Source organism: Cydia amplana, chromosome 3 (genome assembly GCF_948474715.1).
Source record: "Cydia amplana chromosome 3, ilCydAmpl1.1, whole genome shotgun sequence".
In the NCBI taxonomy this organism is placed as follows: Eukaryota; Metazoa; Arthropoda; class Insecta; order Lepidoptera; family Tortricidae; genus Cydia; species Cydia amplana.
In genome coordinates, this window is record NC_086071.1 from 806,483 (window position 1) to 878,571 (window position 72,089).

General features: G+C 38.8%; 1 protein-coding gene across 1 annotated transcript; it reads left to right on the forward strand.

Annotated features, from left to right (window-relative positions):
• Window positions 1-14,622: 14,622 nt before the first annotated feature.
• On the forward strand, window positions 14,623-29,910 carry LOC134662596 (uncharacterized). The gene is made up of 5 exons (XM_063518868.1): window positions 14,623-14,642; window positions 14,812-14,955; window positions 15,253-15,340; window positions 29,262-29,449; window positions 29,610-29,910. The coding sequence occupies exons 1-5, from the start codon at window positions 14,623-14,625 to the stop codon at window positions 29,908-29,910; spliced, it is 741 nt and encodes a 246-aa protein (XP_063374938.1).
• The last annotated feature ends 42,179 nt before the right edge of the window (window positions 29,911-72,089 follow it).

The following is a 72,089-nucleotide window of genomic DNA, read 5'->3' on the forward strand; positions in this document are numbered from 1 at the left end:
TCCGTTTAAATTCGGGCATTTTGCTTTCTTACGTCCGGATGTTCTACTCTGTAGGTCGCAAATGTCGCAATGTGACCAGCAGATTCTATGATTAAATAGTTTTTTTTGTCGATACACTATTTAAAAAAAATTGCGGAAATTGGCATAAAGGATGCGGCAGTATTTTATCTATGGCGACTAAGAACATTGTGAGTTTGCTCAGTTCGCTGTGATAATAATGACTTAGCGAAGAACTAGTTATATTTTTTTCTTCTATCTGCAGCTGACTGTACACATTGACTGTACATTGGAGTGTAGCTTGTTTACAATACTATTATATACTTACATTGACTACATTGTACAATTCACTACTTTAAGTGTTTTAGATACACTATCGCAATCTGGTTAATTACGTAGGTAGTTTAAAAACCTAACATGTGATTCCGTGCCCTTTAAGAGTCACACCGTGCCGTTTAAGAGAACCCTACGCCAAAAAACCGGCAAAGTGTGGGTCGGACTCGCGTTCCAAGGGTTCCGTACATTAAGTCCGACTCACGCTTGACTGCACATTTCTAACAGGTTTTCCTGTCATCTATAGGTAAAGAACTATGTATTTTGTGTATTTTTTTCAAAATTTTAGACCCAGTAGTTTCGGAGGGGGGAATGGTAATTTTTTGCATATTTTCTTTAATAACTTAACTGCTAAACTATTAATTCTAAAATTCTTACAATGAGCTCTTTCATTTGATATATAACACCATATTATTATAGTTTGAAAAACTTTATTTTTTAATTTTCTCATTTACCCTCCAAAAATGGCCTCCATATTTAAAATTCATTTATTTACGTTACACGTCCATCTTTGGATTACAAACTTATATATGTGTGCCAAATTTCAACTTAATTGGTCCAGTAGTTTCGGAGATAATAGGCTGTGACAGACGGACGGACAGACAGACGCACGAGTGATCCTATTAGGGTTCCGTTTTTAGGGTTCCGTAGCCAAATGGCAAAAAACGGAACCCTTATAGATTCGTCATGTCTGTCTGTCTGTCTGTCTGTCCGTCCGTCTGTCCGTCTGTCTATCCGTCCGTATGTCACAGCCACTTTTTTCCGAAACTGTAAGAACTATACTGTTGAAACTTGGTAAGTAGATGTATTCTGTGAACCGCATTAAGATTTACACACAAAAATAGAAAAAAAAAACAATAGATTTTGGGAGTTCCCCATACTGTGAACTGAAACTCAAAAATTTTTTTTCATCAAACCCATACGTGTGGGGTATCTATGGATAGGTCTTCAAAAATGATATTGAGGTTTCTAATATAATTTTTTTCTAAAATGAATAGTTTGAGCGAGAGACACTTCCAAAGTGGTAACATATGTGTCCCCCCCCCCTGTAACTTCTAAAATAAGAGAATGATAAAACTAAAAAAAAAAATATATGATGTACATTACCATGCAAACTTCCACCGAAAATTGGTTTGAACGAGATCTAGTAAGTAGTTTTTTTTAATACGTCATAAATCCCCTGAATACGGAACCCTTCATAAGCGAGTCCGACTCGCACTTGGCCGCTTTTTTTTTCCTTTTGAGGTACGGAACCCTAAAAACCGCTCCCATACAGTCGAATTTATTACCTACGCTCTTATTCTAAAACTTATGCTTGAATAGGGTATTATACTGTATTTAAAATAAATTATTTTACATCATGCAATGCATGAAATAAAGCACTAGATAATTATTAAAAAACACAGATAGGAGTTATTTTTAAACCCAAGTTCTATTTAATAAATCGAAACTTGATATGTAATGAACATTATATCTATATCTGGTACCGTAAAATGGAGTAAGTAGGAACAAAACTGACATTCATCAAACCTCGATAAAATTGTATTTTTATATGTGGCAAACTGATTTTTGTACATAAATGTTCCGGTCGTTTGTATTTTAGTTTTTTTTATGATTTTGTGTAGTTCCATTTCATAACTTTAAAGATAAACACGAAATAGTAGGAAATCCCAGCTCACCCCGTAGTTGGGGTGAGGAGGGGTTTCATACTAATAAGGTGAGTTTTGAAAATTGTTGGATCGACACTTTGGGATTATGAACATTATAATAGCTTGATTTGTTTTTAGAATATAATATCTGGGTGACCGAGCTTCGCTCGGAAAACATAAAACCTCGAAAATACGCGTTTTCCCAGAGATAAGACCTAGCTAGATCGATTTTTCGCCCCCAAAAACCCCCATATAGTAAATTTCATGGAAATCGTTAGAGCCGTTTCCGAGATCCCCGAAATATATATATATATATATGTATAATAATATAAATAAATAAATATATAAATAAACAAGAATTGCTCGTTTAAGGGTATTAGATAGATAGGTAATTTACGTAGCAGTAGCTTATAAAAACCAACTCACCCCTCTGTCATTCCTTTCTCTCCCCATTCATGACCCAACTGCCCTCGCAATCCTTACTCACCCCATTTTACGGTACTTACTTACTCGTTTTTTTGCTAAAAAATGTTATACACAAAGAAAATACAATATTTGTATTACAATTTCTAGCAGCGAAAACTAGTATACTTATCAGACACAGATATATATGTTATTTGAAAGTTCATGTCAAATATGTCGTTTTAAAATATGTACCTACTTGCAGCGTAACTTCGATTGTATGGGTGCGGCTGGGTTCGTGTGACTCTTAAATACAAGAAACTATGAAAACGGACCACTGTAAAAGAAAATTTTATGAAATTTTCGTACAAAGCGTCCCAGTTTTATGGCTATTGAGTGTAATACAAGTAAGTGCCATTTGCATTTGCACCATACCGTCTGGCAACGTCATCGTAGTTCTAAATCTAATTACGGGTTTATTAGTGCAACCGGGCCTGATTATAAATACCTACACTTATGAACAACCTAAGCCCCATTTATAAATTGCATTGTTCTAGAAAATAAAGAACTCGAGCGCTGGTCATTCTGTTTAGTTGGACCGTCACATCAGATAACAAGGCTCAAATACAGGCTGTTCTCCCCAACGTTTACAAAGCGCTCTACCTACCCGTGCGATAAATAACTTGTATAAGTCTGACCTCCAAATTACTTATAGCTGTACAGAATGTAGGGTTCAGGTTATGCTGGGTGTTTCTCAAAGCCGCGACGGCATGGGTGAAGAGACCAGATCTTGAAAGCGGAAGGGTGACGGGCGACCGCAGTCAATTGAGGCAATTGTTGGTGTTGCGAAAAGAAATCAAGCCTAAGTGTGCTAGTTGAGCTAGCTGGTGATGGACTCTGCCACTTAAATAAATTGGACCAAATTAAACCGCTCTGCTGTGTAGTTATCTGCGCTACAGAATGCGTGTTTGGATTCTAGGAACTGCTCCAGAATCAATCGCAATCTAAATATTGGTAGGTGCATGTGATTGCCGAATCAGTACTAAACATTTAAAAGAAGCCCATTAAGTAATTAGGAAGTAGTGTTTTTAGATGGCAAACTTAGCTCTCAAGTACTTACTGCACGATTTGCACGACATCTCGGAACTGTTTTACTAGGCTTGGTATAAAATTTTCCACAAAAGGTTATTGGTGCGATCTTTTTGCAGGTACCTATTTCATCTGTTTTAACTGGCAGTAGAGCTTGTTCAAATATTTCTGTTGTAATAGATGGAATTTCATTTCAAATTTTACATTAAAGGAAATAATGGAAAAAGTTACGCTTCCGGCAGGACTTGAACCCGCATCCTCCACAATCCGTGTGTTGCTCTTAACCAATTGAGCTACGGAAGCCTACCAGGACATCCTTTCCTTTAATGTAAAATTTGAAATATCGCTCGCAGACGTATATATCTGCTTGTTAAAAAATTGATTTGGAATTTCACTTATTAGCGGTTATAATTAATTTAATTATGTTTGGCTAGGGGGAGTGGGACACGTGGAAGGGGTAATGTAAAATATGAAGGTCGAATGCCTGCTAGAATTATGTACCTTTAGCAGGCGTGTCTCACTCCGCGATTTCATCGCTTTGCTACAGGTAGCTAAAAGTACATCCGTTCGGCCCCAATTTTGGGGAAAGCCATAAGCCGCGCGTGGCGCTGTCGCCACCTAGCGGCCATATCTGTGCTGATCGTAACAGACGCGTTTTGTTAGAGAGTGAGTCTTCTGTACTTAGTAACTTAGTACTATTATTTATTCTGTGTCTTTAGGTACTTTGATTAGTGATGATTGATGAATGTGTCAGTAACAAAATTTGACTGCTTGCGACGTCTCTTAATCAATATTAGGCACAAACTTGCAGTTTTGTTTACTACGTAGGTATATATGTATGTACATATATTATTATATAGATACTTCTTGCTTGCTAATGATCCTCGTAAGAGATGAGTAGGTACGTTTAAGTCGATGTCATGATTTTCCAAACTCTAAAATCTAAAAACAAGGAAATGTGTTAGAATAAAATAAATATAATATAAGCGTTAAATCATTTATACATAATATTTATATCTATAGAAGGCTAATGCTTCCGCGGGAAAAGAGACTAGTATCCGAGAGGGAAGTTCCGTTTCCTATTCCGTTGTTTCCGTTTCCGGTACAGAATTATGTTTGTGATTTGTATTTACACATCATTTTATGATTGCTTTACAGTTTAATTTGTCATTGATGTTCCGGAAATAGCCCTGCCGCCACTGACGTACACAAATAACTAGTTTCAAATGAACAGCTACGTCATTCCCTCGAGCATTTGAAATAATAAGATAAGATAAGATAAAATAAGATACATTTATTTCATTATAAAATACATTATAAATTTGCCTTAAATCAAACCTAAAACGCATTACTATAATGATCGTCAGAGATTACGTTCATGCAAAGGAATACAATTATGTATAATTATTATTCTTATAGCATAGTATCTTACAATTATTATTAGGATCAGTTCTATACAAATTCATAATTTAATTGTTTGAATTAATATCAAATTCGGAATAATCATTAGTCATGGGTATTAGTAGGTGCCTAATATTAATAGGTATTTATCTACAATGATTTTGTTTACTTTTAATAATAATGAGGTTTTTACCCGGCTAACCTTCTTACGATTATTTATACTAAGTATTTATTATTTAAAGTGCGCCAAAAAATTCAAATTTATACTGTGATAATTACATGTGTAAATGTCACAAAACTCCATAATATCCAAGTACAAGTACAATACCTACATACTTTGGAAGAGGCCATAATGAGCCGTTAATGTATTTCTGTAGTAGCTAATGTAGATATATTATGTAATATATCTAGTTTCATTTTCGTTCATCTTTGGCACCCCAGGTATTTCAAAAAATATTAAGAATGCTCCACACATTAAAATTCTGTCTAAGGACAATCTGCATCTACTCGTGACGCCGACGCCATTCCATCTGTTTTGGTTAAGTATCTTTCAAAATATCGTAATAATTCGCAACGCTTAGTGACATTGTTCTCAGGCAAGTAAGGACGCGTATATAATATATACTTATAGTCAACATTTTAACTGGAATTATACCTAATTAATCTTTCACCCTTTTCCCGGTCCAAAACAAGTCGCAAAAGGATACAAAACGTCCTGATCGAGATGTACTTAAATAAATACCGGGGTCATAATACGGCAGATGTTAGAGCACATGACGTCACGTGTCGAGTTGGTGGAGATGAAAGCGGAAGGGTGGCAGCGCCGTCAATTGGCACAATTGGCAGTAATTGTGGCCGGCATGTCCGGGCGAGGAACGTCAGACGATAGGGCTGTGCACCGCGATAAATATTCTTGAGTATTTTACGGAACTAAGCTAGGTATATATATAGTTGGTCAAACCAATTTGTCAGCCAGTAAGAACCAGGAAAACTATAGGTACTCATCCTTTTCTTTTGGGTGCTAGTACTAGAAGGCAAAGGTAGTATGATTCTCTCTGTCTGTTTAAAATGAGACAGTCCTTTGACAAACTATAATATACTTATCACATTTTATTTTGATGGGCGGAAATGTTTAGGATTGTAGATTAAATTCGCCTGGCAACATTATTGCTCAAACTTCTGTCTATTCACCCAAAAATCAAAAATCGAATCATCGTGTCGTTTAACTAAGTACGCGTACTCCTGCTTCATTCCTTTGTCTAACTAAAATAAGAACTAGCAATATAAACAGCTGTTGCATCTCAGAATAATAATAAATAAATAAACTAAGACTTGTTTAAGGTGACCTGAATCGAGGTTCGTTTAGACGAGCCAAAGGGTCCTCCTCCTGGGGGCCTAGCCAACATGACAATCACTGATAAAATCGCCAATCGAAACTTAAGCCATTTAGCGCTAATCACGACACGTTGTCGTTTTGCCTCTACGGAGCATTTGCGCTACATACCGGGAAACCCATGTTATCGGCTACGACGTAGAGACGTAGACGACGTACGACCGTAGCTCAACGGTGAACGTGTTAAATAATGTATGGAAATAGTCACGTGACTTTTCGTAGGATCTGTCATTCCGTTTGGCGTTTGTCGTTTCACGATTGTCATAAGTTATAGGTAACTTACCTGTACCCACTTAAGTTTCGCCCGCAAAATTCCATCTTGATAAAATTATGTAAGTGCTACGACGATACATATTAACACGTTATTAATCTATCTAATCTATCTATCTATCTAATACCTTTAAACGAGCAATTCTTGTATATTTATTTATTTATGTAAGTATATATATTTCGGGGATCTCGGGAACGGCTCTAACGATTTCGATGAAATTTGCTATATGGGGGTTTTCGGGGGTGAAAAATCGATCTAGCTAGGTTTTATCTCTGGGAAAATGCGAATTTTTGAGTTTTTATATGTTTTCCGAGCAAAGCTCGGTCTCCCAGATATTATTATACAAATGCAAGCTAAGAATAGACGAAAATGAAATACATATACATATAAAACAATTAAATATTCTAAGACCACATATCTGGTATCATTGGAAACCATTGTACCTACAGCTCTATTAGATGCGACTCTCAGCTCACATGATATCATATTAATTTAAATGTTTATACGTATGTATGTAGATATTCATTGGATATGTGGTGATGCATAGTCGCCAGACATTTGTGACTTAGATAAACAAGCTAAGTTTTTTTTTGTCCTGAATATTAAAATAGGTCACAGTTCAATTGGTCATTTAGGTACTTCCCACCCAATCAGACATCTAGAGTCCGTCTATGCGCCACTTGCACCATCCCACTAAAGCGGTTATACCGTTAACCCAGTGTCAAGTTGTACTGGTACCTACCTAACCACGGTAACTCCCGTTTTTAACCGGTTAACCTCGGGTTAGTAGGATGGTTCAAATGGCCCTAAGCTAACTTTCCACCGATTTCCACGATACAGAGGCAAATATTAAACAATTACTGGTTGAGAAATGTTATTATTTCTTAAATGAATATTTAGAAGACACTAACTAATGTATAAGGCCCACTTGCACCATTCCACTAATCCGGGGTTAACTGGTTAAACCTGGAGTTACCTTGGTTACCAGTACAATCTGACACTAGGTTAACGGTTTAACCGCTCAAGCCCGGGCTAGTGGGATGGTGCAAGTGGGCGTACTTAAGTGAAATCTTTGTTATCATTGTAATAATTATATAAGAGCCTTTCTCCTTATTTTTTAGGGTTCCGTACCCAAAGGGTAAAAACGGGACCTTATTACTAAGACTCCGCTTTCCATCCGTCCGTCCGTCTGTCACCAGGCTGTATCTCACGAACCGTGATAGCTAGACAGTTGAAATTTTCACAGATGATGTAGGTATTTCTGTTGCCGCTATAACAACAAATACTAAAAATAGAATAAAATAAAGATTTAAGTGGGACTCCCATACAACAAACGTGATTTTTGACCGAAGTTAAGCAACGTCGGGCGGAGTCAGTACTTGGATGGGTGACCGTTTTTTTGCTTGTTTTGCTCTATTTTTTGTTGATGGTGCGGAACCCTCCGTGCGCGAGTCCGACTCGCACTTGGCCGGTTTTTTTTCTGCGCCCGACAGGGATCATATTGTGGTCTATAATTATATGTAAGTATATGTAATACCAATACCACCTCTGTAACCATAATGTGCAATAAATGTATTGAGTACCTATATTAGACGAATAAACGAACGAAGTGATTCGCGGTAGGCCCTAAAGTCCCTACGTAGATAAGTATCTCGTAGTCTTATCTCTCTTATCCAAATTACCTACACGCATTCGTATTATCAGCGCTTTTCAGTAGGTAGGTAATATATTTACCATTCATATTATTATGACATTTCAGATCATCATCTCGAATAATATAATATATTTAGGTCAATAAATAATCATAAATATCATAATGTAGGTTGCTAAGAGTTGGTCCACGGCGGCGCAGTCACGAGCGAGCCGCGCACGCGCAGGGCGACGCGGAAGTCGCGACTCGCACACACTTCCGCATGCCGCCATCTTGGCTCACACCTTGCGCCCGCGTCTGATTTAGCCGTATTAATTGGATGGAGGATTGTGTTATCTTCAGACTCACTAAATATTATCGTGACGTGACTAAATATGCCAGAGCCACAAAATTCGAATATTTTTGTATATTCTTATCAGGGATGTTGCGAATATCCGCATCCGCAACCGCGGAACTTCCGCATTATTTTCAACATCCGCATCCGCATAAAATCGATGCGGATTTAATGCGGATGCGGATGTGGAACAGGTCGGTACAGGAACGTCTTAGCATCGGCGTAAGTGCTAGACTGCTAGGTAATTTAGTCATTAACCAAAAAAACCTATTAGAAATGAGCAGTCAAGCGTGAGTGGGACTTAATGTACGGAACCCTTGGAACGCGAGTCCGACTCGCACTTGGCCGGTTTTTTGAAATAAAAATTACTAAAATGTAATATTTGACGTTTTTTATGGTATGATCTTGACATCCGCATCCGCATCTGCATCCGCGGATGTGAGCCTTTAAAAATCCGCATCCGCATCCGCTTCCGCGGAGGTCAAAAAATCGGCATCCGCAACATCCCTGATTCTTATTATGGAAAATATGAACAGGATCAATGCATTTACTTAGCTATTGCTTAAAATTAACTTAATACCCAGGTAAGTAGGATAGGTTCAGTCAGCATCAAATAGACAGTGACGTCCAAAGCGGCTAGAGTAACTGTGCGTTATGAAATGACAACCGCAATGATTAGTACCTACCTATCGAACTAAAAATTATAGATTTTTGCCAACTTTAAAAGTTCACCCGTAGATTACACCAAATTGCAGCATATGCATGCGAATGAGCTCGCCAAGAATCCTCACCCCTCTCTTTCTAATTACGGAATAATGTGGTGGAACAAAAAGAGATGACCCACTTTCAGGACCCGCCGCGCGAGATCGGGTGCGCACCGTTGCACAATTGCGTTAGAAGATGGGGTTATGCATTCAGTATAACGGAACGCTGATGTGAATTTTCTCGCCCTAATACCGTTTTTGCGTGCTTTTTTCCGATGCTGTAATGCGGGACTTGTGCAACGGTTGACACGACCGTGCTATTCCCATCGGTAATGGAACCAATACAGACGCGAGCTGAGGAAAACGAAAATATATTTAAATATCTTTTTCTGCCTCTCTATCGCTCTTGCATCTTCTAGCGATACTTAGAGAGGCAGATAAAGAAATTAAGGTTTGCGTTTTTCGCGGTAGAGCTTCTGAAATCTCATAGTTATACTTCTATAACTTCAGGTTATACTTATACTGGTTCCGTCACGACGATGAGATGGTGAGCTCTGAGAATGCAGGAGCTGCAGTGCAGTGAGCTGTATTAAGCACAGCTTGGTGTGAATTGTTTGCCGTAAGTAAGTTGAAAACCTGTGTAATCTTATGAAAACAGTTACAACATCAGATTAATACAAGGGAGCAAGCGACAGATTCCAAATTTTTAAAAGGCGCTGTGTGCGGCTTAGTTCAAGGGCCTCGCTGGTCTCGCCACGCTCAAGATGAAAAGGCAAAAAGTGGAATCTTGAGCGTTGCGGGGGTCCCAAGGCACGAGAGGTATATAAACAATCTTTACTGCCGAGTGTAAAACCACCTACTTAACCAATTTCTAACTTTAAATGAAATAAAATGCGATTTTGCCGAACAGAGCATTTCCGAGCGTTTAAGGTGAAAATATTTTCGTTACCCGAAGGCATGTTATTGAACGTCATTGAAAGTGCGCGGTGATCGGAGATTGCACAGGAAATGTGGTAGTTGGAATCGAAATATGAAATTTTAACTATTTGTGACGTTCCACGGCAAAAGGTACCTTATGGCAGTTGGCGCTTACGTCGCATAGCGCGCGGCGGCGGAGCGGCGTTAATAATAGCGTAAGCGCCAACGGCCATAAGGTACCTTTAGCCGTGGGACGTCACATTTGTGTACCAAGCTAGCTAGGTAGAGTCTGTGCGGAAAGAGAAGAATTGTAGGTAATAGTAGGTATTGGATTGGACCCCATACATTTCACGACTCTTCTCTTTCCGCAGAGACTCTACCTACCTATATATCTAATTATCTACAATACAATCTTTCAGTTAATAGAAAAGTTGAAAAGTTGTTAAATTTTTGGAGCTGTATAACAGGAACAGCTCCAAAAATCTCGGTAAAATGTCTGTCTGTATCTTAAAAATCGTTATATTGAATACTAGCTTTTGCCCGCGACTTCGTCTGCGTGGAATAGGTAATTTGGGTACCTTACTTTTCAAACAAATCTGTTTTTTATTCATCCTTCTTTTCATCCGCAAATTGGTCCACTATAAATTTCCACCCCATTTTTTACACCAATAAGGGATGATTTCGAAAAATAAAAACTAATTCTATATCCTTCCCAATAGCTCAAACTATCCGCATACCAAGTTTCATCTAATGACGTCAGCAACAGTGACATTTGTCGAATTGTCGCACCTGTCACCGTGGTGAAATAGGGGCCTGGTTTGACTGGTTAACCCCGGCTTAGTGAATGGTGCAAGTGGCCCTTGGTAGGGTAAGTGTGCCGCTTGGCAGATTCGAATCGATTAAGTCCCTAGAGAAAGGCCTCAAGATTGCTAATTTAATTTATGGCAGCCATATACCTATGTGATCTCAGAAAGCGCTACGAATTTTTAATAACTCCGTTAACCTACTGCACCTGAAGGAATACATACCTATTTGGCATCGTGTTCTGATTAGGAAAAAGTAGAAGAAACATTTTGTTGGCGCAAACATTTTTGACTTTTGTATGGATGGAGGCAGCAGTCAGTCCTGCCCCAAAGATGAAAACATTTTTTTCGCTACAAAAATTTTTTTCTTCTACTTTTTCCTAATCAGAACACGATACCCATCCAATATGCCCTTAAACGGATCCCCACTATCTTTGTTACATCCTGTACCTATATCTAATCTAGAATTTTCTCAATATTGTCTTATCACCTATGTATTTAATTATAATTGTAAACTAGCTACTGTTAGGTAAATCTATTATCTTTAGTGCTTATTTATTGATAATGTAGCTAAGTCGATTACATTTGTAACATGGGTAACGTACAAATTTCCGGAATAGAGTACCCCCCCATAAACTCCGATCACCATTATCAATTTATCACCAGTGATCGGTTTTTTGGATTCGACATGGGGTGAACGACCTCAATCATTATGTTAGTATGGATATGCCCCGGGAATCCGGGCTTTATGTTGTTAGAAAAGGCAAAAAAATACAATGTATTTATTTTATTACACTTTAAAACATCTAAGTAGCTGATAGACGAGTACTTACTCACCGTTCTTTTGTCTAAATCGAACAAATGAGCACAAGTGTTTACACTGACAGCTCATTTGCTGCCTCCAAAGCGGCACATTTTGTACCGTTTGGATAAAAGTTCGGCGAGTAATTACGCGTATCATTTGACATTGTGGACATTGTTTTTCTCAAACTACCTCTCAGTTGAAAGAGGTGTAATTCACTTTTTGATAACGAATTCATTTATTCAAACAATTAACCCGTAGTAACCATATATTAGCTGATATCAGCTAATATATGGTTACTACGGGTTAATTGTAGCTGATATCAGCTAATATATGGTTACTACGGGTTAATTGTTTGAATAAATGAATTCGTTATCAAAAAGTGAATTACACCTCTTTCAACTGAGAGGTAGTTTGAGAAAAACAATGTCCACAATGTCAAATGGTTTTATTGCTCACCAAAAATATAAAGCAACAACATTAACATTATAAACTTAAACTAAAAATAGTACATAAACAGATGGCCTTACTAACATGCGATTTCATAACCACTATAAATCTCTCCAACAATTTAAAAAATGTGAACTCTTTAGCTTTGATATTCTTCCAATAAAATTTAGAAAAACAATATAAATTTAATATTCGGTTTGTATAAAATTAAAATATATAAGTAATAATTCTTTTTTCAATATTCGGTTTGTTCGGTATCGCGGGAAACTGTCGTATCTATATTAACTTTTCTACTTGATATCCCGCGAGGGAGAATCCAAATAACCGATCAGTGTTTATCACATAAGCGCCTTTTAATTGTAAGAGCGGTTTCACGTTATCGATCCATCAATATCGAGTTAGATACGAGTACAAAGAAGCAAAAAGTGCCTCAATGCAAAAATAAAAGGACTTGAAGCTAAGGGGCATTTTATAGCAGCTGTTTCTCTCCAAAGGTCATCCGACAATGTGAAAAGATGAATCTCATACCGTAGGATTTATTATAAATGTATTGATATTTCTGTCAAGAAAGCTTGTTAGTTGAAATATATACAAGCGGAAGTTTTATTTTTTTTTTTAAGAAATAACGTTTAAGTTGTTTACCTACAGCAAGTACCTAGGTTGTAACATGGACGCTGTTGTATTTGTCTCAAATTGATTATAGTATTTTTTAAACAGGAAGGGTACGCTGACAAATGTCATGTCATCTCAATACAATTTTGCGAGATTTAGCGTTTTAAGGTTAAAAATTGTATGGAGGTTAGGTTATAAATAAGTACTATATACAGTGCCAACCACTTAAATAGCCTCACTTATATATTGTGAGTATTATAATTATACGTGATTATTTTTATCAATATATCTTAAATTTGAATTGTACGCCCTGACGTTTATCGAACGACACATTAACAAGTCCGAATTTGTCTGCGCGCGAAACGTTGTGGACGCAAGAGCTAATACGGGCCGTCCACATGAATAGCCTCAGTGTAACATAATCGTCCAAACCGTGCATTTAAGTTTCGCTTTCAAATTTATTTTATTATGATTAGATAATACAGATGGCATTCTATTAAGTACCTGCAGTAACGCGATAAACACAGTGTTTTGGTGACTATGGGACGTGGAAAAAACTTACAAGTTTAGAAATTGAAAAGGTTAATTTTTATTTAACTCTAAAATTATCCCATCGTGAGATAGCTCAAAAAATAGGTCGCAGCCCTAAAGTTATTAATAATTATGTTAAAAATAAGGAAAATTACGGCCACCAGTATAAAGGACGCACAAAATTTGCCACTACGGATCGTGAACGTCGACTTATTTTACGCACTGCTTCAAATTCCACCAAGACCGCCAGGCAAATAGCTAGTGAAATAAATATTAGAGCACCTCTCTCTACAGTTCGACGGATTATTAGAACATCATCCCACCTCAAACGAAAAAAAATCATGAGTAAACCTCCTTTGCGCGAACAACATGTGGCGGGTTGACTGTCTTTGGCTAAAAAGTACATGTGCTGGAAAACCGAGTGGCGAAATGTGATTTTTAGTGATGAGAAAAAGTTTAATCTAGATGGTCCAGATGGATTTAAATATTATTTTCATGACCTAAGGAAAGAACCGAAAGTACTATCACGTCATCATTCAACTCTCGGATCGGTGATGGTTTGGGGAGCAATTTCTTACTATGGTACTGTTGATTTAATTGTGGTAGACGGAAGACTAAATTCTGAAAAGTATTTAAATTTATTAAAAGAAACAAAAAGTAAGATCAGAAAAGTAATAGGTAGAAAAAAAGTGTTTTTTTAGCATGATAATGCTCCCATACACAAGTCAGCCATAGTTACAAAGTGGTTTGAAGAAAATCAGATTGAAGTTCTAGATTGGCCATCCTTGTCCCCTGATCTGAACATCATGGAAAATGCCTGGGGTTGGCTTTCTCGGCAAGTATATTACAACGGAAGACAGTTTAGTAATAAAGAAGAACTCATTCAAGCTATTGACACTGTTTGGGATTCTGTGGACGTTAATTACATACATTCTTTATATGAATCACTACCTAAACGTATTTTCGAATTAATAAGGTCTAATGGAAGGTATACGAAATATTAAACGAGAGTTTTAATAACTAAACAGTATCTTTTAGCATGTGAGGCTATTCAAGTGGAAGGGTCAATTTATTTGTTTGACGTTATTTCTTAAAACTTTGATTAGATAACAATAAATATTGTATTTACTATTACAAGGCTTCTTGTTTTATTTCATATTTAATGTTTAATATATATCTCCTTTTTATATTACTATGAGAAATATTAATTTTGTTGAGTGAGGCTATTCAAGTGGCTGGCACTGTATATATGCAACCGATGGTATTTAGGTAACCCCGAGTCATGTATGCTCCGTCTATGCGGTGAGTGATCTATGATTTCCGGACTTGAGTGAAGTGTCAATTTATCAAACTACCTTCTGTTAATTAATGTTTTTGTAATGAACACATCATATCATATGTATAAATGGGGTTTGTCATTGGAAATGTCATACAAAGTTAGTTTGGTCCGAGTGTAAGAATCACTAATCAGGCTCGGTGCGGCGGCGCAGTGCCGGCGCCGGCGCCGCGCCGGCGTCTCCTCCGTCCGCGCGCGACGTGAGCCCGGCGCGGCGCGGCCGCAGCTACGTAACGTAATCCCGCAACTGCACTTCCTGAAGGTGGCGCAAGCGCGAATGTCGGCCGAGCATTTCGCGCCACTTTCGTAATGCGTTGCGTGGTGCGACCGGCCCGGCCCGGCCTGCCCCGCAGGAAGTAAAAGTTCGAAGGTAAGAAAGTAGGTCTCTGTAATTGGCAACTCGCCTGCATGCTAGGATATAGGTTGCGAAAGCACCTGTGCAACGGCAGGATATGGAAATTATTCCGAGATTAAATCGAAATAAGATTGCATCTCTCTATGCTAGTTAATTTTACATAACTGACAAAGTACCGGAGCATTATAGTCATTAACATAAATAGTGATATGATATAACAGTGGAAAGGGAATGGTGGTACTGGAGGTAGGTATTAGACGAGGGGCATCCGTCGTTGACCCGATCCGCGTGGTCCGTGACGACCGTGACGTAAGAAACGCAGCGCACGCCGCGCCGCGCCGCCGACAAACTGGGCCGTTTTGAGCAAGATGCGCCGAAACTAATCGATTGCTTAATCGCACGTGTATTTGGCAACAGGCAAGTATTGTTGTTTACGTACAGCTAACCATTCATAGTAACTAAATACATAATTGTGTTTATCTAATGAAGGGCCAAGCAATCTTAACGAATTCATCTTATAACATTAAGTGAAAACCATTAAGGCAGTGCGTGTGTACGTAATGAGTTTTATACGAGTAATTACCTATATCAGTTGAACGGAAGTATGTAAGTAGGTACCTATTAAGTACTTATATTAACTATTCGTCATTTTATTAATCGGTAAGTAGGTATATATTGAAAGTAATATTTTTGGACGTCAGCAATCTATTATCTTGTAAGACAGGTAAGCGTTTAATCTTTCATTTGCTTGATAAAACATTAGTTGGTAAGCAATAACAGTCTTAATGCAACCGAGTAAAATTGCGTCAAAATAACACAGATATTTGCAAAATAACCGCAGGCGCGTAGGGTTACGTCAGGGCTCAGGAAGTGGCCGCAACGTCCACAGAGTGTGGCACTCAGAGAGCTTGGGAAATCAGAAGGGCTTCCCGGTTAACATAGATGATAACGCAATGTCTGTCTTTCATCTCCGTGTAATATAGTAAGTATTCGGATTAGCGCTTTACGTGTTTGGGTATTAAGTAATTTACATAGACGTACAATTGCATGCATTTATTTAACCCTAATTTGTAATAAGTATGTCATTATTTTCATTAAGTAATTTACGATTCGTAAGAATATTTTTTTAAATTGATATATTTAAATTATTACATTTGGGGTTAAAACAGTAGCTCTCTTTCCCTATACTAATATAACACCTATGATTACATTACTATTACATTAATATATATATATTTTTAAAACTCAATAGCAATTAGTTATTTTTATCGCTTAGTCCTAAAATATGGTAGGCACTAGTATGGTTAACAAGTCCGAATGTTTATTTCATGCGTTTGTAGCATACCTACTATTTTGGCTGTGAAGTAATACATCTACGTACTACCCCCACGCGCCCACCGCCATCGGGACCATCCGTCGCCGACATATATATATTGCGATGTATATTTCTTACGAAAGCAGACATATCAACAGCAAGTGGTGCAAATGTAGAAAAATTGCTTTTCACATTTCGGCAACGGAGGAAGCGGCCGCGTGTTGTGAAACGCCGGCGACGGCCCAGGCCAGGCTTGCTCTGATTAGGAATGTTCCAGTGAAATTTGTGAAATCCAATGTTGCATAGCTTATTGAGTGCGCAATTTGAAAGGATGTTTGAGGCCTGGTTGACAGCACTACCTACTTTAGTGGGTTGGAGTGACCATATACAGGGTGTGACGTTTACACAATAAAAGTGCAATGCGAACTACCTGCAAGTCGACATTCTGTTGTCAACTGTCATGGCGTGCAGACGGGCGCAAAGCACATGACTGACCAACTGAGTTTTATTTATCACCTTGTAATACAAGGGAACCTAGACGTCACACAGGGCATATCTATCTTTCTTTCAATCATATACCTACACATAAATTATGTAATATGCGGCTGTATAAGGTCGCGACTATCGATCTTGTGTGTCACTATTAAGTCACTAAGCGCCATTTTAGATCTTTGGTTAAAGTGATACTTTTTTTCTATCACGTCGATAACCGAATCATTTGTTATAGTATGTATACCTAAAAATATGATTATGGATGTCCCATTTGTCTCAATCAAATAGTTACCACGGAATGCATAATATTCTCATTTATTTTCAGCGGGGACGAATAGGAATATTTTCCCATGTGCATGATCCCACCTCGGGATCCTTCTACCTGATCATCCAGCATCCTCTGCCACCTATCTAAAACATCAATTTTCTTTTGAAAACAACTAGGTAGCCAATTTTTGTATTGATTCATGTTGAACCAAAAAGTCCAAAAACCCCATCTGACAGTAATTTTCGAAAAGGATTGATAAAAGCAGTGGAAACTTCGGTGGGCATTAAAGGAACGGAAACCGGAAACGCGGTAAGGGTTAAAGCGGAGACGACGCCCGTTTCCGCCGGAAGAGCGGCGCCAGGAAGGTACCCAGAGACAAGATAAATAAAATGCCGCCATATTGGCAGAAGCCAATCGATAAATCCGTTCAGTTTTGCATGTACGTTACATACGACTTCCTCATCCTGTTTACTTTCAGGGTTTGGCTATATGTAACCCGTGGTCAGACTTTTCTTGAAAGCTTGTGAAACTGCGTTGAATAGTTTGATACGGATTACCTGCGATACGTGTAGCTAATATTAAGCTGACGTATTTACTAGTGAAATGTTTTGGGTTAGATTCCAGTCATTTCAGGACTTATGATGGTTGCCATTTTGTTGTCGGGTAGTTAAACTGGATGAAGTTGTTAAGACTCTTTGCTAACTAGGTATTGCTAGGTTAGCCTCTTAGCCTTAACTACTTACGTATTGCTACCATGATTACTTTTGGATTAGCTAAAGTTACGTTAAGTTGGAAACCGGTTGATACCATTGAGCTATTATTACTAACGTAACGTGAGTATAATGTACGTAGTCACTACGTAGTACTGGTAGTACATTTTACTTCAATGATTGATACTCGTAGGTGGCCATTTGTATTGTAAGCCAATGACATCGTCCATTTTCCGTTGCTGCTACGCTGCGACACAGTAATGCTGCCAAAATTGCAATACGAATGTACATAACCTTTAGTTTAGTGGCTTTAATACTTGATATTAATTAGTGCTATGGGCGAATTGAAACCACAGCCCACAATATGACAATAGGTACGCATCATACAGATGATGACTTACGAGGATACCCGTACTTAATTATTTCTAAAATCCCGATTCCAGAAATAAAAAAATATAAAGCCTATTAATATTATCCAACTAATTGTCTTTGAAATTATATTAGGAAAATGAAGGAACAAGTCAAATTATCGTCGTATAAGTACCTATATTAAAGGCACCTACCTAGTTGCTTATTTCATTCGACGTCGTCATGTGTGCCTGCCTGCAACCTGTGTAATTGTGTATATATCGAGAGATAATATTATTAATACCTATACCTTCGAGGAAGGAAACATACCTATGGTATTGGGCGTCTCATGTCCGACCGGTTCCGCAAGTGTTATTCCGAAAACGAGATGGCTTGTGGACTTTCCGGCTCGAGTATTTATTGTCTTTTGTTTTTTACCCTGTCATGTGTAGACACGGCACCATAACAGCTTTTTAGGATTCCGCGGAACGTTACAGTTAATTTAAATTAAGTACGTTCCCAGCCAGGGATCGGAACCGGTTTTTTGCAAAAACTTAGAAATAACCATATTTTACGAATTATTTTATACTCGAAATGTAGGACTCAGTTGTGTTTTTAGGTTACGACTTCGTATTATTAGATTGCCCAATTAGAAATGAAGTAATTAGCAAAGAACGAAAAAATACCGTTTTCGTTCCCATACAAAAAATACCGGTATCCGATCCCTGGTTCCCACAAGCCAATTTGGAATTCGGACGCATCATTCGGATTCGAAACGGAGAGGCAGTTTAGGTACCGTCTTCCGTGAGTTGCTTGAGTGAATTATTTGAGCATTTATAAAGGAAATAACATTTTGGCAGCATATTGTAGTAAATGTCAAATAGGATTTAAAAAAACCGGCGATGTCATCAACTCATCGGGAATGCAAGAATCACATTACATGTTGTTAATTCGAGCTTGTCTAGTTTTTTTATCTCCGCGCCAGTTAAGGTCAAACAGAACTTGGGACTAGACTGACTATTAGACTCAACATTTTATTGGTTTCATTCGACGATTCGAAATGAATAGTAAATTGATGTTACACTTGGCAACTATATGTCGTATGTCAAAAGTCATAGGGTGACACATGATTACTTAGTATTAATAAGGTTAATTTCACTTGAAAAGTAGGTAAGTAAAATTCATCATCATTCATCATTATTTATTCATGAACAATATTAATTGTGTATGAAATATAGAAATATACAAAAATTCTTCACATTTCTTAACAAATAAACAAAATAAATAACAATTATCTTAAAAATAAACAGAATTAATATTTACAAAAGCATTAATATAATTACAAAATGTCAAACAATAATAAATTATATGTAAGTGCTGGAATATAAAAAAAAAACGAAAATACAATAAGTAAGACCATTTATACCGGTACATATGTCAAAAATTCTTCAACCGTATAGTGACACTTCTCCATCAAAAAAGCCTTCAATTTATTATTAAACAAGATTGTATTGTTTATTGTCTCAAGCTCAGCAGATAACTTATTAAATAACAAGACAGATTGGTAGCTAGCACAGTGCTTGGCCCCTTGGAGTTTTGTGACGCGTTGTAGTGGCAAGTCTTTCCGCCTTGTCGCAAGGCGTTTAACTCTTTGTTCCTGCGTTTCTGTAAGTCTGTAAGAACCACTAAAATATACAGACAGGGCATAGACAGAATTTTAAACTTGATAAAGTATGGTTTGCAAGATGTCTGCTGAGGAACTTTAGCCATAATTCTAATTGCTCTTTTTTGCGCAACAAATGCAGCCTGGACATTATTAGGGCGAGCGAAGCGAGCCCTATCACTATTCGACAAACTATGCATTCTTGTGGTACACTTTACGGAAAAACTACTGCACTGTTAGGTTTGAGATTTAACATAGTAATTTAAATTCATGTCTAGATGTGTTATCAAACCGAAAAATATCATTTTATAAACCTAAAAAAATTAAATAATGTAATAACACTTTGTATTACTACTAGCGCCATCTGTTGGCAAAATAATGAATTAACATTCGTGCTAATGTTAATTATTTATTTCTAACAGATGGCGTTAAAAGTAAAAAAAAAAAATATTGGACGTCGTTATACAAATTGACTAAGCCCCAGAAAAGCTCAAGAAGGCTTGTGTTGTGGGTAAGACTCAGACAACGATACCTATGTGGTGTTTTCAATTTCAATAATGTCGATGGCGCTTACGCCATTAACAACGATGAATACAAAAGTGGGTTAACATTTTGGATTCAGACCCACCTCGCTTCGCTTGGTTTGATTCCCAATTTAGCAATTAAGTTTCTGTGAATACCTACCTACTAGACTAGAACAATCAATCTTGCTGTATATTCACTGCGGAGGTCAATTTACTCGTATGTTTTGTGACGCTGATGAACTGATCAGTCATGTTGTGTTAGCAAACGTAAATCGGGTATTTTCAGTTCGAGAAACAGTTTTGGCGCCATTCATTTATTACGTAAGACGATTTTGGGGTGGAGGGGGGTCGAACATAATTATCTTATTTTTTCCAATTTTTTGTTACTAGGGGTTTTTTATAGTTCTTACGTAAGTAAGATCACAAAGATGCGATTTTTTTTAATTTCTACGAAATTATGACGTTTAAAATAATAATAATATGAACTTCTACACTCTATGCTATCAAACACGGTGCAGAGTTAGCTAAAACGAGCTCAAGTACCTTTCTCCTGTACCAACGTACGTACAAATAAACATTCATAAAAATATTTTTTTGAATAATAAACACTAAAACAAACCAAACGTGTACTCATTTTTTCCTTTAGATTCTTACGTAATATATGGATAATATAGGGATGAGAGGGGGAGGGGGTCAGCCTATTCTTACATATAGGGAAGGGGGTCAAAAACTGGAAAAAATTGTCTTACGTAATTAATCAATGGCGCCTTTAGTGTTACTATTGCTTGGAACTGCTAAAATTATAAATTATAAATAAAGATCATATTATAATACAAACTTCAGCGACTTAGGGCCGATACACGACTGCAACTTGTATGGGAACTACACGCCGACTGCACGCCAATTGCAACGTCGGCGTGCAGTTCAACAAAATGACCCAGAACCCTGGCAGTTCCTAGTGGAACTCAGGTTTGGTGCACACAGGCACACGCTGTCTTAATCAATCGACACGTCTTGATGAGCACTTTTAGAGCTGATGCTGAACCTTGGCTGTATCTAGTGGAACTCAGGTTTGATGCAACATAGAGACACACGATGTTTTGGACATCCGACTCGTCATGATGAGCACTTGGGAGAGCAGTACCCAAGATAGAGCTGATGCTGAACCCTGTCAGTACCTAGTGGAACTCAGATTTGTTGCAACATAGGCACACGCTGTTTTGGTCATCCGACTCGTATCGATGAGCACTTAGGAGAGTAGTACCCAAGATAAAGCTGATACTGAACCCTGGCTGTACTTATTGCAACTCAGGTTTGGTGCAACATAGACACACGCTGTTTTGGACATCCGACTCGTCATAATGAGCACTTGGGAGAGCAGTACCCAAGATAAAGCTTATACTGAACCCTGGCTGTACTTATTGCTACTCAGGTTTGGTGCAACATAGACACACGCTGTTTTGGACATCCGACTCGTCATGATGAGCACTTGGGAGAGCAGTACCCAAGATATAGCTGATGCTGAACTCTGGCAGTACCTAGTGGAACTCAGGTTCGTTGCACTTAGGAGATTAGTACCCAAGATAGGTTTGGGGCAACATAGGCACACGCTGTTTTGGTCATCTGACATGTCTTAATGAGCACTTAGAAGAGCAGTACCCAAGATAGTGCTGATGCTGAACCCTGGCTGTACCTAGTGGAACTGTGTGTTTGTTTATGTGCGGAGCAGCGTGATTACCGCCAGTAGGTGTCCAGACGGGATTGTTTTTCGCTCAACTGTGTGGTGTGGACGCAAAAATTAAATTCAAGGACATTGGCTCGCTGACCCAACATTATGTAGGAAAGCCAGTTGGCTTCCTTACAAAAAGTACTGGGCGACCGTGTAGGATGTAATAATAAGCGCTTATGAAATTGTATATTATATGTGGATGATATTGGCAATTTGATTTTGTCGTCTGGACACGTTTTTAATGGACGAAGTAAAAGCTGTAACAGACAGGCTTACCAGACAGCAACCGGGGTCTGGTTAGTATATTTCTTTCTTGCTCTCACTTATAGCTGCGTTCTTAACGGACCCACTCGATCGATCATAGAACAAGCCTTGGACTGGATCAAAGTCGCGGTCCGGTACGTTTAGGTAGGAAAACTCCGCGAGCCCTTACAAAGCTCTGCTTTTTGCTAGTATTTATAACTATTACCCCAGAATTGTATACTAAGATAGCGTATCTTGGATTCTACTAAGGCGTAGTAGACCATTCTTAGTTGTGCCAGCTCTAACTCGTCCCGAAGACTCCTAAGAGCAAAGCACGCGGAACTTACAGAGCCTACAACTGCAGTTACTTCTGGCTTCCAATTTAATGTACTGTCAATGTAAACTCCGAGAAATTTTGCTGACTCCACTTGCTCAACGGCGTCGCCTCTAATTCTGAGCTGGAGAGACTAAACTTATTATGTTTTCATCAAATACTACCATATGATAATGTGGAGCATTTACAGAGTCAGAAAAAGTGGTTTTACTTTTGGATCACGACCCAAAAATCACCCTGTATTATACCTATATGCAGCATAGGTACATTAGGTACTATAAAACCACCTAATTATAATTTTTTCATCTAATATCTTCGTTGAGGTGTGATTATTATTCGAAAATTGTAGTTCTATGGCAATAAGCATAGGTATTGTAATGTATGTATTTATACTCGTACATATATGTATAAACTCTTTATTGTACATACAAAACACATAGTAGTCCCACACACAGAACAGAAATATATGGCACAGGACAGGCATGCAGTACAAAGGCGAACCCTTTAAGGGATTTCTTCCAGTTAACTTTTGAGTAGATGAGAATTGATGAAGAACGGCAATGGTTTATATGCCTACTTACATAAATAAAGTACAACGTTGCAACGTAAGTATTTAGATTTGGTTTTCCTACACAGTTAGACCACTCCAGTAATCGTCACCTACCTACTACCTACCTAATACCAACTATTTAATTTCATTAATTGAAATGCCTGCAGTGAATGGAACCTTGAAAGAAACATTTCCGACATTTAACGAGCAAACCATGAGTTATTCGGATAAAAAACCTACGATGTGGTGTTTTTCCGACCTTGGACAGTTAGGAAGACAATCTTATATATGTACTTTCTTATACTAGCTGAATGACTAACGGTAAAACGTGGTAGCATTTTACTTTTTAAACAAGGAAGTAATTAATTATTTATTTACATTGTAAGAGTTTCGTTCTCGTACTCACTTACCTACTCGAATCTAAGTAGGTAAGTATGTTAAAACGAATTAAACTAAACACTTAGTGACGACGCTGATCAGTTGATCACGAACGCAGTGATCACGAACTATTAGGTACGACGACGACTTGTTTCTACTCTTCTAGTCATACCTAACTAATGTTAGGTATGACTAGAAGAGTCAGGTAAGTAAGGTGAGTAAGGTAATCCTTATTCACCTTATTGGTTTAACTAATAAATACAAATATAAATATGAAAACAATTCAATATCAGTTGGGTAAGCTTGTTTTTTTTTTCGCTGAGACATAATATGTCATATACCTACATAAGTATACATGTATATTATGTCGTTCTATGGATGCCCCTCCACTGCTAACTGAATAAATAGTTCATAATATTAAATAATTACCTACGTTGATTATTCAGCACGTATAGACTTGCATAGATAGAGGTAGGTTAGGTATGTCGGTAAGTACGTCATAAGTGAAGAATCCTCTGTGCGTAAAGCCGAATTGTCCTTAATCAAACTCATATAAGTACCCAGTGTTTCTGTACAATTAAAACGACTTGATTCTTTTCACAACGCAGCCAATGCGGCCAGCTAGCCTTCTGGGTGATACCCTACCGAGAGACTACGACTTAAAGTCTATTTTTTTATTCCGTAGACTAAAATGACATTTCATAGTATGAACATCATGTGTCATTTCATACTATGAAATGTCATTTTAGTCTACCGAATAAAAAAATAGACTTTAGGCCATTTTTTTATTTATAAAATTTTATTTTAAGTGTTATTTATTAATTTTATTATGTTTTGAAGATAAAGAAATCCTCACAGACAGAGCCCATATCCATCAATAAAGTCCAAAGTTTCATTAACACCAGCGCAGAGGCTCGGGATAGGCGGTCGTCTTATTCTCATCTCTGTTCATTAATATGCAGATGAAGCCGCCATGGATACCTAATATGAATATGTATGTTCAGAGAGAGGCCTCGACGACCGCCCTAGAGGTCAATGTCAGGTGGATACGACCGCTTTAGTAAGACCCTTACATAATGCTCGGTTGGCGTTTCTCTCGTTGCTCTGGCCCAGTAACAAGCGGCGAGGGAGCTCTAGTTAGAGCGGCTGCTTTATTGACTTTAGACTACCGGTTCCGTCTGGAGAATGTTTCTGTTTAGGTATATTAGTTGGGTTAAACATGCCCTTTTCAATGTTATGATTATCATATTGAATGTTGATGATGGTCATTCAAGTTTGTTACTAAGTTGGATGTTTTCCGTTTGAGGCATTTACGTGGTACCTACACTAAGAAGTTACCTATTGTGAAGCAAGGTTAGCTAGTTAAATAGGTAGTAGTACAAAATGATTAATAAGTATCTGTGTTTTTGTCGGTAGTTAAACATAAATTAACCCAGTCTTGTCCTAACAGTTGCCACCTATCTTTATGTCTAGCAATAGATTCCACAAATAGTAGGTAATAGAGCTAATAGGAAAACGTCGTAGCGTTTGAAGGGTTTGATTGAAGATTCTGCGATATAAAGACGTTCTGAAGTGCCATCTCAAAGCTTGCGACATCCCGTCGAGCGTTTTGCCTAAAGTAAGTAAATTCTTGTAATTTGTAACTGCAAGGAATGGCCGCAAGGGGCAGGGAGTGCTCGCAGCGTGACAGCAACCGTCCAATTGGTCGAGATTGCGCACTTCCGCTCCGGCGCGGCACGGCTTCCGGCGACGATAGCAAGAACTGCAGCGCGCGGTCAACGGTCTGGACATGGTCGTGATGCATGACCAACATGCTTGGGCGTGATGCATGACCAACATGCTATAGGCTTGGGACCTTCTTGCCGAAGTGGAACGAAAACTACACGAGGTACTAGGTATTACATCCCATGCAGAGCTCGACATGCTTATGACACCTTTATAAATGGCTTTAGCCGATGATCCTGGGTTCGAATCCCCGTAAGGGCATTTTTTATTTGTGTGATGAACACAGATATTTGTTCCTGAGTCATGAGTCATTCTATGTACCTATAATATCTGGGAGACCGAGCTTTGTTCGGAAAACATATAAAAATATTTAAAACTTTCGCGTTTTGAACACATAAACTCACATTTATAGACCAGTGAAACCTGTGTCGAAACGTCGGTAAATAAAGGTATGTGAATAAATTTCGCGTTAGACCCGTCTATAAATGTGAGTTAACATATAAAATTTTAAAAATGCGCGTATTCCCAGAGATAAGAGCCTAGCTAGATCGATTTTTTGCCCCCGAAGACCATATAGTAAATTTCATCGATACGATTTCGATATATATAAATAAATAAACTTTTCTTAGTTTGCTAAGGTTGGTTCGTGTAAGATGTCCCCTAATACACTCATAATATGGTCATGGACAATTGTTTTATCAATTATGAAATTACTTTAGGAGCTGAAATCCAAAGTAAGTACTTAGCTTTACCTAATGTTCAAATTGGTTAACTGTAATGTACAAATATTTTTTCATGTAGTACATTACATACTGCAGTGTTACAGGGAACTAGGGAAGCGATGGACATTGCAACGTGGTCCTGTTGTGCAACTCAGTAAAACGTCCCGTTAACTTAACAAACGTAGTAGAACCAGGCGTTCTCGCTTCAGCAGGACTGGTATCGTAATAGGACTCGTATCGTGACAATTTAGTACGTATCCAAAGCTAATAAGCTTGGATTGCCTCTAAAGAGAATACCACTATCCAGGTGCCCCACATACGCTCTTCTCACCGCTCAATCCTCGCAAATCCTCTGCCGATGACCGAGCCAGCGGAGTCGTGTGGCTTACCAGTCACCGTCACCGTCTGTTGCCAGTCACCGTACAAAGGAAGGCTGTAATGGTTGCAAACCTTTACAGCAATAAGTCTAAGTGCTGAGATGTAATGTAAGGTCACCCTACATAAAGGAAATAGCTCAGCTCGCGGCTCGGCGCGCGCGCCGCGCGGAGCGGAAGCGCTGCCCGTTCCCACGGACATTCATCCGTTACTTGCCTCGCCTCGCTCCTCGCGCCTCACCCCGCCCAAGCTTCTTGGAATGCCTGCGCGAATACATGTACGGACACTATATTAACTAAAACATGTAGGTATTACAAGCGAAATGCACGATAACTAAATGACATCATTTAGATATCATAGTGATGTGATGTCAGTGTATGTACGTTCGAATTGGCCTCTTGGAATGCGCAGGTTATTGGTTTTCAGTAAGAGCTGTGTTATAATATAAGTGGACTTTATCAGCCGTTATGTTAAATGAGATTCGTTATGGATCCACGTATGTGTTGTTAGATAGGTATTTATTGACCAAGATGTCTTCCAGATGGTTTGATGTTTTCAAATTGTATCACCATTGATCACATCAAACAAGTTGCTACTTCACCTCGGATCAAACATTGTTCTCTTTGATCTTTTCTTACAACTATTTATACCCATTAAAGAAACGACTGGCGACTCTTCCGTAATTATGTTGGAAGTTAATTAAACCGCGATGACAAATTTAACATAATATATAATGTGCGGAACGGCGCCAGATGTGCGACCAAAGGCACAACACTCAATCAACACATAGAGCAGAACACGGCTTTAATTCATTCCCGTTTGGCCGGTTAAATCAATGTCATTGTTCAGAAAAGTAGGCGACGTCTACAACACTACACTACACACTACAGAGACCCGCGGGACCAAGGCTGATCTCATTGTTTAGTCTACGCGTCAACATCGCCTAAATATTTGATTCCTTACAAAATTTGATTGCATAGCTATTATGATTGTTCGCTTGGCTCTGAAATTTAGTGGTATGCTAACGATGAAATGATTTATGACTTGGGTGTGGCTTTAGACTTCAACGATTCCTAATCGGGGCAGTTAAGATCTGAATGGGCGCGATGATCTTGTCTTAATATTAAAACTACAAATTAAGTAGGTACCTTTAAATAACCACTTTTCTACTTCCGAGGTATCAACTAAATATCAAGCACTTATACTTACCTACAACCGCAAATAAGAACCTAACTAATTATTCATTGGGTAATTAGAGAAAGGGCCGGGCCGGTTCCGGTCATTGAAGTTGAGTAGTTGACAGGTTTTCGCCACAGTAGGGTATTGTCTCATAGTCAAGAGATCGATAAATTTAAGCTCTACAGCTAACAATCTTCAACATCTATTACTTAACTCTGAATTTGGCTGTTTTCGCTGGTCAAATTTGGAGGCTCGTTGGGTCGGATTCGGCCCGCTAGTCGCAGGAAACCTCTGGTATAAAATCATGTAGGTATGCCTGTTTTGAGACACTAAAAGTGCCGTGCCATGAATAACTGTATAGTAATTATAAGTATCGCTGTAAAGTCACTTACGGCTCGCAATTTGTCGATTCATGTCATGTCCTATTCGCAACTCAACATAGTTTTCTTTATTAGTATTTCATGTAAAAGTGCCTAGCAACTGTGATCTGTGTGGTGTGTGTGGTGAGAGTCCGGTACGGCACTGCGCGCGCACCGTGACGTCGCTCGTCCCGTCCGCGGGAGCGGAAGTCTTGCACGGTTCCGCCGCGACGCACGCGCCGGAGATCCGGCCGACTTGCCGCCGCCTAGCCACTGTAACGTTTAAACTGACGAAACCCGCATTCATTTTGTTATTTAGATTCCAAATTTTCTAGTCACTTTTTTGTAGTACGTCTGCAATACCAAGAAAGTTCTATCTTCATTTTCTGATACAGCATCTTTCAGAGAAACTCCGAGTGAGTACTTTAAACATTTGAAAGTTGTGTTGTTTTTTTGTCTCCAATACATTTTACGTTTGGATTTCTAACATTATTATATAGTCTGTGCGGAAAGAGAAGAGTCGTAGAATGTAATGGATCCCGTACGTTTCACGACACGACTCTTCTCTTTCCGCACAGACTCTACAAACCAAGAAATTATTAAGGCTATTTTTAACATACTTTGACTATGAATTCATATTAAGGTAATTTTCGGATCCTCGAAGTAGGTACCTATCAATTTTTATTATCCTCCTGGTATGGTGCAAACTCGGATTACACGCATAAGTATAGGACCAAATGAAGGTATATAAGTATTAAAACAATTTTCAGCTTGCTCGGAATTAATTCTTCGAAAAAATCTAATTTGATTGGCCTATATTATAAAAACCTCTTTCATCGATCTTTACTTTTATCTGTATTTAATCATTTAGCATGGTGTCATTCTGAGTCATTTCTGAGCATATAATACGAATGACACAGATTATTTATATTAAACTATTATTTTAAGTCTTACATAAATGTAAAAATGTATACCTATGCAATGATTTAACACGTTTTTTAAAATGTTAATATGAAAAGTTCTCGCACCGAATTAATAAGCTGTCCTCAAAGTGTGCCTTGCTCAGATTATGACGATAGCTCCGGGTTCGGTCTTCCGCCGGTGATCTGTAGCAATCTACGAGAAAAAATAATAGGCGAGAACGTAATAATCATCATACATAACATACCTAACTATTGTAAATAAAAATATTTAACATGAAGAACTGTGTCATGTCATCATAATCAAACACTGCATACTTTACCTGACTTATATTTTTTTCCTGAAGTAGTTAAAAAGGTACCTAAATAACTAAATAGCACCGATTTTTTTTTCAGATACCAGTCACTGATTTAGATGAATCAAAAGGAAAAAAGCATAGCCTAGATATTTCTGTTGGGCGCATCACTACTACCAGTCCTACCACGCCACTCCAGCCTATTCCTCGCTATCCGCTGACAGTCGCCTGGGCCCCCTCTACATTATGCTTCAATCTGAATGAGGAAAAAGTCGTTAAACAATTGACGTGAGTCACAAACCTTACAGCAGTTGCGTTAAGGAATCTCCATTTTTCATGGAACCCACGACAGACTACCGCACACTGAGTAATAAAAGTATACAACGTGTTAATTGGCGTAGATTATTCGACTGCGGGGTTTTCAGTATTTCGTCATTAATTGTTTTAGGGTACGCAACAGTAACGCACATTCGATCTTTGTCCAATGTCGCGGGCTATGGGACAGCAGTGCTAGGCTGGGTGCGAGTTGGAGGTGCTACCCCCGCAGGAGGTTCCTGCTGGCCCCGGGCGTGGCGGCCGCGCTCGCCGTGAGCGCCGCGCCGCGCCCGTGCACATCCCCGCTCGCGTCTGCGCAGCTGGCTCTGCAACTGGTGGCGGCGCACATGCGGGACAATATTGCTGGATATTTCATGATACCGATTCATGTTCATTTTAATAATTATACACCCCTATATTGCATAGGGGAATAAATAAGACCATGTCCTACTGTCAAAAGGTAATAGTTATTTGTTTTACAAGGGGTAAAGTTGTTGTTTAACGACCGCAGCAAGTGATTTGAAAAGTGGAAACTTGAGGGAACTTTGCTCCCGAGTGATGAAACGCAAAAAATTTCACCACGCTAGCGCGAGGAAAATACTAACTTACGTACCTAAATCAAATTCAAATGAACGTTATTATATCTTATACCTTTAAACGAGCAATGCTTGTTTATTTATTTATTTATATATATATTTCCGGGATCTCGGAAACGGCTCCAACGATTTCGATAAAATTTGATATATGGGGGTTTCGGGGGCGAAACATTTATCTAGCTAGGTCTTATCTCTGGGAAAACACGCATTTTTGAGTTTTTAGATCTCCCAGATATTACATATTTATCATTCAAAATCATCACTTAAAATCAATTCTACCAGCTAAATCAATGCTCAATCAACTTAAAAGGCCATGGCCTGATAAGCTAAGTGAATCTGCCCCCAGCGAGTTTTAGCTGTTATTTTTTTCGATGATTTGGCTTTGTACTGGTAACAAGTATAGGTATAGTTTTAAAATAAAAAATAAAAAACGAAATATGATCTTTTTAAAAAAACAATTCTAGCCAGCCGATTTTGACGTGCGTCACGTATAATGTGCATATAGTAAAGACAATTATATGACATTAATTATGGGATATATTGCCATACAAAAAAGAAAAAAAAATACAATTACTTTTATCAAAAAAAAATTATTACTTTCAAGTTTCACGTCAGTGACACGTCCAAATTTTTCACCAAAGCTAGCCTCTTTAATAAGTTACAAAATAAATGGACATTTCACTAACGTTTTACTTAAAAAATACATTGTTAAAAATTGTGTAATGTACGGAATCCTTGGAACGCGAGTCCGACTCGCACTTTGGCAGTTTTTTAGGTATATAACGGCGGCGGTTCGGTTGACAAGAAATAAGAGAAATAATCACAAGTAGCTTTTAAGGTCCTGTCTACTATTTTATTCATTTAGGTTCTATATCATAATGTAAAAAAACACGAATAGATCGGTAGAAAAGGGCAGCGAAATTTTTAGGTATCTATTTTATACCCTTCATTCATTAAATAAAGAGGATTTTTGATAAATTTTTACATATATGTATATCTAGCTAATTTGTATCTTAACATAATGGGATGGGATGGACAACGAAACACGTGCCTAATTTTTAATATTTTTCTACTTCTATTATACGAGCATCTTATTCTTAGTAGAAATAATAACATCAAATTTGCTAAGTCTGATATTGCTAAGTGGATAGGTAGTATGTTGTTAAGGATCGTTAAATCGTTACCATAGCTATACCTGCTTTACTGTACCGGTTGCTTTGGAAATTGGAGTACTTATACGGATTTTCTTCTTGATTTATTTATATCACGGACACAAGAAAACAAATTAATCCAGTAAAATTGCTTTCTTAAGACTTACGAACGTAGGTAACATAAATATTAATAACATTTCATGATGGCCCACTTCGCCGTATTATATCAGGCTACAATAAAAATTATGTATTCAGCGAATCATTATCTTTTGTTTCTTGGTATTAGCAGTCGAGATGCTTGGTTCATTACGTCATTGGGAGTTCTGGAGTTCAATATGTAGGTCTACCGACACTGTGGTATATCATTTAACTCCTTAACGCGTTGACATGAGAGTCTCTTATTGCTCATTCTGGGTAAAGCTTTGTATATTAAGTTCTTAGTTTAGTAGTGAGGAGGTGCGGCGCGGAAATAGCGATCAAGATGAATCGAGCGTCATCGCTCGTATCGTGAGTACAGTACTTAACCATCAGATACATCGGAGCGGCCGAGGTGCTGATGGTTACTGATACCTGATGGCGACTGTACCTTACCTACCTCGTCTCGTGTGACGGCGCGAATAAGTGTATGTACAACTTAGGGAGAATAATCCCATCGATGATGCCTTCGCCTTTGTTAGAAATCTAATGAATAAGTATTAAAAATACTTTAACATTATAAAATATATACCTAACCAAGGACTCGAGGCTAAGTCAAATTTATATTGCGACATCAAAATGATATCCACATGATGTCAGCCGGCCAAGCGTCTCGCTCGCGCCAATATAAATCATTTATTTCAGGCAAAGCCTATAAAAGTGTTAGTAGGTACATGTAGAAAACATAACTTACAAGACTATTGTTAGTAAGTAATACAGAAGACACAACCGGATGAGCACAAAGATACTTAACGTTAAAGGTTCTTTGGTTGAAGTTGAAAACTGTCAATTAAATAATAAAACTACAATAGTACAATAAAATTACGTCAGACATAGGTAAAAATAACATTAATACAATACAATACAGTATGACGGAAAAGCAATACTTTAACCTGCTGTAATGTGTCCTAGCTGAAGCTACCCTGAGTTTTCAGATTAATTTTGACATATAAGGCTAGAACTGACCGGTGACCGGTTGAACATAGAGAACTGTCAAACTTTTCCTAGAGTTAGACCAAGAAAAGTCTGCAGCGATTTTGATAGCCCACGCAGTGCAAGTGTTATTTACACGTCTTAAATTCATAGAAGTTTGACTTTTAAAATGACACTTGCACTGCGTGGGCTATCAAAATCGCTGCAGACTTTTCTCGGTCTGACTCTACAAGCAAAGTCCCTAGTTTAGTGCGATCGGCCTTTGCTAAGAATATGTCGCAAATTACATCGCAATGATTGCGGATCTTTTAACAAAAATAAATCCTGGTTCCTGTCGTAAATACGCAGTGGCAATGGGCGAGAAATAGATTTAACGAGTGCGTGCCGCGGGCCCGGCGGCGATATTTAGTACCTACTCTTGTTTACGCTTCAGACGACTTTGACTTTATAGGCTCAACGACATCACCGCGCCGTAGTAAAGTGCGTGCCTATAAGGACTATAAGGAGCCGCTTGCAGTTTAGGTACATAATTACGTATGTAGTCCGCGCTGCGTCCGCGAACGCCGCTTCGTTTTTATTTTTACAGTAGCTGCAGAGACAAATCATCGGTAGGTAAAAAATCCTGTAGTGTTCGGAGTTGTGGTTCCCGTATATTGTAGCTTCTGCCTATGATTTCGTCTGCGTGGGATGATGATGATGATTGTTAAAACTGTTTTATGTCCTTCCTCGGGCCTCATACTATCTCCATAGGTACCAAATTCATCTAAATCGGTTCAACGGTTTAAGCTTGAAGAGGTAACAGACAGACCGACACCCAGACAGATTTATTTTCGCATTTATAATATTAGTAGGTATATATGTAAGTTTTCAGACCTAGTGATGTTACGTTAATATTGAGCTTTGACTCCGTAAAATATAAACTTAATTAGGTACGATTATGTTATACATATTATAATGTAATATTAATAGGCTAACTTTAATACCTACTTACTTACTTGTTGGCGTGGTTGGGCACAGGCAGAGTGGGGTTATGTGTAGGTATCAAACATATGTGTCAGAAACTCATTAAACCTACCTATTCAAAGAAGAGACGCGAACTCTTAATTGCAGCATAGTAAATAAAGAGTCACTGAATGTTTTTAATTAACTCCGCGCACTGAATATAGCTGGCCGGTAACTGGTAACAACTCAGCAGAACTGGTTGCTGAACACACTTCCTGGCGGCAACCACTTGTGCAAGGGGCTCTCCTTACTTGACCCAATTTTATTCCTTGGTAGTTGGTGGCCGGATTGTGCTGGTAAAGCTGTTCTTCTATAATAATATATGCTTTCTGAATTTAGATTAAGCTGTTGTGATTCAAAATTACCTTGGTATCAAGAATAATATTGCTTGTGCTTTTTGTTTTTGCTACGAATATCAATAAAGCTTAAAAACTATGGCGGAGGCACGTGCGCTTCAAGATTGGGTTTAATTTAAGATGAAATCAAAATGAATTTTATTACGGCCACTTGCACCCAGGTTAGGTTCCATCCAGGGTTAGCCACTATAACTCGGAGTTAACTGTTAACACAGGGTTAAACTGTAGGTACTGGTAACTCTAGGTTTAACCGGTTATCCCCGAGTTAGTGGCTAACCCTGGGTGGCGCAAGTGGCCCACTTAGAACATTACATAAAAATAGCTTACAGCATAATAAACCTCTAATACCTAATATAATAGCATAGCTCTATAACTATTGATAAAAAAATCCTGCAGATTCATGAAGCTGTAAACAACAGAATTTTAATGCCATTGCCGACGAACTTACATAAAAGTACAAGCACTTATTTGAAGTAAGTATCTACATAAATACTTATTAACATATATACATTGACACAATCAGCGCCCAGTATGGCTTCAGCGCCAGATTGGCCGCGATTGCTTCTGTCTCATTATTACTAGTGGTTGCCGAGCGGCCATTCGCACTTATAAGCTGTCCAAGCTTTGCAAGGATTCAGCTCCAAATGGAAGCCATTTACAAACTCATTTATGGACACAGAAATAGTGGAGGGGAATATATACAAAAAATGTACCTATCTATAATCTAAAAAATAAAAAAAGCGCAAAGGCTTTTCCATTCAATATTCTGAAGCTTCTTGATGATCGCTTTCAAAGGGACTTGTCTTTATTAATGACATAAAAACGTCTTTAACAATTTTATTTCACCGTTCTTTATGGCGTTCTATTTGAGACACAAATTATCGACTCGGTTTGATCCCACGCTCAAAATAAAATATCATATTTCCTGTCAGAGAAGCGAGCTTCGGTATTCGAGTGTCTTTTTTCGTCATTTTTTCTAAGCAACATTTTTTTAAGGAACTGCGTCGCACATGTTTGCTCAACATTGCTTCGCGTTGCTTGTGTATGTAGGTAGCTCTTTTTTCAGCGTCTGCCCTAAATGCAATGGGACTTGAAATGGCTGACAGCTTGTGAATACCATCATTAGAAAAGAAACGCGTGTCATGCATTATCCGTTGCGTGCGTTATGATTATGACGGTTACAGGTATTTATTTATTCTATTTCCCATTAATTATTTAATTTGTTTTATATGTAGTCGATTGTTTTCAAGGTGTTGACGGAATACCATGATGAAGGAAGAACGATAGTCGTCTTAATGTTTCCGAAAGTTATATATGTACTTAAGTAGTTTAAGTTGCTTTAGGAACAAGAAATACAAACTAATATCTAGGTACCTATATAGTTACCACCTAAACCTTTTTGTAAAAAAAACGGTGAGACCTCGAATATAATTCCTGTTATTAGTTATGTACATTGGAGATTACCGGCAATCAGGCTCTGAGGTGGTGTTAGGTAATTTGTACTTATAGGAAGTGAGGCCGCGGGCGGTTTGCTAGTATTGTCTATGGCCGCTAGACTAGTTCTGTAGCGGGTTAGTGTGCGCTTGGTGTGCAGCACGTTACATTACAGGCAGGGTTACCAAATCAATTACGGGGCCCGACACCTAATATCATCGGCACGCCTTTATGGTTGCGACAAACTGAGCTCTGCGTTAGATCTAAGTACATCTAGGTAGTTACTATAGTACAGTAGAAAAGTTTTACTGGGTCGAATGTGTTGAGAAATCCGAGTCATTTCATTATAAGTAATTAGTCAGCTATTCAATTGAAACACATAATTTTGACGAACCCGCCTACAAAATAATTAAAATTGGTACCTAATTGATAATACATTGTACTAGAAGGTACGTAAAGGTTCAGATGTCTCTAAATAGGCAAGCCTATAGGAATCGAGTTCTATGGACGCTCCGCCACTGTTAGCTCAACAAATACGAATAACTACCAACGGTTATACATGGTGTTATAATATATAGTAATACTCGATGCATATCAATCTCGCGAATCTACATCTGACATAATAAAGCTCCATCATCTCCGAAATATGTACTGAAAAACAATCTCGGTAACCCTAATGGCGGGTTTTGCGCCCGCGCTTCTCACGGCGCTTGCATAAGACGCGGGCGCACGTAACCTGCCGTAACGCGCATTATGCATGTGGGCCGCATGTCGATGTCGGCCGAGCGTACGCTACGCTACGCATGCAACATGCATCCTTTACTTTGCCTATGCTGGTGTTGCTGATGTTTACGTTTTGAGCGCAGTACACAATCATGTATTCATGTGATTATTTAGTATACTGGGTCAACCAACTCTTGTCAGTAAATAGGAACAAAAAACCTATACTCATCCTTTTTTTTGGGTGCTAGTACTAGTGTTAGACAAAGATAGTATGATTCTCTCTGTCTATGTTTGAAATCAAACAGACCTTTGACACACTATAAGAACATAATATTGATAATCATTCGCCCGGTCGTAAAGCTTCAATACAAAGCGGTTTCTACGGATACATTGGGTATTGTGATTATGTCTTTCAAGATAGCTATTGGTAGGATTTGGAAGTACTCAAAGACATAAATCCTCGACTCTACCTATTTATCTCCAAATCTTAAGTGATTTTTTGTAGTGTCACATAGATTCGTGTACGAACTTCAAAGTGTCCGAATTATGAATAAGTCCTTTTGCACTCGAAACTTCAAGTATCTTAAGCTACTTATCCCGTCACTGATAAAGGAGTCGCATCACATCTCAATCTTAAGTCTCCGATTCTGGCACATGCCCGTCTATTGTGGTGCTACCACAAAAGCTTGTCCGTGTAACGTTACACGCGAAGATGACATGCGCACGGGACGTCCAAGATTGTCTTCCACAGATAAATGCCCAAATCTCGCCTCCATCAACAAAAGATCGAGTTCCGTGTCTGGAATCGAATCCGCACTAAGCGCACGGAAGCGGTAGGCGCCGGCAGCTGCCCGAGTATCAAATGCCAGATAATAAAGGATTCCTTAATGCGAAATGCGATAAGTGAACGGAGACAGAATGTTTTTACGCTAAATCAACTTTAGACAGAGGTCCCTTTTGTGGCGCGTATCTTGAACGGCGGCGGTGTAGCCCGAATGATTAAGCGAGAGTAACCTTAAACAATTTTGTTCAAACTGTGCCCCTTTTTCTAGATTTTAAAAGGTGGCACGCGGCACACTAACTTTTATACTTAATTTATAAAAACAGAACAATTAACCTAGTAATTCATTAAAATCGGGACATTTACTTTACCTAATAATGCTTATTATCAAGCCGTTAACACCTGAAATAACTTCAAAATATCAAACGAAAACACATTAAATATATTTAAATTTGACTTTACTTGAACGAAACCCTGAATCAGCGTCTGCTAAGATGCATACGACACCAACACGACACACAGATGCGTAACTACAACAATATTGTGCTCATCGTAATTGTAGTATCAATTGCAAGTTGCAACGCCATCTTTTCTTGCGTTTGTTTATTTTAGTCATCACATCTGCGCTCAGTCGTATAAGTAGGTAAATGTAAAAGCTATTGCGCTTTGTGTGGCATCCTTCCTCATACAAAGCTCAAGCTATTCAACTAGAACTACATACCATCGGAGAAATACGAGCATGAAAGAGATAATGCAAAACAACCCCGAGGCTCTTTCATAACTTGTAAGGATGTCATCACCTGTACCCGTAGATAAATCTATATCGTATTTCACCAATTGGGCGGATAGCAATTGAGAAAATAATTTCTTATATTAAAAAAAAAAACACTTTTTCATAAAAACATAACTTAGAAAGCTATTAATTAACGGCCTCTTAGGCTAGAGTCGGTAGTGAACCTTGCCTATTACGAATCAATTTGTCGCCTTCTACAACTAACAAATTTAATATGGCTCCACAGCCATAACCAGCCCCGCTTCTGACAACCTTACTGTGATGAATTATTTTTAATTTGTATTTTCACAGTAAGGTTGTCAGAAGTTGGGCGCGGTGCGGATATCCGGTGACCGGATATGAACGGGTGAAAGTGGGGTAGTCGGCGGAACTTCCGGCAACGTCCTCGCCCTGCCGGGAATTTACTTCCGGTCTCCTATCTGCACAAACTATTGGAATGTAAAAGTATTTATTTATTTATTTATTAAATTGACTGGTTGACTGGTAGAGAATGCATTTTAGCATTAAGTCCGCCTTTTGTACGTTTGTATTTTCATTTGTGCAATAAAGATTAAATAAATAAATAAATAAATAAATTACTCTTTTCACTACAGCATATTTAAAAAATGTACAAAAAACGCACTTATTGCCGTGAGGCTTTATCTACCAATCAACCTCAAACCGATAGATTTCTTTGTTGAAAGAAAAACATTTGTTAAATGTTGTACAATGTACATGTACAGTCGCCATCACACATATCTCCTAGGTACAGTAGGTACTAACATCTGAACACGCCTCTATTGTCATGGCGTTAGAGGGTATGTGTTCAGTTCATGACTTATTTGAAATTCATTCTAGGTTAAAATCATCCGTTTGATCGGGACTCAGAATCAAAACTCAATGGCAACCACCAATTTTCTCTCTTGATTGTATTTTGCCAAAATTATCCAAGATGATTATTACCTTCAATTTTATCTGAAGCGGCGGAAGCATACACTCTAAAAAAAATTTGGTTGGCCCTATCAATATCTTGATAGTCGTAATCAAGCATCTTGATTCCATACGAGCCTAACAAGAACTTAGACACATCAAATAAGGTAATTCTGATTGCTATTACTATATCTATGTAACTGAACCAATTAAGATGTTGTTCAATATTTACACGAAAAATAATTATGCTAACTAATTGATCCTAGCAAGATCAACTAAGGGCTTGATAATTATTATCATGATAAGTTACTGTACCAACTAATACAAACAAGTCAGTTTAACTAAGATGTAGGTCAATATCAACATGAAGAATTACTGTATTAACTATTTGACCCAAATAAGTTCAACTAAGAACATGATTACATCGACTAATGCACCTTTTTAGCCTGAACTAAGATATTGTTAAATTTGAATCTCAATTGTTTAATCATTTCAACTAAGATGTAAATCAATGTTAACATGAAGAATTACTGTATCAACTATTTGACCCTAATAAGTTCAACTAAGAACATGATTGCATCGACTTATGCATCTTATTAGCCAGAACTAAGAAATTGTTAAATTTGTATCTCAATTGTTTAATCAGTTCAACTATGAAGCTTGTCTAGTACAATATACCATTCTTCATCAATTGTACTAGTACAATAAAACACAACAACAAACAACAAGCTTCATAGTTGAACTGATTAAACAATTGAGATTCAAATTTAACAAAGTAAAGTTTTATGAAAAGGGGGTAAATGAATAAAACAAAATATATATATAATAAGATGTTATTTATTCATCTAAACATTTAGAAAACTAAACGTTTTACATTTAAAAATCGAACTTTCTTTTACATACCTTACATATATATTATAATTAACATTTAAAACGGGCTACAAATATAATGACCGTTTGGCGTACAACCGTCGATTTCCCCCTTATGGGTATATACCCGTTGGCGGCAGGCTCGGGGACGTCTGTCGCCTACACGAGGGTCCCTGGGATGGCCAATGCGCAAAAAATGGCGCACTCTTAGAGAAGTAAAGGGAAACAGTTCCTCCGAAGTCGAGTCCGCAGTTCGGACAGCCGCTGGCGGGGTTTCGGAAGCATGGTCCCGATCGTTTCCCGTGCCTCGCCTTAAAGCCTTGAGGCGGCCAACAGGGGCTTTACTGGGTAGACCTGGGGTCTCATTAGTCCACAACAGGGATTCCCACATAATCATCCCGGCCCGTCCCCGCGCCTTTTATTCCCGTCGCCGCGATTAGCACTTGCTCCATGTTGCACATACACTATTATACATTAGGTACACAAAGCAAAGGTAACACGTTCACTGTTCCAGGCTTGCCGTGAAATAAAGGCACAAGTAAAGTTTATTTCGTTGACGCGTACTTGAATGACTAAGTAGTTGAATGTTGAACGTCGAGGCTGAGACTGACTCCCCACTCGCACGGTCACAGGCGCCGCAGGGGCGCGGGCGGGGAGGACCGCGGGTGCACCGGCGCCCCCCTACTTATCTCTTGATTGAACGGATTAACTGATTATTTAATTTAATTATGAAAAAAAACGATTTAACAAATAATTCTTAATAGAATGGAATATTAGTTTCGTAATTAATACAATAACTTGATCATAATGGGATTGAATGTTTTATCTTCGTTGTTCTAAATATTATATGTTTAGTTGATTAAAATACCAAGTCTTATGTAAATCAACAAAGAGAAAATAATCACATAAACTATTAAAATGTTCATAACTATTAACATATTTATCTGTTTTAATTAATTTGTTAAGGATTGAATCAACCTACGTTACATAATTATGCCAACAAGTTAATGATAGATGCAAAGTATACAATTGTTAGGATTAATAACATACCTACTTTATTAGTTCAATCACAGATACACTTATTGTTTTAAGTAATCAGGTTTCTTTGATTTATATAAGATCGTTATTGTTATAATTAACTTAACGTCAACTAAGAGAAAACTGCTCTTAGTCGGTCTTCATTTTTTAGAGTGTAGGACTATAAATATCTGCATGCTTATTTTATTATAGGTACCTATGTATGTAGCTATAACCGCGACAACTTATATTAGTAGGTTCCTCATAAGCTTTACGTACGAGTATATTATATTACTAATACCTACGTGTAGGTATGTACATAAAATAGGTAAGTTCTAAATACCTAATATTTATGTACATCGACCGAACTGAAACTTCTAGGTAGAGGTTGGTAGAGGCGAAAAGCAAGCAAGCTGAAGTTTGATATGACTTATGTTATGGCCGTTATGGGTGCAAGACGACAATATATATAGCTGATTAATATATACACTTGAATACATAGGAATATAATTATATTTAAATCAATTAATAAAATAACCATTTATGTACAGTTAGCAGTGAGCAAATTAAATCATCTCTACAAAAATAATACTTAAGTATGTGTATTGTATTCACAATAGAGGAAATTAATGATCCCATAAAATTAAAACAAGTTGTTTACAATAGTTCATAAAATTACGTAAATTAATGTGTGTAAACTTGCGCCCAGCGCGAATAACTTTTTATTATTTATTAGAGCCATAAGAAGATAATAATATGTAAGTAGGCAATTCTAAAAATTCAAAATCGTGATTGAGGGTGGTATTCCACCTGTCCAATTTCTTTGTCCAATGTCCTTGCATTGCGTCTCACTCTCTCATTATGCAAAACGTGAGACGCAATACACATTGGACAAAGACATTGGACAGATAGAATACCACCCTGAGATATGGTTTTAATCAGCTTTTAAACTTACTTTATGTCGTGGCATAATTAAGGCGGTCTTCACACTCCATTTTGGAAAAGGAAAATTTCGATTATCATACAAAAATATGAGAAGATTTCAAAATGATATTACTTACATCTCTAAGTATGTAATTGTATTACGTTAGTTTGATTTGGTAGTTGCAGTTGTATTTTATAATTCTTGATGTATTATTATTTTTTTGCTTGTATGTCAATTCAATGTTGACGTGTAAAAGTGCCCTTGTGGCCTATTTGCTGAATAAATGTTGAAGTTGAAGTTACCAACACAGTGAAAATTTGGCAATTTTGGAAAGCTTCCGACGGAACATCAGTGGGGGTGATCGTTCTAAGATTAGGTACTACTACTTTATTGTGTGGGCAAGTATCGACGGCTCACCGCGGGAGAGCTCCGCTATATTAATATTACGCGCGTTATTACCGCGTTACGTTACGACGGGGCGGGAAGAGGGAGGGGGGGGGGGGGGGGATTACGTGTTGCGTTCGATGTTTACGTTCGCCGTATGGCTTTATTAAGCGCCGGTTCACGTTATTTGGTTAATTAAGGGCCTTTTAATTTAAATATTGCTGTTGTTACGTTACTTATGTTACAGGCAGTGATGGTTAGACCCCCTTAGTTAATGATACGGAGTCACAAAAATTAAAGCGTTTAAGTAGAGCTCTTCGAAATTTCGAAACGAGAAAATGTTGAAAATATCAAATATCTAAACCAGAAGCGCACCTTCTAAGTAATGTAGCAATAGGTATGTAGTAAGTCAGATGATAACTTTGTTTTGTATGAAAAAATCGCTCAAAAACCTTAAAAAGTTAAAGTCGGCTTGATACAAAAAAATAACGAAATCATGTCTAATTTTCATTAATTTTCAGTTTAATCATTTTAGTAAGTATGTATAAAGTGTAGCTATTTAGCTGAGGGAACGATAGGAAGTGACATAGCTGGGGGACCTGTACGGATATGATGGTCGTTCTTGTCTACGTGACAGCGTGATAAAACGGTGTCCGTCACTTTCTTTCCCACGGTGTTAAACAGTGACAGTTATTTTATCACGTGGATAAAGATGGATAAAGCTATCCATAATAGGCTGGCTGACGAGCAACATTTTAACAGAAGTATATTTTGCAGAATAATTGACATAAAAAGTAAAAACCCGCGCTATTGCCATATCTTCCGTCGCAACTTTCGCGCGACGCGCCATATCTTTTGTTCCCTTCCAATTCCCTGGCTTTACGCTCCTTCTAATATCAGATAATGTGATAGTTGTATAATAATAATAATAATTGTACAAATAAAGACACACAAACCAAGTGCTGTGACTTTGTTTCGATCTAAACCAGTTAGTAACGATTGTTAATTCAAATAATATTGTACACCAATTAAAAAGAGCCGTTCCTGATTACGTAAGCCGACCAGAAGTCATTGAATCGAGACTGTTCATAAATGACCAATAATGGCCTCGGGTCCACACACGGACGGAAATAAAGTGCAGACTAAACATAACTTTGTACGAGTGTCCACACGTGCGCCGTCGATCAGGACAAGCGTACACTAAGCTGCAATATTATTGTATGAATATGAATTCATTCATTGTAGGTATATGTAATAAGTAATAATATTACAAAAATTTAAAACTCTAAATTCTATAAATACAACAGCTAATAACTGTGTAAACATTACTTTATAATAATCTTAAAATAAATAATTGCTACAATATAACAGAGATGTAAGTATAGTAAATATCTATGGTTAATAAAATAATACGTACATTTAATTAGGTAGGAGATGTAGAAGGTCGCCTTTTCCCTCCTCCTCGCTCGGCCCAGTGGCGTAGCTAGAGGATATGGCGCCCGGGGCAGGCACCAAATTTGCGCCGCCCCCCCCCCCCCTACAAAACCAAATGAACTAACGAAAGGGTTACTTTTTAGGGTTCCGTACCCAAAGGGTAAAAACGGGACCCTATTACTAAGACTCCGCTGTCCGTCCGTCCGTCCGTCCGTCTGTCACCAGGCTGTATCTCACGAATCGTGATAGCTAGACAGTTGAAATTTTCACAGATGATGTATTTCTGTTGCCGCTATAACAACAAATACTAAAATCAGAATAAAATAAAGATTTAAGTGGGGCTCCCATACAACAAACGTGATTTTTGACCGAAGTTAAGCAACGTCGGGCGGGACCAGTACTTGGATGGGTGACCGTTTTATTGTTTGTTTTTTTTTGCTTGTTTTGCTCTATTTTTTGTTTATGGTGCGGAACCCTCCGTGCGCGAGTCCGACTCGCACTTGGCCGGTTTTTTTTCAATCCGTCACGGGTTCAAACCCTGGCACGTACCAAAAGTTGGAAGGTCAGACGGCAGTCGCTTTCGTAAAAATTAGTGCCTACGCTAATTCTTGGGATTACTTGCCAAGCGGACCCCAGGCTTCCATAAGCCGTTCAAAATGCTGGGATAACGCGAGGAAGATGACTGATATTATTGTGATGGATGGATGGGTGACCGTTTTTTTGTGTTTTTTTTTGCTTGTTTTGCTCTATTTTTTGTTGATGGTGCGGAACCCTCCGTGCGCGAGTCCGACTCGCACTTGGCCGGTTTTTTTTCAATCCGTCACGGGTTCAAACCCTGGCACGTACCAAAAGTTGGAAGGTCAGACGGCAGTCGCTTTCGTAAAAATTAGTGCCTACGCTAATTCTTGGGATTACTTGCCAAGCGGACTCCAGGCTTCCATAAGCCGTTCAAAATGCTGGGATAACGCGAGGAAGATGACTGATATTATTGTGATGGATGGATGGGTGACCGTTTTTTTGTGTTTTTTTTTGCTTGTTTTGCTCTATTTTTGGTTGATGGTGCGGAACCCTCCGTGCGCGAGTCCGACTCGCACTTAGCCGGTTTTTACTTATTAAAGTTTACTTTTGATTAGACAAATAAGTGTTTTTTTAGTCCATCGGTGACTAACAAGCTTACGACTCACCAGTAGGGCTATGATGGTCGACTGTATAAATGATATAATTGTATAAATGATGATAAAACTGACATTTTATCCAGTTTTTATTGATTTGTCGTCTTTTCCACTTTTGGCAGCGATAGTCGTTAAACGATTAACTGCATAACATGCTCGTTGGATAATATGTCACTTGTCTACTTTTCCAACTTAAACTTAGTTGATAAGTGGATAAGTTAAATGATATAAAAGACACTTGTCTAGATTTATACATTTTTATAACATTCATACCGTTTTGTCCACTTTGACAGCGATAGACGGTAAATGGCTACGTTTGTTGGATAGTTAGACATATAGTCGATTTTTGACGGCTAGCCTTTGATTAATTTATCGTGGTGCTCACTGGGCACGATAAGGTCCTCTCATGGTATAGAAGTGGTGAAAAATACAATTTTTAGGGTTCACTCGTGCGTCTGTCTGTCCGTCTGTCACAGCCTATTTTCACGGAAACGACTAGACCAATTAAGTTGAAATTTAGTACACATATGTAAATTAGTGACCCCTCACCCAAAGACGGACATGGCTTCCTCGCGTTGTCCCGGAATTTTGCCACGGCTCATAGGAGCCTGGGCAGCTTGGCAGCTAATCCCAGGAACTGGCGTGGGCACTAGTTTTTACGAAAGCGACTGCCATCTGACCTTCCAACCCAGAGAGTAAACTAGGCCCGTATTGGGATTAGTCCGGTTTCCTCACGATGTTTTCCTTCTCCGAAAAGGGACTGGTAAATATCAAATGATATTTCGTACATAAGTTCCGAAAAACTCATTGGTACGAGCCGGGATTTGAACCCGCGACCTCTGGATTGCAAGTCGCACGCTCTTACCGCTAGGCTACCAGCGATTTTTTTAAGTACAATAAATAGGTTAGAAGTTATTTAAGAAAATAGCCAAAAAATTACCCCCTCCCCCCCACCTTTATCTCCGAAATTACTGGGTCTAAAATTTTGGACTCGCACTTGGCCGGTATATTTTTTTTTTCAAATATAATATATACTATTTGAACTCCATTTGTATTCATATAAGAATATCATTACATTATTTGTAGGGATGGCAAAGATATCATTTCTTCTTGGCAGCTGCTGCCATGGAAGAAAAGCATCAACAAAGAAAAATTCAACGACGTGCCATAAGGGATACATGGAACCCTTTTGATATGCCCAACGAGGAGTTTCGGCACATATATAGAGTGCTCAAAGACTTGGCACTCTATTTGTGTGCCGACCTAGACGCCGACCTCAAACTCAACATGGCGACGGATTGCCGGCACATCTTAAAGTACTTAATTAAAGATATAATGTAGCACTGAGGACGTCACTTTCTGAGAACGCCACTTTCTGAGGACGTCACATTTGGAGTTCGTCACTTTTTTAGCATAGGTTAGGTACGATTTAACAGTATAAAATACCAGCACGAAAGATGTATGTAATGCCAGCAACCAGATTACCTGTTCGACATACGGTCGCTTTTATATCCTACATACCAACACCAATCTCTGTTTGCCTTACGCCTGACTGGTAGAGAATTCCATTTGGCAAAACGTCCTATGTTTCGTGCAATAAAGTGAAAATAGAGAGATTAATAATAATAAAAAAACAATCTAATTATGTTTAAATCAGAGTATTTAATTCAGAATACTTAAAAACTACAAGCACCAAAACATTTAGCCACAGAGTGGAGTTAGACCGGAAACAGCTTCGATTCCATACACATAAGGGCGCGTGTACACGGTGCCGCCTCCGAGCCGCCGCCGCGACGCCGCCGCACGGGCTCGTGTACACGGTGCCGCCTCCGCGCCGCCGCCGCGCCGCCGCCGCACCTTCGCGCTATGTACACGAGACGCGTAAAGCCCGCCGCCGCGCCGCCGCTGCGCCGCCGCTGCACCTTCGCGCTATGTACACGAGACAAGTATAGTCCGCCGCCGCAGGTTTTACGCGTCTCGTGTACATAGCGCGAAGGTGCGGCGGCGGCGCGGAGGCGGCACCGTGTACACGCGCCCTAAATGTTTCGCACAGTAGGAACCATGATTTTATCATACGCCGCTGTGATTAGCTCGTGAAGGTATCACGGCAAGCTCGCTGACACCAGTTAAAGATCATTCCAACATATTTACATTTAAACGGACTGCCGCTCCTTTTGTGACAACATATTCTTCAGCATACCGCGTCTTCTGTCATGTCTCCATAAACTCTAACGTCTTTTTTATCTGCGTATAAAATCAGCTCTTGCAGTTTTTTTTCAGACAATATTTCCTCTCGTGTCACCTGTGGAGAATAGGCGTCCAAGGATTTTTTCTTCATAGCGTTGCCGAATTTCAGAATATATGTTCAGCCATCAATCACTTCTGCCTATGGAGTGATCCATACTCTCATAGTTCTCATGTTCTGCATATATTTAATGCAATTTATTTGTTTGTTTTCTTCCTATAGGTATAGGTTACGCAATGAATTTTTAAATTAATATTACATTGTACTTTTAGCCTGACTGACAATGAAAATCTATCATGTCGCCGATTTGACATCGCTGACAGTCTGGCGAAAGTCTCCTTATAAAAATCGTTGTATGAAGTTTAAGCTAGCTGGTATGGCGGATATATATATCTTGCTCTAACAGCGGCATCCCTTTCTCACTTACCTTCACATCCGCCATTGTCCGCCATGATTTATGTTTACTGTTCGCCGGGCTTTTTGAATCGTGCATTTTTGTGTTTAAAATCTGTTGATATTTACTGATTTGACGTAACAGTTACGACCATAACTTGGTTTGAGCCCGTGAATGTGTACCTATTATGTGATCTAAAGCAAATATGCACTACAAAAAATAAAAAATAGTAGTTACGAAAAGTACTTATTGCGAAAGTTTAATAATTAGTCTAAAAGCAACGCATTTTTTTTTTCAAATTATCGATATCGATAAAAATATCTAACAGTGTGTGAAGCACATCCCTTTTTGTTGCTCATGTTGGCAGCAGTGCCGTCCACATCTGCTGTCATCGAGCTGTCATAATTTCTGTCCTATTGGTACAGGATTCTAGCATACGCTTCATACTACTCAGAATTTTAGGTGGCTAGTATGGAAGTCCCGTCTCTTAAAACGTAGTGATTATATTCTCCTGGATCGCTGATTTTTTTCTATAGATGGTCAACCAAACCTTGTCAGTAGAAAAAGGCGCGAAATTCAAATTTTCTATGGGACGATATACCTTCGCGCCTACATTTTTCAAATTTGCCGCCTTTTTCCTCTGACAAGATCTGGTTGACCAAGTATATTTAAAATGCGAAACTACAAATAGGTTATATCGTTTGTCAAAGCACTGTCTCATTTCAAACATAGACAGAGAGAGTCATACTATCTTTGTCTTACACTAGTACTAGCACCCAAAAGAAAAGGATGAGTATAGTTTATATTGTTCTTATTTAATGACAAATTGGTTTGACCAACTATACTTACAAGAATGCACTTCGTTTTTCGGGTAAAATCGGACGTAATCGCGTAATAGAAAATGACAGCGTCGTACTAATTTAGTTGCAATCCAACACTCAAACTATACAGGATGGTCTATACCACAACGTTCAATTTTTTTTTTAGTTTCCTCATATCGTGGGCTATTAGGCGATTCTCAGAGATGACGTTTGGTGCCTGACTTCGGTGCCGAATTTTATTTTTTACTTCTTTGATACACAACTTTATTTCCTAAAATCTAGCCTTAATATAAAAAAATATTGGTAGTAGCCCACGTAGTGATAAAATAAAAAAAAAATGTTGGACATCGAGGTTTGTACCAACCTGTATAGAGTAGTTAATAGAGTCAGACCGAGAAAAGTCTGCAGCGATTTTGATAGCCCACGCAGTGCAAGCGTCATTTTAAACGTCAAACTTCTATGAATTTATGACGGGTAAATCGAGCGCGAAAATGACAAGTCTGTGATATAGCTGGTCAACCAAATCTTGTCAGTAAAAAAAGGCGTGAAATTCAAATTTTCTATGGAACGATATCTCTTCGCGCCTACATTTTTCAAATTTGCCGCCTTTTTCTACTGTCAAGATCTGGTTGACCAAGTATAACACTTGCACTGCGTGGGCTATCAATATCGCTGCAGACTTTACGAGTAGCAAGGACCTAGGACCGCCTTAGATTGCGATGGACAGTCTTTGCATCAGGAACAATCCCGAGCGGGGGTCAAGGCCCCTTTCAAACAGGCGAGGTTCCCGGCTCCCGGAGCATCCCGAAGTCTCGACACCGAGGGAGACGAATAAATACCCGCTCAGCGCCGAGTATTTATCTTTTTAGGGTTTCAGGAAAAACGGGACCCTATTACTAAGACTCCGCTGTCCGTCGGTCTGTCTGTCTATTTAGATGATATATTTCTGTTGCCAACAACAAATAATAAGTACTAACAACAAAATAAAATAAATATTTAAGTGGAGCTCCCATACAACAAACGTGATTTTGTTGCCGTTTTTTGCGTACCTAATGGTACGGAACCCTTCGTGCGCGAGTCCGACTCGCACTTGGCCGGTTTTTAAGAGACGCCGCATGCTCAGCAGCCGCTCCTGCCGACCGCATTGTACGACTAAGATGCGGGGCGGCAAAAGTACTGACGCACGTGGCGTCCCACAGTAAGCACTTACCTCTTTCCCACGGCACCAGGGTCTAGCCGTCAGGCCTTATGCCGTCCGATCGGCTAAAGCCTGGCGGCTCAAGCATACATGGGATATTAGGTAACTCTGACACTAAGGTTCTCCTAACGATGTCATTAAGAACATGGTGCCGTGGGAACCTCCCAGCGCAACGGCAGCAGCTCAAGACATGGTGGCCGTTGCTCCCCACAGTGGAACCGTGGTGGGGTTGGCATACCCATGGCAACCTATTAGGCGGAGAGCAACGGCCAAATGCATCGAGCAGTTGTCTTAGTAAGGTGGCTAAGTTTGGGAAGGGCCTACAATTTAGTTGATTTTGACAGATGGTTTGACGTATAAAATTCACCGTATTTGAGGTTAATAAGGTCTACTGTCCTTAAAATTTTGTATGAATTTACAAGCAAATATGAGCCTTCGTTAATTAAGTATTGCAGCCGGTTCTACCTTAATTCGATAATGTAGCTTATTTCAAAGACTATAAACTCTAAGTACTTAGAAATAAAGCTTTAAAAGCTTTAACCTTGGATAACTTTTAACTATCAACGTCACATGTGGATAAGTGGTGATAGGATGTCATTAATTAAAATACGCTTTAAGTCAACTTGTTTAGAATTGATTTTTCAAAAGCTCAAACCACGGATGATTTTTATCAGTCAATGGCAAAAGTAGATAAGTGGTGGAATGTGATTAAGTAATCTATTCTTTAAAATAGGCCTTAAGTCATCGAGATTAAAATTGATTTTTCAAAAGCTCAAATCATGTCACGCTATCATTAGTCACTTGTACTTTATCCTCGCGTCTTTTTACCAAATTTAATCACTTATCAGGTATTTCACATATCACGCAATAAATGATTAATGATTTGGTGACAAAGCATCATAGCCCTCATGGTAAGCGGTCACCGCATCCTATGGACGTCTACACTCCAGGGGCGTTACATGCGCGTTGCCGACCATTTTAAAACTTATACACTTCTTTTTTGGAGATCTCCTTAGACTTGAAGATTCAATATCGCTTTTAAGTTTGGGATCGTAGACTATTCATAGCGCGCCTTTGGACTGATTTGAAGGGACCAATGTGGCATCTAGGTGCTCCTGCCCAAAGGTGACAGCAGTACTCATTATATGGGATCTGTCCATGGTCGTACGCAGTATTTTTTATTTTTTAAGGGGTGGGGCAGAAGTAGGGGAGGCTGGGGACGTTGTAACAGGGTACGGTTGAAACAGAGATTCTTAGCTTATGGTCAGAGACCAGGGTGGGACAACTGCCCCACCTTGCCCCACCGCATGGGTATGCCTATGGATCTGTCTGCCCCAGAGTAAAGTATCGCCTCCCTTTATTGAGCACACCGAGTTTTTTGGATACGAGCGCAGCCTACCCAGCAAGGTGGCTACAAAATTATTGGACGTCACTGATGGAGATGTCAACACCGAGGCTCCCAATACTCCCTGACATGGGAAGGGTTGTGCCTTGAAAAATGAGCTTTTCTTAGCGGTAAACGCGCAAAATTGAGCCTTGGTGGGATTGAATTGGACTAAATTCTCCCGATCCCACACCGAAACTCTGGATAGAATGCTCTCAATACCTGACACAGGTTTTTCACGGCATTCTAGTATCACAGAACGAGCGATGTTGGCACGGCATGTGTTATACAGTTGGTCCAAACCTTGCCGTCCAAAAATTTTTTTTTGATTCCTCCCTCTGTGGGCTATCAGAATATGTTAGCCGACTTTTCGTAGTTTTCGAATTATGATTTTTATTTTTATTACTTTTAACTTTTGTTGAGAAATTCCGGGGTGAAGCAATTATTTATTTAAAAAAACTATTGAACTTTTTTTTGAATATTTCTTTTTGTAACATAATCCTTCACAAACGGCGCAGTTGCTAAAAAAAATCAGCATCCTCACTGGGCTGAGTTGGGAAAAAAAGACAAACTTTTACGTACGTTAAAAAATACAAGCGATTTCAAGGACTTTTGGTTATTTTAGAAACTGCTAGACCCTACGTTTTTTTAAAAGGTCAAAAAAGTGATACTTAATAGTCATAATTTGTCAGAGTCGCCGGTCAAAGGAACTGAGGTGGAAGGCTTCCAAATTAGTAATTCATTACAAAAATCCTCTTTTGTTATTTCTACTATTATTTTATGGGGTCACTTCCCCATCGCTATTTCATGTTATCAGTGCAAATAAGTACCACGAACAATTATTAGAAGGCATAAAAGTAACGCAAAGCTTCACCCCGGAATTTCCTAACAAAAATTAAAAGTTAAACTCGAAAACTACGAAAAATCGGCTAACATACATGGGGTATATTCTGATAACCAACGAAGAGCATTCAAAAAAAATTTTTTGGACATCAAGGTTTGGACCATCCTGTATACAGGGTGGCTAAAAAATAACTGCATTTCCGTTGCCAGGGAGGTTTTGGGATTATACTGAGCAATTTTTACTATGAGACAAACCCCTAAGTCGCGAAAAAAAATTTGACTGTTTCCTACATTTTGGCTGGTCCATTTTCTATGGGAGATCTTTTGCCCATTTTGGCGCCCCCCCTTGGACGGCGCCCGGGGCACGTGCCCCCCCCAGCCCCCCCCTAGTTACGCCACTGGCTCGGCCCTACTTTGTCTACTGATTCTGAGTATTCTGACACGTGGACGTATCCGATAAATTAATGCGGCTGGCTGTACCAACCCACCAAAGCTGCAATGCAACATGTAAACCCGGAGGCCAATTCGCACTTCGAAAATCTTATCTTAACCTGGCATCGTACCTACTCGCATTAATATATTAAGCGCGAGAAGCACAGATGTTTATAAAATATAAGCGGGAAAATTGAAGATCGTAAATTTCGAGTACGAGTAACCATCTCTGTCGCTCTAATTACGCCTTAACTGGAGTAAAAGAGAAAGATGCCCGGAATTTGCAACATCGATGTTCGCGGTAGTCCCCGTGATTACACGACTCGTATCAAAACAAGATGAAAACCATATCCAATTGTTAAAACGGAATCGCCCTGCGTCGAATACTCGGAATCGGGTTAATTCAGTTTGTGACGTCACCCGCCGCGCCCGCCGCCCGCCGCCCGACCCGACGCTTCCTGATCCGATGCAATATCTCGAGTTATTCAATTCAGTCACCGCTAGATATACCTATAGAAGCAGCCATGCTGTACATAAATAGAACAAAGCCTCTTTTTTCTAAACGGTAAAGGCGGCCAAGTTTATCAAAAATATCCATGCAAAATTTCAGCTTTCTAGCACTAACGATCACGGTTCACGGAGCAAAGCCGCGGACGGACAGACAGGCATGGCGAAACTATAAGGGTTTCTAACTAGAAACCCTTATAGTTCTAACTGAGTACGGAACTCCAAAAAGAGGATTTTAAAACTATGTAAAGTACAATATACTTTAGTGTTCACACGTCGGGACGGGAGAAAATGACGAATTTCTTTCGTGCTGAATGTGGTGTAGGTTAGGTATTTAAACGACAAGCTAAGTTAGATTAGGTTAGGTTAGTACTGTTAACAAAGTTCAAGGACATTGAAATCTCGGCATAACTTTTTCTAACAGCTGTTATTTTCCTACTCTATCACAAGAACAGTAATTATTTGCTACGAGACTCCAATAGTAGGTAGCGAGGTATCTAACCCGGAAACCAATTGACATCCAAATTGGCGAACGCGAAAGAAGGGACTTCTGAAGGCTAAGTAGTGTTTTTACATAGGTACCTCTCTATTTTCTTTGTATAACAACTTAGGGGCAATGAATAACTTAGTAACAGACATACTCGTATCGATATATGTCACGTAAATGTATGCCAAGTTTTCATGTAACCAAAACAACCTAGGTATTTCGTACGAGTGAATCTTCAAACAATAGCTATACTTAATAGTACATAAATTGTGATTAGCAGTTGCATTTTGACGACAGATGTTGACATGAGGGTGCGCGGCGGGACGTCCGAGCCGAGCCCGTTGATTGACTGTGCTGTGCTGCCGTGCCGTGCGCAATTGGCGCCGTTCACATTATAATTACTTTGGTTGTTAACCCTTCGCCCTTGGGTAGGGCACGGGTCGTAGCCATTGTTAATGGCTTCATTAAGCTATTGTGGGCTCAGCTGATCTCGCTTTAGTTCAGCTTGTATGGTTTCCAAATATTTTGGTATGTTTTGGTTCGGAAAATTATTAGAAAATACTACTTTTATTAGAGTTCAAAAATTAGAATTGCTAACAACTCCAGATTATCATTCACTTAAAACTTAAGATGTTCTTTGAAAAAATAAAAAGCCTTGACGAACTCTGATTGGAACCACATGACGCCGCGGAACGACAAAATAAATTAAAAAACAATCACCAGGATCATTTGAGTAAACACAAAAAGTAGTCGCTACGGGCGAGACATTTTGCTCCCGAAAACAAACCCGGTAGTTTTTAAAACGCTGTTCAACGTGTTTCAGGTTACGAGCTTGTACGAGAAATGTTTGAGTGACTACGTTAACGACGTTTTTGTTTCGAGGGCTATACTCGGCGTGGGAACTTTCGGGGTCAGGTGGCACATGTGGTGCACTTCTGTTTAAAACTTTTTAAAATAAAACTAATGTAGGTGGCAGAGATTACAGTGTTCGCGGGGGACGAGCCAACCTATCTCGTGCCTGCCTGGTGGTCCATAAACAATAACACAGCGTTATTTATCTTATATTATTATGACTAGCGCGGTTTACGATGGAAGGATCGCTGAGGAGTTCAGGTTACTAACTACTTTACGTTTAATGAAGTAACCGCTATATAAAACGCATATAAAATACTTTCCGAGAGGTGGGTTGCCGGCAAATTTAATATTTTTTTATGGTAAACAAAACAGATTATACCCGAAAGGAGAACATAACTGTTCAATTCATACGGATTCTTAATAAGCTATGAGGCGAGTTGGTGTTCGCTTTTTTGCGTAATCAGAGCAAGAGCATTTTTTCTCAAAAATTAAATCTCTGCAACGGAGCACCGCCCTGGAATTGGCTTCTGTTCGTCACACGAGCCCGTGGGACTGCAGTGATAATGGCCAAGAATTCGCGACGTGGGTGTCCGGCTTGCGTTCGCTTTATGCAGCACTTTTTATGTCTCCTTTTACATCCGAAGGCTCAATGCGCATCAGTGCGCAATCACCCACACTTTTTGAATGGAACACACCCCGTCACATCGCAGTCGAATTTAATAATGTGTACCTACTCTACATTATTTACATTCACTAGCAGACTTGGAAATAGCCTTTAATAAAGTTCGGAACTATTGAATCCACGTCACGATAATCTCGCATCAGTTGCTATGTATGTAAGTTCGCATAAACATGGATGGAATATTTTGTGCAATTCCGTAACGAAACGGGCGGTTCGTCGCGTCTACTTGGTGTGTCATTATCGGACATCAAATATATTATTTAGCGAGTCGGAGTCGTGGGTGCGAGAGGCTGCGCCTGCGCCGTGCTCGAGAGTAAGACGGAAGCTAATACGAACGCCCACATCGCTTGCGTCAGAGTCGAATCTTAACCTCTAATTATCACTTCCTATTGTACGATGTACTGGAAGTCGTGGAAGTCTTACCACGCGGACGTAAAAATTCGTATGATAATTTCCTATATACACAAGCCTTACATTTTAGTCGGTTCCCATATTATATTTGTACTGATCTAGGTAAATTATAACAGCGAAACAACTTGATAGTAATTACGGGAGAGACACGGCCTTCAAATAGCAGTATAAAGACGAGAGGACGAGGAGGATATATTAAAACTAAATGTCGAGAAAATCAAGGAGGTCACGACTTCGTGAAAGAGATTAAGGTAAACGTACTAGTGCTCGACATGCTAATGCCCTATAGATGACACCCTGCTGTCACCTCTATTGACAATGACTTAAGTTTCAAGATGACATGTACTTATAAGCTGGGACCGCGTCGAGCACCAGTATTACGTTTTATCTTATAAGAATTGTAATTGTAGTAAAGTACAGGTAGAAATTGTATATGTTGATTACGATACAGACCTTCAGTAACATTATCCAGGAGATTTTCAATGCCTCAACGTGTCGGTGACAGACACTTCCCGGTTCAATGCTCCCGCGCAGCATTGAGCGACTCACAAACACTCTCATACCAATGCAGGCTAATATATTCCTTCAAATGCATCTAATAAACTCCTTTTGTTACGGCATTTGATTGTATCAGAAGGATCGCTATTATTATGGAAATATTATATGCAAACACTATCTCCAATAAAGTCTCAGGTTACATAAAGCTAAGATATTTAGTGTGAAAAACTTATAGACTCACAGTGAGAGAGTTAACGGTTTTTCTAATAGACATTTTAAATTAGTACTGTGTGATAGGTAACACACGATTGACTACTTTTCTCATAAGACATTATAGAAAATTAATTGTGACATGCATACTTTTTATAATAGGTACTGAAAACATGCAGGTACGGTTAGGTACCACCAGTTTGACACTGACATATTCGCTAGCGTGAGCGTAACTTACTTTCTATGCATCTCGCTCGTACTGGCATATTAGTGCGAAAGTTACGCAGACGTTAGATAATTTATATCAGTTTGACACTGCTAATGCTAAGGCAGTCGTGGTGATAAGGCTACTATTTATGTAGTACCTATTTAAAACAAAATGTTCTCTAAATATTGCATAACGGGCGCAATACGAAGCTCAGATCATTGTTACACATTTGTAATCAGTAATCACCGTAATGATAAGGTTGTCACGAGATGCTTATACAGGCGCGTGTGAGACAGGCGAGGCGGTGTCACACATGACCGAGCCGACATCAGATCAATTTATTTTTTCTCTTATACTCTCTCGAGCAAGTTAAGTGATTTCTTACGTCATAGCCTTGAATTGATTGGCCCGGCAGCCTCTTATTTCCGGAAAAGTACTTGCCATGAGACTCAGATCGGGTACGGTATGGCCGAACACAATAAGTTCTACATTTCTAACTGTACTTAAATTACGCACTTTTTCTGTACTTAACTATACAGAGTTTTTATCCGAATTAAGATTACATATTTTTTAGGTTGTCGTACTTCAAAAGGAAATAAACGGAACCCTTATAAAGTGTCATTCTATGGAACTTGCTAACTAAGTAATCACACCGCCATATTGAAATTGTCCATGAATGATGAATTTACTAGTGACTTTTGTTTACATACATACATAGTTAGCAAGTTCCATGGAATGACACTTTAGAATAACTTCCGTCTGTCTGTCAAGACAAGACCCCTTTATCTCGGGAACGCGTGGCGGTATATCAAGTTGATATTAAAACCATATACTCAGATATACAGTCCCTTGAAGCTGAGAAAATATCAAACTTAAAAAAGATACGGCCATTTATGCCGCAAAAGCGTATATTTCGACACTCAATTTAACGGAATCAAAATGTATAGGGTACTTTCCTTTGACCTAGAACTATGAAATTTGTCAAGTAATTAGTCTTATGGTCTTACCTAGGTACCTAGGTACCTATAGCTACTACATGTAACCTACAGGGAAAAGCTTTAGCATGGCTTTAGCATTTCCCAGCCTTTATATTTCAAGCACATAATTTCTACCTGACGTTTCGTGTGCCCTACCCTCTACCGGGCATCAGTGGCAAGGGGATGTATGTTTTATCTATTCGCGCGTATAAATCGTATATATAGTACTTAAGTAGATATAGGTAGGAACCATGTATTTCCTTAAGTAAGTAAGTACTCGTACGAAATCATGTACATATTTCTTCAAAAAAAAGCCATACTAACATTACCTAGAGTCTGGGGCCCATACATTCCACGACTCTTCTCTTTCCGCACAGATTCTACCTAGGATATTAATAACTTAAATTAAGTAAAAGTATGTCAGACCCTGCCTAAAACCTACATTTGCTTGTTTAGTTTTGGCTCTCTTTGTACCTATCTATAATTTAATAGAATATTATTTTAAGGCTATTAACAAATTTTATATGTAGATATTATGATCTAAGTCTTTTATGACATAACAAATCTGTTGCAACATCATATATTTTCTCAAGGTCGATGCCTGGGAAATCAGTAAGTAAAGCGTCAAGAGGAAATCCCACCATACAATTTAATATGTCTTGTGCGATCTACATGACTATTACAAAAAAAATATTACCGTATTGTTCTGAGTTATCCGTGACTAATAATTCTAATAAAAATGTAGATTACTTCAACATTATAAATTATTTGCTCAAGTTTGAAATTCTTAAACCATCGAGAATTTTACATTAAATTAAAACTAACATTAAATTAAACCGTCTACAAAATATGTTACAGTCGGAGCATGTGACAATTGGGGCGGCCAAGGTGCTCAAACATATCTGAACGAGCACTTTAACACCTTGGCAATTAGAGGCGTGTTCAGATCAATACCTACGTGACGTATCAATCGTATCATATGTCTGTCTGATGGCGACTGAATGTACATCAGTACTTGTGTCAGCATTAAGTACGACACTGGTCTCCTGTACGACTGTACCTACTGGACTAGCAGCAGTTCTTTGTAGCTAAGCGGGCAACGTTTTCCGCATGATCTGAACACAAGTTTATTGCTAATAGAATGATAGCTATTGTTGGAATTTTCTGAGATGATTTTTTGAGCTTAAACCCCTAATCTGTTAAACAAAAGGTACCTATTGTTTCTTTTATGCAGCCGTTATATACTACTGCTACTGACTGAACGGGAACAAGTCCGTTTATAATGCAATTTACTTAAGTACAATGGTCCAAATTCATTTAACCTGTTTTGTTATCTCTACAAAAAATTACTTGATATAGGCGGCCGATCGTTCTACAATCTACACCCAGTAGGTACAGACGAAACGTGTTACCTTCGAATGAGCATGATGAGTTTGAACCATATAAATAGGATGGTAAAATTGCCTTTAGACGGGTTTATTCCCGTTAAGTCAATAGCAATAGTACCTAATCGCTTCATAAATGAAACAATATTTAACTATTGTTTAAATAGGAATTTAGGGGTTTAAGCCCAAAAAATCATCTCAGAATATTCCAATAATAGCTCTCATTTTATTAGCAATAAAGTCGCGTATGTTTTAAAACTACATAATTACAAAATTAGACAAGCAATCATTCCGCTTCTTCGAGCGTGATATTCCGGATTATTTAAGACTTGCATAGACGACAAAAGTCTCTATGAATAGAATAAAGGTTTGGAACTTTGGTATAGATAGAGCCCGTCTAAGCTAACTCTACGCCGATTTGAAGGGACAACATGTGTGAGTGATTGCCATTAAACGTCTTATTTTCAGAGGAATTTGACGTTTTTGGTCCACTTTATTTAAAAATGACCACTGAACCAATTTATTTAAAAATGTAGTGGGTATGCAGATAGTTCAAGATCCGGAGAAGGACATAGGATGGTTTTTACCACGGAAATCATCATTCTAAGCGGACGAAGTCGCGGGCAGACGTTCGTTTTCCCTTAAGTTACGCAACTGACATTTACCAAAGACAACAAAGCTACCTAGCTTAAACGGAAAGTTTGGCAAAATAGGAAAACATTGAAATTGGTTTGTTAATTCTAATGAGGGGCAATACGGAAGCCATGTAAATGACACCATAGAGTGGGTCAAGATCGTCCAGTAGCCAGGCACCGTACTGACGCAACTCGTTATGTAAGGTATCTAATAGGCCTGACTAGTTCGAATCAACGATTAAGCAGTATGAAATCTAATCATTTCATAACCTCGTTACGTTCGATGCAATGGTAACAGAGTGCATACCCGTATAAGTCGTAAAACGATGACACAATATGTATCTACACAGGCAAAGATCTTAAAACATCTACACAATAAATTACGCGCCACCATTGATCTTCCAGATATCATTCGAAGACTTATTACCTATGTATGTGTTATAACTAATAGCGAACCCATTTTTGGTGACAATTCCTTCACCATTCAGGTACTTAACCCAGTTTGGCTCTATATGATTTTGACGCCTGTCTAATAGAGTTGTGAGATTCAAGATTAAGAAGAAAAGAGACGATCACTTCTCCATACAAACATAGTCCTCATTTTGCTCTTTGGATATTAACATTACAGAATTTGATGTATGTGGGTATTATTAACCACAGCTAAGTTGCCCCTTCGTTTGTTTTTTTCGTTTTTAGGGTTCAGTACAAAGGAAATAAACGGAACCCTTATAGGATCACTTTGTTGTCTGTCAAGACCTTTTATCTCGGGAACACGTAGAGGTATCGAGTTTAAATTAAAACCATAACTAATATATACTGAAATAGATATCATACACTACGAAAAAGTGACCAGTTGAAGTAAAAAATATTTCATAAAATAATTTGATTTGTTCCCTATTTGCATAACTAATATACCTACTCAGATCTACAGTCCCTTGAAGCTGTAAAAAAATAAAATTATACAGGGTGTTTCCAGTAACAGGAGCAATAAATTAAACTGTAGGCTGTACTCCTCAAACTGACCAACATTTGTTCAGCAACTTTTGAAAATAACTCATGTTTTGATTTTTATTACACATTAAAGTTTATTCTAAGACGCAATGTATTGCAAATTGTGTTATGTTTAAAGCGTGACAAGCAACGTCAAACACACTGATTGCAATATTTATTTTGTATGAAAAAGAGGAAGTCTAAAGGATTCATAATTTTTAAAAGTAACAAATGTTGGTCAGTTTGAGGAGTAGGTACAGCCTTTAGTCTAAATTATATATTGCTCCTGTTACTGGAATCACCGTGTATATTCTGTCTATAGAAATATCCAGAGAGGAAAATGGGGACTATGTTTCTATGGCGAAGCGGTCGTCCACCCGTCTTCTTAAAGATTCAATGAATCTACAGGACGCAACTAAACGGTAGAACGAGATCTAAATAAGGGTTAACTTGCTCGCTCTACGCTCCGGTTCTAGTAGAGCCGCCAAGAGTGACCCAATAACTGAATCGGGCTCTAGGGCCCAATAGATTACGAGAATATTTGTATTCTCTAGGTACCTATATATACTTGGTCAACCAGATCTTGACAGTAGAAAAAGGCGGCAAATTTGAAATTTGTAGGCGCGAAGGGATATCGTCCCATAGAAAATTTGAATTTCGCGCCTTTTTTACTGACAAGATTTGCTTGACCAGCTATGTATGTGGCGGGCTGGCCTTTTTGGCCACAAGTCTATGGTTCAACGAGCTTATAGCTGAAGGCTGAAGCATGACATTCAGAAACAATCGCTGAATTTTCCGTGTGTCATTTGAATGTTATTGTATTTACTCGTACTTATTAATTATAGGAGATTTATTATAATTGGTTATTGGAAGTTTAATTCAACTACGCCAGAAGGGGCAGAAGGTCTCCTATATATATTTCCTAATGTCTAGGTCCATTAAGGTCAGGATTTATCAGATGATTTATGTAACTGTAGAAGTAATGAAATCGTCTCTGTAAATTAAAGCATTCCTTCCATCGTATCAGCATCGCATTTAATAAGAATCCGTTCGTGCTCCAGATAAACAGTTTTGCTCTCAATTAGCTCTCACAACGAAACCAGGTCCCAAGCTCGTCTCAAAACAGAATTCCAATTACATCAGTGTAGTAATGATTATACAAGACGGGGCACGCGACGCTAGAGCGGAGAAAGCACCGGCCTTGGCAGTGAGGCGCAGCCGGGCGTCGCGCGCGCAAGCAGCCAACGACCGCCGGCTTTAGGGTTACGGAGGTGCCGGTAGTAAACGGAACGGTGTATTCCCATTAAGTAGTCCCCGCCGGGCACGGATGGGAATAGGTGCATTCATATTATTCGTTCCCATTTGTCCCCACCCCATGTATGACAGCGGTCAGGTGGGGCCTGGCATGGACAAATGGGAATACACCAACGGAACATAAGGTTCGCGCGGGAAGTCCGAGGGTATAGGGAAACTCAAACGGCGCGACGCACACCTACCAGCGTTTTCAGCTTAAAATTGCTTATAAGTCGTTCGTTACACACACGACCTTATTAATAACTATATTCCTCGACTTCTGAGCGCTTTCTTTGTTCGCCTGAAGGGCAAAGTCCGTTTGCCAACCGTATCCGTCTTATAATGAAACCCAATTAGCCTTTGTCTAAACTTTAAAGTAATGACGTTAAGCACGAAGAATGACCCGCCATTTTCTATCTATCGCACGTGCGTAATTTGACCAATAGCACTGTGCGAGCGGGTCAATGTACGAAATTCTTCGTGCTCAGCGTCCTTACTTACGTGACAGCATGATGAATTGATGATAATACTAATAATAATGACAGTGTCTCTTTCTATCGCGCGGTATTAAACTGCTACGTTTATTATTATATCACGTGCAGAATTCGTTTTACACCGATCATGTGGTAAGTATCTATAAAATGGCAAAAAAGGCACGGAACTCTAAATGGCGAGCGCCGCTTGCACGTGCCGCTGCTGTCTTCTAATTGGCGCGAGTTTTCACGCATGCGCCACACACTTTCGTTGTCAATGAACTTGGAAAGCGAAGATGCTCCGTCATTGTCAATCGCCACAATACTGGGAATGCGCTCTCGCCGCGTTACATGCATCGGTGGCGGCTGCACCGCTGCAGTTAATGATGCAATCGATAGTTTCTAGTTCTTTTGCACCGCCTCATTTTAAAACAAACACCGAATTTGAAACAGGAGATCCACTACCTATATAGTATTAGTAATAGGTACAACAAGTCTTAAAATTAAATTACTTAATTAATTTTACAGTTGAAGAGAAGTTTTAAAATCTCATGTAGCTTTATTGAAATGTCGATAGTTTTCAACTCGAAATTCACGATAATGAGATTATAAGTCTACGCTAACTTTGTACTGATTTGAATATATGTAGAAAAGAGTGAGGGAGTGCCATTATAAACGTCATATTTTCATAGAAATGTGACATGAATGATAACAGTGTCATGCTTTGTTATTGCAAATGGCATGCAGAGTTATTTTGTTCTGACTCTACCTAAGTAGTTACTGCCGTATTCGAACTTCAAGATATTCACAAGAGACGACACGTACTAGATCCATTTTAGATACGTTATAGTTTAGATTTCAACTAGTTCTCTTTTGCAGCTCAATTCGGGCAACCAATGTCACTTTTACGTTAGATAGAGTTAGATATCTATTAGATGTGAATTGGATCTCTAAGTTATATCTTGTGGAAATCGTTCAAGAGTATCTCCAGAATCGCGGAAGTGTCAAATTTGACAGGTTAGATCCTAAAAATATCGTTATCGTATCTTGGTGATGTCTAAAATATATCTTATAGATATCTATTTCAAAATCCGAATCGGGCCCTGAGTTTAATATCGTTGTCTGATATAAAGCCCCATTTAAACGGTTGAAGAATTTGCATGCAATACTCTGCAGTGTGAGCCACGTCTTACCCTCACACGTAACGTGTATGTTCCGTTATTTTAGACAATATAAATCTAGGTCTATCAGCATTGCCTAGTGCGGAGACCCCTGAATTCATTCTTTAAAAAAAGGTCATACACCAAGCCTCCGAGTAAGTAGTATCATTTCAGCTCCCACATCACACTCGATACATCGCTAAATGCAATACAGAAAATAAAGGAAATACTGAACACCGTTACCTATTTACGTTACCTTAACCTAACTTGTATCGACGAGTCCATCATCATTATTATCATATTTACGAGCTGAATCATTTCCTCTGAACACTTTCTTTTCAGTATTCCGTACCAAGGATGTTGCGGATGCCGATTTTTTGTCATCCGCGGATGCAGATGCGGATGTGGATTTTTAAAGGATCACATCCGCGGATGCGGATGCGGATGTCAAGATAGGTACATAAAAAACGTAAAATATTACATTTTAGTAATTTTTATTTCAAAAAACCGGCCTAGGTGCGAGTCGGACTCGCGTTCCAAGGGTTCCGTACATTAAGTCCCACTCACGCTTGACCGCTCATTTCTAATAGGTTTTTTTTGGCTATTAATGACTAAATTATCTAGCAGTCTAGCACTTACGCCGATGCTAAGACGTTCCTGTACCGACCTGTTCCACATCCGCATCGATTTTATGCGGATGCGGATGTTGAAAATAATGCGGATGTTCCGCGGTTGCGGATGCGGATGCGGATATTCGCAACATCCCTGTTCCGTACCTAGTACCTACTAATGAGTGCAAAGATTGTGTCGGGTAATTAATTAATGAATTACCCTACACAATCTCCTCGTTATATCAAACGACCTACCCCTAACCATAAATCCGGAGGAAAACGATTCCGCAGAAACTCGATTAAGAAACAAATGGACAAGCATTCTGTAAACAGATTGATCAACATTGCGTGACTTAATTAGTCGCTAATAAGGCTTCTGGTGACGGGCTGGTGCCGGGAGCGGTGGGAAAGTGTGGGCGTCGGGCACTTGCCGCTCCGGCGAACACGAAAACAGCCTTCGGCCTTACGGATCTGTGGAGCTGCTTATTTTTTTTCCGGTTAAGATACAATCTCTAAGAACGACGACACCCATTCTTCATAGTAAATGGCAGTCCTTTACTGGTTAGTTCAGGTAGGTATTATTTAAGTTTCCGTCTATCACAGCCGATTTGTCCATTTTTTTAAATTTTATTTATTTGTGAAATGTTCATTCTTTATTTGCAGTGTCTGTTTTCACTTTCTTTAATCCACTATTGTTTCCAAACTACCAATTCACTATGTTTGTATTTTAAAGTCTCACTGGCTAGCGTTTCAAAATGTTCTTTAAACAAGCGATGTCACGCACAAATTTTACAAGAGGCCACACACGAAGTCCTTTTTCTGGCGGGCGCAGCGCGCCGCCAGTGCAGCACGAGGCCGCACTGGCAGGATCGCCATGTGGTGTGGGACGTTAATTAAGACAACCAATCGGTTATAAGTATGTCTTTATTCTGGATAATGTTCCTAAGTGCTAGCGTATATATAATAATAAGGCTACGTAAGAGTGTGCGTGGCGTAGCGCACACTACACTCGAATGTGGATGTTTTTAATATGGACGGTCCCGTCAGAATCCTTTTTGTTTAAATTCGTAAATCTAACTACCTATATGGGCTATATGTGTGATTCTGATAAATAAGGTAGGTATAATAAAATGCAACCCCTAAGTATGTACATAAAAGAGTACCTACTCGTAGTGCATGTTTTGCAGTTTCATATTTAGCTTATAAGTTATTTTTTTCTACTTTTTCCTAATTACTATAATAATAATAATAATTTAGCCTATATGCGTCCCACTGCTGGGCACAGGCCTCCTCTCAAGCACGAGAGGGTTTGGGCTATATAGTCCCCACTCTAGCCCAATGCGGATTTGGGACTTCACATACACCTTTGAATTTCTTCGCAGATGTATGCAGGTTTCGTACGAAATATCATTTGATATTTGAATGAAATAAATTTATTCCAGAAATATTCCATATGTGATTAAAATATCTAAAATATTTAAAAATAATTACATAATCAATTATAATAATTATGATTAAATTAAATTATTTACCAGTCGCTTTTCGGTGAAGGAAAATATCGTGAGGAAACCGGACTAATCCCAATAAGGCCTAGTTTACCCTCTGGGTTGGAAGGTCAGATGGCAGTCGCTTTCGTAAAAGCTAGTGCCCACGCCAATTACTGGGATTAGTTGCCAAGCGGACCCCAGGCTCCCATGAGCCGTGGCAAAATGCCGGGACAAACGCGAGGATGATGATGATGTATGCAGGTTTCCTCACGATGTTTTCCGTCACCGAAAAGCTAGTGGTAAAAAACTCATTGGTACGAGCCAGGATTTGAACCCGCGACCTCCGGATTAAAAGTCGGGCGTCATATCCACTCGGCCACCACCGCTTTTTACTATATTACTATAATAATAATGTGAGCCTATATGCGTCCCACTGCTGGGCACAGGCCTCCTCTCATGCGCGAGAGGGCTTGGGCTATAGTCCCCACGCTAGCCCAATGCGGATTGGGGACTTCACATACACCTTTGAATTTCTTCGCAGATGTATGCAGGTTTCCTCACGATGTTTTCCTTCACCGAAAAGCTAGTGGTAAATATCAAATGATATTTCGTACATAAGTTCCGAAAAACTCATTGGTACGAGCCAGGATAATATTACTATATTATTATGTAATTGGTAGGTATCTTCAACAATTAGGCAACAAATAAAATTATTTCATGAAATCTTTACTTTGGTTTTGTGCACAGCTATAAAATGCAGCTGCTGTTTGACAAAAGTTACTTAAAAAGGCTAGAAACCAAAGAAGCTACAAGTCTATGTATGACCTTTAGGATTAAGAAATTGATGTAAAAATTAAGAAACTATTAATTGCATTGACCAAGAGCGGGCTATTAGAATGGCATCAAGAAACAATAAGTACCATCCAATCCAACCGTAGTTCGTATAATTCGTTTCCGTTTTCCGTAAGCAGGCTTCCTTGGCATGTCCATAGAAGCCGGTAGCCGCTCATTATCTTACAATGACGCTTCGTTTTGCATTAGATAATGCTGTACTTAAGACTCCAGTCATTGCATGTAAACATTATTGCGTAATTACGAATTCAAGGTCAAATGTTTGTAATATCGTGCTCGCACTGGAATGTCACCAATGTGATTGTAAATTTAATCATAAGCAGGTTAATTAATGGTTTTAGTAATTAGCGGACGGAAGTATTTAAACGATTTTTGCATTATCTCTATCACACATTAAATATATGTTGAATTGCTTACTTAGTTAAATTGAGTTTCCTGTTGGCACTGTTGGCAGCGATTTTGATAGCCTGCTGATAGCTGCCAATTTAGCTTGGTCTAACTCTATTAAATATTTGAAATTCTAGTACCTACCTACTTAATATTTAGTGTTAAGTAATTAGTTAAGTACATATTCACAACTAACTGGTTTGTGATTATAACTAACTGGATATAATATCGCCACAAAGTAATAGCTAATTCCGAAGTAGAAGATACGAGTAGATATTAAAGGCTATCAAAATAAAAAATCTTGTGGACGTTAAGTACCTACGACCTAGACCAGACAACAAACGCAACGAAGCTAAAAGATCCACCCAAAACCAACTACGATCAGCATAATCAGCTATAATTTTGCTAAGATCTATGGGCCCCCGTTGCGTCTCCACTGCTTTCGCTATTCAAAAATCACAGCACATAATAAGAAAGGCCGAGGGGAACCGCGCTCCATTGGCGCCGTCGTTACGCCAGCCCTCGCCGTGTCACAATTTAACCTCACAACTAAGCGAGCACTCTAATGCGAACACCAGAATAACTGGAACCACAACGTTCAAGTCCCACTCTTTAAATACACACAACAAGAATTAAACGGGTATGTCGCTCGTTTCTTCCCAGAACGTTCAGAATGTGGACTGTCCTAAGGTATTTTCTTGCGCTACGACATGGAGTTCTTCAAGTAGCGAGTATTCAGGGTTGTAGCCGTTGTAGGTTCTCAAGGGTCGGCAGCGCATTGGCTTTCTTGATGTTGCTTATGTCCATGGGCGACGATGACCACTTTCTATCAGGCGGCTCGTCTGCCCGTTAGCTTACTATCGCATAAAAGAAAGCTTCAGGGGGCCAAGCCAAGATGATAATCGTAAATAGAAAACTACAATGTAAACTTTCATCACGTGACTTTTAGTAGCATCTGTCATAATCCTGATACATTTCTTCTTTACATTTGGCGATTGTAATATTGGCCAGGTGCCAGAGACCTGACTTGACGCTGGTCCTGTACGAGATTGTTCTCCTCCGATCGGTAAGCGAGTAGTAACCGTATCCGAGCGTAGCGACTCGGGCCATCTGACAGTAGTCACTGTGCCGACCCCTGTATGGGACAAAGGCTTTCAATTTGATAAAAGATACGTGATGACAGTTAAAGGGTTGGATATTTAACTTTGTAATACAATAAAGGTTGCCTTATAATCGGGATAGGTACTACCTACATTTGTGCTTTCAGTCATAATGAAACAATAATTAAATGATTGAAATGACAACCACCTACCCTATCAACCGAATAGAACGCAAAATGTGTACGAAGGATTGCAACGCCATTACGCGATATGCCACCGCGCCGAGCCGAGGACCGAGCGAGGAAGTGAACGAATGACCTTGACATTTAGTGCAGCACAGCCTTCACTAGGAAGTGAGCTCCCTGCATCGCGGACCTGCCCGGGTCTAGGGTTACCACAATACCGGCCTTTGCAAACGGTTATGTGGGTTGCTTATTAAAGTGGTTGAAATACATTAAACTAGTTGATACCCGCGTAGCGGTCAATTTCCTTCATAAAATTGACAGTGACAGTGCCCGCGTCAACGCTGCAATGCCGCAATAATACCTAATTCAGCTGCAGTTGCTATGCGAATGTGACCTTTAGTTTTGGATGTTCAGCAACATTTATAAAACGTCAAGCAAGCTTTTAAAATTAAAACAACATCGGCGCAGAGCGGAGATGACCCTAACGCCCGCTGTATATTGTATCTTATACCTATCTCCGTGATGGTATGGATGGCGGCGTATCCGGCTTTTCAAGGCCCGGGGCTTAATACTTTTAACGAAGCTCCTGCTTGCTCGGAGGACTAATATTTACTCAAGGAGATTTTTTTTTTATCTGTTCCTACTATAACTGATTTTTATTGAACAAAAACATGACAAACATGAAATTAAATTGATTTACACTACACAGACTACACTAGGTACACATGTTTGTAATCATCTGCGTTATATTTGCATTAGGTAATAGAAATTAAATGATACCTAGTGGTTAAGCTTTGCCGAAAGTTATCTTGTTGTTAGGTATAACAACCGACGTTTGACGTTTTTCTGTTTGTATTTTTTTTATAAGTTTATAAACAAATAAAAGTTAAGTCTATAGTCCCTTTGTGGGCGCACTGAGCCATGTCGGCGGACAATGTGCCCGTAGCGAGCCACTTGAACTGCCTGTGGAAGTAAGCAAGCTGATGCTCGAAAACCCTTTTGAGTTGGAACAATCGTCATAAACAGGTGAAGGAACTTGTGGTCCAATTACCGACTTATTTTTTTTATTAAAAAAACATAAATGGGTAAAAATGTCATTGTAATGTTGCACGTCTTGTAAGTCGTTTTAAAAAGCTTGTATAAACGGAAACTAGTTTTTTTTAACTCAAAACTTGTCAGAAATACCCTACTACTATTACATGTTACAAACAATGCTGAGGCCAATTCAAAGACATTTTGACTTTTGACATCAAAATTATGTAATATCTGAACTGACTGATGTTATTTTCATATTATTTGGCCGTGCGACTTGCTCGCGCCCACAGAACAAGTACTTAATAATAATATTATGTTCTGTGCTCGCGCCGGTACATCTATGGACAAGTACCTATATACCGACGATCGAAATGAACGCGGGAATGGTATCTAAATCATCATTTAGATATCGCTTTGTTGTCAAAGTGTACCTATGTGTACATACGTTCGAGTTGACCTCGCTGTTACAGGCGACAATTATAGAGAACATCCGGCCCCGTGCCCTAGAAATTGGTCTAAAGCTAAACTTATCGTGGAATCTACTACGGACACGGGACATCCTATCCGAGGGGCATCCTACCTAATTTTGTTGTCGATGATATATAAAAATACATTTTGATTGAAAAAAAAAACTATATGTTATGGTTCACCACGGTAATACACTTCGTAGTTTGTTTTCAGGATATCTTTCCTCAGTATCTCAATCAAAAATGACGCGACGCATTTTACCAACCACGAAGTAGCTTAGGTAGGTACGTAAGTTGAAGTGAGAGAAACTATGGCTGTATTAATAAGAATCATAAATATTCACACCAGCCAACATGTATTTTTAAGCTCTTTTTTGTGCTAATTTGCGTCTATTAGCGGCTCTTATAGGATATCTAACATAATCTCGGAACCCGAATGGCCACCGGTGACACCGCCCGTGTGCGGCGTGTGCATAGCAAGGAGCGAATATATAGCTATGTCATTTTGTACGCCGCTGATCAGAATACTAATGACGATTTTGGTCTACGCACCCGATTCCTACCGTGGGAATCTAAGTACCTACTTATACAAATTCATGGTGATATTGTTAGTATCTAAATTGACCAATATATTATTATTATTATTATTCAGAGCCCACTGTGTCCCACTCATTGACTTATAATATCTAAGGACGGGCTAATGGGGCACTAAACATCGTACTAGTTCAGCGGTGCTACCCACGAATTCCAGCCAATCGTGCAGTCTAACGCGACTAGTTGCGACCAATAGCGCGCGTAATGCGAACTCGTCAACCAATCGCGCGCGTGATGCGTCTCATCAACCAATCGCGTTGTAGCGATTTCACACCGCTGTACTGGCCCCTGTCATGCCTCATTATTATTGCCCGTAAAGCCAGTCCCTAGATATCTATGTCAATGGCCCCACTGCTGGGCAAAGGCCTCCCCCCTCTTCCTCCACTCGTCCCAATTTAGTGCAATATCTGGCCAGCCTCTCAAGAAGGAGTCCAAGTTATCCCGCCATCGCCGACGAAACCCAATATATTAATACCTAATAATTAATAATTATTAATTTTATGTAAATCTGTGTTGTGTACGCATAACATTAGGGTTGGAAATAGGATACACTCCATACAAATGTAGTTCCCATTTTCTTCTCTGGATATTCTAATACCTTTAAACGAGCAATTCTTGTTTATTTATATATTTATATATATTTCGGGGATCTCGGGAACGCCTCTAACGATTTCGATGAAATTTGCTATAAGTATGGGGGTTTTCGGGGGCGAAAAATCGATCTAGCTAGGTCTTATTTCTGGGAAAACGCGCACATTCGAGTTTTTATATGTTTTCCGAGCGAAGCTCGTTCACCCAGATATTAATATAAGGGCTTGGAGGGCTTGGTCAGCAGCCCGCCGCGTACGCGCCAGCGACAGCGCCCTACTAGCGGTCGTCGCTGACCGTGTTGACTCTCCATTTGTGAGGCACTGGTTGTCATTGCATGCACCAGAGTCTCAAAAATGGGATAAATAATAAGTATTGTTGGTTGATTTATTAGGAGACATGTGATTATACTTCGTGACATTATTTACTTTAATTATTATTATTTAAATAATTGTTTAATTATATCTTAACTGTTATTATCTTTATTATTTTATTTTTATGACATGTTTCCCTTAAATCAATTAATTATATTTTAGTAGGTAATATCTTAATGTATTCTGTATTTTTAAATTTTAATTTTAGTTGAAATTTAAATTTTTATGTTTCACAGCCTTTTGAGCCATGTTGCTTGACTAATAAAATATATTATTATTATTAACAATAATATGGAAAATGTTTTAACATATTTTGATGTATATTAAGTTATTAACCATAGCTACAATATGTCAAACTACTTACAACAAACTATGTCGAAATATTCTTAAGAATTTTAATACCCAGAGAGGAAAACGAGGACTATTTGCGTTTCTATGAAAACTTGAAAAAGGGATTTCACGCGGCCGCGGTGTATCCTCTTAAAGGCCGGCTACGCGCTTACAATCATAGATTAGTACTTACTAATGTTATTTTTATTACCTTCCAACAGTTCCAACCCCTCTGGTATTGCGGGTGTCCATGGGCGACGGTAATTGTTTACCATCAGGCGATTCGACGTCTGCTCGTTTACTAAGCTACTTATTAGGTATCTATCCTAATAACTACTCTTATCTACCTATCGTATGATGTTCTCGAGATGAAATAAAATAATATTATCGTTATTGGTAGGTACATGTAACGCCATCTAGCGGCAAGTAGGAGACTTACAGTAAAATATGGTTGTTTCATACGTCATACATCAAAACAAAAATTGCAAAATCTAATAACGTAATCACAAGAAGGATTTATAAGATCTATATGAATCACTCTTAATATAAAAGCAAACTGTTATGACAACAAAATAGGCGCATGTGCGGTGCGGCATGTGTTTATTTCCAAGGAACTACGTGACCGGAAGCAATAACGATGCTATTCAAAATTCCGATGACATTTACTACTAAGTATAAGAATTTCACATAACATACGCATACGTGATGATATTCAGAGGTGTTAAATATTGTCATACACTCGCTACGGACTCTACGTAGGTATAAATAAATATTATACCTACCTACTCGTACTTCGTATTTTTTACTTCAAACGCATATACAGACCTTATAGTCAGCTGGCTTGTGCTACTTAGGTATTTAGATATTAAATCAAATCATTTATTACTTAATTTATCTCTAAATCATTTAGGCGGGAATCTAAAAATCATTTAGGCGACACAACAGTTTTTTGCTGCGTCACCTGTTCGGGTGTAGGTTCGGTAGATACCTCTACCACACCCACACCCTTCGGCCAGAATAGAAGTCCGCGCTCACGAAGGTCTCCAGCAGCGGTCGCGGCACCGGCACGCGCACCAAAACGAATAATAGGTACCTGCCTATAAATTACCTATTGTTACTATACCGCCAAATACTATCTTAATTTATATTCCTTCGATATAATGAGTCTACGTGGATAGCCACGTAACATATGTATAATTAGGGCGAGCGAAGCGAGCCCTATCACTATTCGACAAACTATGCATTCTTGTGGTACACTTTACGGAAAAACTACTGCACTGTTAGGTTTGAGATTTAACATAGTAATTTAAATTCATGTCTAGATGTGTTATCAAACAGAAAAATATCATTTTATAAACCTAAAAAAATTAAATAATGTAATAACACTTTGTATTACTACTAGCGCCATCTGTTGGCAAAATAATGAATTAACATTCGTGCTAATGTTAATTATTTATTTCTAACAGATGGCGTTAAAAGTAAAAAAAAAAAATATTGGACGTCGTTATACAAATTGACTAAGCCCCAGAAAAGCTCAAGAAGGCTTGTGTTGTGGGTAAGACTCAGACAACGATACCTATGTGGTGTTTTCAATTTCAATAATGTCGATGGCGCTTACGCCATTAACAACGATGAATACAAAAGTGGGTTAACATTTTGGATTCAGACCCACCTCGCTTCGCTTGGTTTGATTCCCAATTTAGCAATTAAGTTTCTGTGAATACCTACCTACTAGACTAGAACAATCAATCTTGCTGTATATTCACTGCGGAGGTCAATTTACTCGTATGTTTTGTGACGCTGATGAACTGATCAGTCATGTTGTGTTAGCAAACGTAAA

Excerpts from the sequence above, each read along its gene's own strand:
- LOC134662596 (XM_063518868.1), top strand. The coding sequence starts at position 14,623 with ATGTATGCTCCGTCTATGCG. Across the intron at positions 14,956-15,252 it reads AAGGTGGCGCAAGCGCGAAT|TGGAAAGGGAATGGTGGTAC; the intron begins GTCGGCCGAGCA and ends ATGATATAACAG. Across the intron at positions 29,450-29,609 it reads AAAGTCGTTAAACAATTGAC|GGTACGCAACAGTAACGCAC; the intron begins GTGAGTCACAAA and ends TAATTGTTTTAG.